The sequence below is a fragment of the Salvia miltiorrhiza genome, chromosome 8 (assembly GCF_028751815.1).
Source record: "Salvia miltiorrhiza cultivar Shanhuang (shh) chromosome 8, IMPLAD_Smil_shh, whole genome shotgun sequence".
NCBI lineage: Eukaryota > Viridiplantae > Streptophyta > Magnoliopsida > Lamiales > Lamiaceae > Salvia > Salvia miltiorrhiza.
In genome coordinates this window covers 30408307-30480395 of record NC_080394.1, presented here as the reverse complement: position 1 = coordinate 30480395, position 72089 = coordinate 30408307, and the positions used below count along the sequence as shown (strand labels likewise).

Genomic DNA, 72089 nt, shown 5'->3' with positions numbered 1-72089 from the left:
TTGTGGCTGCGTTCGCTGTCTTTTTGTGATCCTTTTTCTTCGGTGGCGCTTTACACTGATTCTTAAAGTGCCCGAACTCTTCACAGTTCCAGCACTGGATTGAACCCTTATCTGTCCTGGATTGGCTATTTCCTCTGGACTTTGACCTTCCCCTGTTCTGCCTTCCTTTCGATCTTCCTCGATATTCCGTGTTCAGTGCAGTCCCTGACCCTGAAGTAGATGGAGATTCTTTCCTGCGAATCTCCTCGCTGATCATCAGATCTCTTACTTCGTCAAAGTGCAACTTTGCCTTTGCCGATGAAGCGCTAACTGCTGTCACTGTTCCGGCCCAACTTTCTGGCAAAGAAGATAGCAATATTAGGGCACGAACTTCATCATCAAACTCGATCTCCACCGAGCTCAGCTGTGTGGTGATCATATTGAACTCGTTCAAATGATTCTGCACTGGTGTGCTCTCGGACATTTTTAGATTGAACAATCGTCTCATCAAATGTACTTTGTTTGCAGTTGATGGTTTCTGGTACATCTCCGCCAGAATCGCCAACATCTCCTTTGTTGACTTTGCTCCAGTCGTGTGGTAGGCAACGTTCCTGGACAGCGATAAACGTATTGCACTCATCGCCTTTCTGTCCAGCAGCTCCCACTCGTCCGGATCCATCTTATCTGGTTTTTCTTTGAGGGGCTGATGTAGATCTTTTCCATAAAGATAATCCTCGATCTGCATCTTCCAGAAACCGAAATCCGTACCATCGAACTTCTCAATCGTAATCTTTCCGTCGCCCATCGTAACTGCTCCCAATTGATAAACAAGATAATTTTCTCAAAGTAATTCTTTTCTGATGTGGAGGTTCAGTAATTACTGCAACCACAGAGCATACTAAGAATTACAAAAGAACAATCACTATTCACAACGAAATCACTATTCACGATGAATAGTAACAGCACAAGAAAATTATCAGACCGCCACAAACGTGGCTCTGATACCAGTTGTTGGGAAATATACACAAATAATTCCACCCATTATCAAATCGAAAGCAATATCAAAGATATAAATTATCTAAGACGGGAAAAATAATGACACTGATATTTAACGTGGTTCGGCCAAACTGCCTACGTCCACGGACCCACCCCAATATATTAGAGAATCTCACAAAATGAGGAGTACAACAATACCACACTGTATTTTGTATCTTGCCTACACAGAGGCTATCTCTCGACTCACTTTTATCACTCGTGTTTAACTTCCACACTGAAGTTTTCTCTCACAATATTTTCTCACTCTCTAACACTTCTTTCACAAGACTTCTTTTGTGAATTTGGGATACACTTCAAGCTGCTGCGATGCACCCATTTATAGCCTCCATGTTTGTTGATTCCACCTCACATCCCAACTTTCTCAAAGTTGATTCCACCTCACATCCCAACTTTCTCATAGTTAATGGGGCTGCACTTTCCTCTTTGGTGGTGGCAAAGTTGTGGTGGTGGCAAACAACTTTCTCAAAGTTGTGGTGGTGGAGCCTCCATGTTTTGGCTAACAAAATTCATCATTACTGCCGTGCTTGCTTCAGGATTCACTTAGATTCACTTCAGGCCCAACTACTTCAATACTATCTCCTTTGCCTTGTACATTATACTCACATACGCATTCTCAAATTTGAAGCTTAGCTTACCACCACCACCCTTTTAGGTCCAACCTATGACACCTAATTTTCTATGTTATTCCCAAGTTGTTACTATTAGACATGAGTGAGATTTACTTATTATCCAATTTGATGAATAGTGAAGCCCTAGGATAAGCTAAAAGTGGAGGTGGCCAGGTGGGTGTTTGTGAGATTTGCCTAGAGAACACCTTTTCTGAAAAATAAATAAATAAATAAAAGAAAAGGAGAAAAATGTGATTGTTTTTTCTTTGTCAATGCTGAGTAGCAAAAGTTATTCAGGGAATCTTCTCATCACTAGATAACGCAGAACCTTTTTTATTTGACAACAAGTACTTGATGATACTTTGCAACTGAGAAAAGGTTTTCATGCATATTTCTCTATTTTCTCCTTTTATGGGGATACCTCTCTCTCTCTCTCACACACACACACACACATTGGAACTAATTTCGAGATTTGTCATTTTAGTAACTTCTGCATGAAAACTGTTGATAAGGAGGCAAAAATTAAAATAACCAATTTGATCAAGTAAAAGTTACTACTTAATAAAAATAAAAATATTTAATTATATACACTCTTACTAAAATACCCTTTAATCATTTCAATTTAGCAATATTTAAAAGAAAGAATAAGTAGCAAATAATCCCTATCATACAATCCCCTAACACGTTTACCTCCCTATCTTTTGATTTTGGGCTGTTAGCCCCTCAACATATCATAAAGAGTGCAAAATGCCATCTGCTCTTAACGGACATTTAACACCGTTAAGTATTTTTCATTTTTTTTTAATTTCTTACTATAAAGCATATAATTTTTTTTGAATTTAAATTTAAATATTTGTAATATTTTTTAAATAAAATCATTTTTGAAGAAGAAATTCGGTGGTCAACGACTTTGACCGCCGAAAATGGGCATTTTGAAGAAGAAATTCGGCAATCAAAACGGCGGGCGTCGTTCCGACCGCCGAAATCTCTGTTTCAGTTTTGCACTGCGAGTTTTAAATTCGGCGGGCGCCGAATTTGGTGATTTTTCAGCACAAAAACGGCGGTCAACTGGGCGACTACCCAGTTTGACCGCCCAATTGGGTGGGTTTGCGAGTTTTTCCGATTTTTAGAGTTCTTCTGGGTTCCAAACACTGTATTTTACCCTGACACTATATATAGGTCTTCTTTTGACCTATATATCTAGGGTTCCACACTTTATTTTTTAGTTCCCAACTTTATTTTCGGTTCCCAGCTTTTATTTTTCTCAGTTTCATAGCTTTAGATTATTATTGCTTTCCAGTTTTTACAGCTTGGATTGGATTTCTATATGGATTGAAGATTCAAGATTTTTCATTCAGTTTTATATAATTCAGTTCTTCCAATTGCTTTCTTATTTATTATGTTTATGTTTTCTTTTGCGATGTCTGGCTAAGTTCTTTTATCTGAACCTAGGGTTTGTACAAAGTTGATCTAATATGTGTGTTTGATTTGTTGATATCAATTTGCCCTCCAACTTGTGATTCATGATTCGTGGTGCCTGTTTTCTTGTGAATTACTTGATCAATAATTTACATGTCTAGCTGTTCAGTTTGAGTCTTGAATGCGATAATTGTTCAGCCGATTCAGGAATGCATGATATAGTGTTAGCCTTGAGTCTTTAATGCGACAGGTGAAGCAATATGAAGCTATTCTTTGTGTGCTATTTGGAGTTAATTTATTCCTTGGAGTCTTGAATGTGAAAATGAGTAAATTAATCTACGTTCATAGGTGTTCGTTAGAGAAGATTGTGAATAATATAGTGATCTTTCATCATGGTTGGATTAAATTGGTAATTGAATTAATAGATTGAATACATGTGTTTGATTAACAATAGTACATCCCTCGGGTCAGAGTCTTTTATTATTTGAGTTTTTATCCTATTTTATTTGCTTTGTTTTGATTTTAGTTTTATTCTTCATTCTTATTGGAGTTTGCCTGAATACTACTAGAGTTCACTTGGGATTACTTAGAGTGATTCTTTATGATAGTCCATGTGGATACGATACTCGACTTGCTTATTATTTGCTACAATTGCTTGTGTTAGTTGCAGTTTTTGTTGCTAAGAAATTAGTGATCAACTTTTTGGCACCGTTGCCGGGGACTATTTAGAATTTACTTTAATATTTCTGACTAGGCTTAAGCATTATTTTAGGCATTTTAAGTTTTAATTTTATTTTTAGTATTTGAATTCTTGTTTCTTATTTTCGTTTGGTGTCTCAGCTGTTGGATAATCGCGAGAAGAAGAAGCAAGCGATGGCTGAGAATTTTGATCTTGAAGCTACGTGGCGTATGATTGCAGAACTGCAGAGGCAGCTGAATGAGCAAAGACAAATTAAAGAGGCCAACAGACGTGCACAACCTCCTCCACCACCTTCACTACTCGATTACATGTACCAATCTCAAGTTGGGCAATTTGATGGAGGTGGATGGGGGTCAGCCATGCAGGCAAATACTTTTGAATTGGAGGAGATGGCCTCCAATAGCTACCAATTGCCACATGATCGGAGCTCCACAAGGATGATTGTCAATGAGCCTAAGAAGGTGTCACATGAAGAGATGATGTAGCAGTTGTTGGTGCAGATGACTAGTTTCGAAACTACAATTGACAACAAGATGGCCAGTATAGAGACGACTGTGGGTGCCAAGATTGCCAATCTTGAGAATAGCATGGGTGCGAGGATGGCCAGTCTAGAGAATAGTATGGCTAACATGGGGAACAATGTTTCAGCACTGTCCAAGCAGGTACCGATTTTGGAGACGCAACTTAGCCAAATGGCTAGCCATGCAGTTGCGCAGAACAGGCCTGGACATACCGAAGGCAAGCAGAATGACCAATGCAATGCGATTTTCGATGGCACTGTGTCTCCAGAAGATGAGGAGGCGATTGAATTTTTCTTGGCAAACTGTGAGGAGACGAGCAAGGAGCATGAATCTCTGATTGAGGAACCATACAAGGCTCCTATTCCACTTAGGGAATATATCCCAAAGGTTCTGTTCCCCCGTAGGCTAATGAAGAGGGGGGTGCTTGAAGAGCAATGTGCTGTGAAGCGTGGCAAAAAGGTGGATGCCAAGGAAATCAAGCTGGAGATCTCCCATTGCGAGAATGAGAAAAAAGTTGCCAATCCCGAGGAGACAGAGCATAGACATATAGTGGATGAGCTAGAGAGACTACTGGAAGAATCGGACCGGCGTGCACAACCTCAAACTCTCTCAAAATTGCAGGATCCAAGGAGAAAGAAGAAAAAACAGTTGTTCACACCGAGAAGATGGGTGATGAGGATGAGAAAATCCTGTAGGCGACAGCTGTGTGCACTGAGCTGCCAATGAAGCTACTTTCAAAGAAGAAAGATCCGGGTAGCTTCACCATTGAGTGCGAGATTGGAGGAGAGCTCTTTTCCGAGGCTCTTTGTGATTTAGGGGCTAGTGTCAATGTGATGCCCATCTCCGTTTTCAAGCGGTTGGGAATTGGAGATCTCAAGCTGACCTCCATGGAGATTCAGATGGCGGATAGATCAAGAGTGAAGCCGAGAGGAAAGCTTGAAGACATCTTTGTGAAGGTTGACAAGCCTGTCTTCCCTACGGATTTCTTGGTCCTCGATATTCCTGAAGATGCAAATCCGCCATTGATTCTTGGTCGATCATTCTTAGCTACAGGGCGAGCTATGATAGATGTGCTGAATGGAAGCGTTATCTTTCACGCAGCTGATGCGCATGAGTTCTCTGTCTCTGTTCGTGTTAGGCGGTCTGTCACGCCCACTGCGTTTGATGTTCATTGAGGCCATGAGGTATCGTCAAGCTCTAGACGTTAAATTAAGCACTTGTTGGGAGGTAACCCAACTGTTTTTCTTTCGTTTAGTTTCTTTTTGTTTCTTTGTTTTCTTTGTTTTTTTTTTTGTTTTGGGAGTTTAGTGCAGCGTTGAGCTTGGAAGATGCGGGAACTCGGGCCTTGTTCATACCACCACCATAGAGCATGTTTTTCTGTGAGTAGTGACACACATATCATCATCCCTCCAAACTTATTTTCGAACTTATGTTCTGTAATAAGTTTGGGGGAGCGGGGTGAGAGTAGATATGTGTATCACTTTTATTATTTTTGTTGACTTTATTGTTTTACCCTGTTTGGTTGGTGGTGTGTGTTTTTGAGTTGATTATTGCTCCATTAGATTTTTGGTGAGATGCCAATGATGATTTCTGTGAAGAAAAAAAATTTGGAGTTTGATTTTCTTTGATGATTTAAGCATAATTGGAACTAATTTGCATAATTCTCTAGAGTGATTTTGACCTTGACTTTTGACGTTGAACAAGCTTGTGAGGAATTGAGCCTTAACTGCCCATATTTGCAGTTTGTTCTTTATTTTGAGTGTTGTCATGCATGTGGTGATCTTCTAGAACTTGCTATGGTTTCTGTGTCGAGGTTGTTGTTGTGCCCATGATTAGAAGATGATTTTAGGCCATCTTTTGATAGCCACATTATTATCCCAAACACTGTCCTTAACGAAAAAATTGTCCTTTGTTATCTACTTTGAGCCTATTTAGCTTTTATTCTTTAGCCGGATGATAGAGGGTGATGACGTATATGGGGATCTTTGTGTGGTGAATATCAAAATGGGTCATGAAAAAAGAAGGGATGATATTGTGCTACTATTTACTCTTATATATAAGCTCTAGAAAGTTTTGAAAAGAAAAAAAAATTGTTAAGAAAAAAAAATTGTTGAGAAAAAAAAGAGAAAAGAAAAAAAAAGAAGAAAAAAAAAGAAGAGGAAAAGTGTGAAGTCGAGTGTACATTGATAAATTTGTTAGAAAATCGACTTTGTTTGTTGGAAATAAATGGAGAGCATAAAAGAGTGTTTAGTTATGTTTTGTGATGATTAAATCCCTTGAGTTGTGTTAATTATGGTGGCTTAGTTGGGAGGAAGATGGAATTTATTCAAAAATATTACAAACATTTAAATTTGAATTCAAAAGTATTTGTGTATTCAAAAATAATTTTATTTAAAAAAATATTACAAACATTTAAATTTAAATTAAAAAAAATTATATGCTTATAGTAATAAATAAATAAAATAAAAAATACTTAACGGTGTTAAGTGTTCGTTAAGAGCAGGGGGCATTTTTCACTCTTTATGACATGTTGAGGGGCTAATAGTCCAAAATCAAAAGATAGGGAGGTAAACATGTTAGAGGATTGTATGATAATGGGCTATTTGCTACTTTTCCCTATTTAAAATTTCAAAACTTAAATTTTATTCAAATCACATATCCCACACACTTTTTTCACATCAATTTTCTTCATTTCTCAACCATTTTTCTTCAATTTTCATTCCAGCTATCTCAAAATGGCTTCACTTTACTTTTCTTCTTCTTCTTCTTCTTCTTCTTCTTCTTCTTTTGATGGGGAGTCGAAGAGAGTAGCAGAAATAACTGTGAAGGCGCAAAAGATTGTTCAAGAAGTTTTCAAGAACCAAGCACCCCAAAGACAATAAAGGATCTACAAAACTTGTGGTACTCCCTGTTCATGAAGTCTGCATATGCTGCTTCACTTTCTACTTTCATATACTCCATTGCAATATCCCACTCAGTCTAATAAGTGGCTCTCATTGCTCTCCAAAACAAATTCTTTAATATGGCACCTTTGTTTTGTTTCTCCAAGTTACAATAGACATGCCTTGCGCAATTCCTATGTTCAACAAATGGTTCAAGACATGCCACTACATTTTGTAGACCCTGCAACGAAGCAGTTTCATGTATAAGAAAATGGTTAGAAAATGAAGGAATGATTTGATGAATGACAAAATACAAAACAAAGCAGTTTTATGTACATCACCTTCTGCTGGTAAGAGATTAATGACATTCCCAGACCATCTGTTACTCCTAATTCTTCAAGTAAAATCCTCAGGAACCAGGTCCAACACTCTTCATTCTCAGCTTCTACAACGACCCATGCAATAGGAAACATTTGGTTGTTTCCATATTTTGCAACTGCACATAAAATATAAAAAGTATCACATGCATAAAATATAAATTACTTATTACTCCCTCCGTCCACCAAAAATAGTTCTAAAGGTGGACGACACAAGTTTTAATAAAAATAATTATTGTATTGTGAGTAGATAAAGAGGCCCACTTAAAAAGTAGTGTTTATAATGATAATTAATTGTATTGTGAGTGGAGAATATGGTCCACCATATGATAGATAGTTTCCAAAAATAAAAATGGATTAATTTTTGTGGACACCCCAAAATGACAAAAATGGACTATTTTTTGTGGACGGGGGAGTATATCCCTATTATATACTCCCCACGTACCATTGATAATGACTCACTTTCTTTTTTTCATATGTCTCATTGATAATGATTTGTTCCAAAAAAGAAAACCACTTTCTCTCACAAAAAGTTGTGGGCTCCACCACTTTCTATCACTTTTATCCTTTAATCACTCTCCTTTGATTTTGTTTGATTCTACGTAGTTGTACATCTTTTCTGCTGTTTTTTGGTTCTTTCTTGCTGTTTCTTTGTAGGCACCACTGGTGCCGTAAGTTCTCTTGTGTTATATAAGTTTTTTTCCCATCAAAAAAAAAAAAACTTGTGCCGAAGAGTAATGAGTCATCACTAAAAGAAAAATGTTAATAGACACCACTGAAAAGACACCGATTTTGTGTTAAAACTGGTGTCGTAGGGTGAAAAATTAGTGTCGCATATTGAAAAATAATGCTGAAAGACACCGATTTTATGTTACTGGTGTCTTTGTGATGGTATCTTAGTTATATTACGACACCGGTGTTAATTCAGTGTCGTTGTTGTGGTGTTGTAGATAAATTTAAAAATAAAAAATAAAATAAAATGCTAATAGACACCGGTATTTAATTATCGGTGTCTTTTTTGTGGTATTGTAGGGATGTTAATTATAACACCACAATTTTAAGAAGCCTTTTAAACCTTTAAACCGGTTATAAATCGGTTTTGAAACTAAATTTAAAAAAAATGAAAAAAGAAAAGAGAAGCAAAATCAATTGGAATTAACCCTAGCTACTATTCAGCGCCTCCTAGCCTCTATCCCTCTCTCACGCCTGCCGGCTTTCACCACCGTTCTCCGCCGTCCGACGTGCCGGTCGCTGCCATGTACTTCCTCGTCTGCTTTGGATCGAGGTAGTACTCGATTGGAAGTTAAACTCACTCCATATCCTTGACGTCCTACTCGCCACTCGATTGGAAGTTAAACTGCTCGTTCGTCGTCGTCTGACTCGCCGCTCGCCACGACGCCTGCCGCCTTGTGCTTCCGCTTGCCATTCGCCGTCGTAAACTAGCCCGCTGCCGTCTGGTCGATTGGCCGCCCACGATGCGCTGTTTGCCACCCTTTGACGTCGCCGCTTGTTCGCTGCAGTTCGCAGTTAGAGTCTTCCCCTCTCGCTTGAAGAATCATCTGTCGCCGCCTGAATCCCTATTGTCTCCGTCTGCCACCCCTGGTCGTCGTCGCCTTTGGGAAGAAAGCCCACAGTTCACCAGCAACTTGAAATTGGTGGCATTCGATTGCCCTCTGAACTAACCCCCCACACGCCCTCTCGCCTCCGTCTGCCACCGCCCGTTGTACTAACACTGGTCGCCGAAGCCCTGCTCCGCCCTTCTCCGGCAGGTACTAAGAAGATATAAATAAGCACGAAATTATGGATTGACAATTAAATTCGAATGTAGGGTTCTAAACAACCTAATGGCTCCCAGTGTGGTTTTTATGTGATGAGATACATGAGGGTAGGGGTGTAAATTCGGGTTGTTGTGAACTTAATGAAATATCCTAATCCTAGTTTTGATGATACCAAAATCAATAGGTTTCACTTGTAATAGACTAGAACTGTTCGAACTCAAGTGTTAGAGTTCTTTTTCTAGTTTAGTTGTTGTTCTGAAGACTGAAGACTGAAGAACGAATGACTGATGACTGAAGACTGAAGATGCCGACTGATGTAACGATTAAGGCAAAGTCAAATACTGATATTTGACTTATCAGTCGAAGGATCAGTTTTGACTGATTACTTAATGCGCGCCACGTGGATTCAGCGGACCCATACTAAAGTCAAGTATCAGTTAAACATTCTCCCTCGGATTGAACCTCCAACGTTCAAAGGAAGCCACGCACTCCAGAAGTACAGCCGCATTAAATGCAGAGATCTCAGGATCGTCCTTTCTCTGCAGAGGCCATTCATTTTTGGTGATCACCTTTTCAGAGATGTCGCACCTCCTTCTCTTCAAAGTAGCCGTTCTCACCAAACAAGAAACCTCAAAGATTGAAGCCTCAGCCCAAGTTCAAATTACTCTCTAACGGAAGAAATCTTGAAGACCATCTCCGCCAACAGATCTATTCAAGACGTCTCCTATAAATTGCGCTCGAGGATCACTTCAATCTTCACCAATTCGACAACATAAGCTGAAATGCTGCCGAATTCGTTACTCAGCAAAACCAAGCCTTCCCAAAATTTGAATCGAAGAAGAGAATCACAAAGCCAAAAATCAGTCACTGCTGATTACATACATTCTCTTAGAACTTAGGTAAATATTGTATATCCAAAGCTTAGGTAAAACTGACTGCAAAGAATTTGTTCTTTGTGGTTTAGTTGGCAAGTTTTCAAACATCTTTTCAACGAACCGAATTAAGTGTTTGTGTCGAAAAGGAGTTCAGACCAGTGTTCTGTCTCCGTGAGATCTTAGTGCCCAGTGCGCGCTAGGAGTGAGAAATCCAACCCAGTGTGTTGGTACTGAAGATAGGATCTTCAGTTGTCTCGGTTTGTTGTGCACCTGTAAGCACACGCATCGGTTTGTTGTGCACCCGTAAGCACATGCCCAGTGAAGTTGTTGGTCTGATCAACCGCCGTGGATGTAGGAAGTGTTTTTTGAACCACGTAAAAATTTCTGTGTTATTTATAGTTTTCAGTACTTACCTTCTTACTTGTGCTCTTACCTTTCTAAACTGAAAACTGATTAATTGCAAAGAGAAACTTAACTGTTAACAACGTGATTAATATCACAGGCTATTTCGAAATAAAAGTTTTCCGCTGCGTGTGTTATCAGTCTAACTGATCTATCTTCTGATAGTCAGCAGATTCATAACATTTCTCTGTTTTCAAACTCGACTGAAGCCTTACGTGTATTAGTTAAAGTCTTTGACTTAACTGATAACTCCTTACTGAAGAGTATTCAGTATCAGTCGTCAACCCTGTTTTGACAAAACTCCTTTCAGTAAACAGGTTGAGTTAGTTTGTTTTTAAAGTTTCCTTTTATCGAAAAATAACCCATAGGTGTATTTTTCCCCCCATACACGTATTCGAGACCCTCCGGACCTAATACAGGTACCCGCGGGACAAAATCATCCGAAACCCCCACCCTCACCCGTCCCGTCTACATGCTGCGGGTACCCGAATACCCGCAGCGGGTATGAGGGTACCCTCATTTCCCGCAAATTCTTGATTGTTTTTTTTAATATTGCGGGTTTTTTTGTCCCGTTGGAGGGTATTTTGTCCCGCAATGTGCGGATACCCTCTTCACCGACGGGTATTTTATCCCTCATTTTAGAAAAAAATTGAAAATATTCTTTCTATTTCATCGATTATCCATAAAACATGTGACGAAGAGATAATAAATTAATTATTAATTAGAAAAAAAAATTGAAAATATCCTTTCTGTTTCATATTTCCTAAAAATTAATTAATAATTATAAAAATTATTTATTTAATTAAAAATTACATGCGGGTATGCGGGTACCCGATACCCGTTTTGGGAAAACACTACCCGCACCCGACACTCTTCCTTGATTTTGCGGGTGAGGGTGTATCCGATACCCGCAACCCGAATTTACACCCCTACATGAGGGATATTATTGAGTGTGATGATTTTAAGAAGATTAGTTCGCTGCGATCATTGGTAATTGTTATATTTGAAGTTTATTGAAAGTATTTGACGATTAGTTATACTTCTTATAATGTATATTTTTTACTTTATAGTTCGATAAAATAAGCGACTCTATTGTGGACATTGATGAAGTGCGCAGGGAATGGGCCAACCGTGTACATGATTATATTTTAAATGTTTAATAGGTAAATGAATGATCTTTCGTATATTTTAATTATATGGTTAATGGTGGATTATAATTGAAGTTGAATGATATGGTGTTCTTTGTCTTTTTTTTTTGATGAAATTACATTATAAATAATACAAACCACACACACACCCCACCTAGTGGTTATTGTGGCCAAGAGTATTCGAACCTGTGACCTCTTGGACAACAGGCAACCACCCCAACCACTAGGCCATCCCAAGGGCAATACGTGTTGGAATAAATAGCTTATTTAATGTCATAATTACATTGTAATTAATGATATTAAATGATATTTTTGGAATCTACATGTTGAGTAGATTAATTTGGTATATTTACTTGTTCAAATCTGTAAAGAATGGAATGAGTAATTAATGCCCAAATATATCCATGGTTCGGACCACCTGTTTGCCCAAACAGTACACGTGGTGACGGTTAAGGACCGAAGAGACACGACGGTTCGGACCACCTGTTTGCCCAAACCGACGTGGCAGCGGTTGAGGACCGAAGAGACACGTTGGTTCGGATCTGTTTGTCCAAACAGGGCACGTGGCGACGGTTCAAGACCGAAGAGACACGCCCGTTCGGACCTCCTGTTTGGCCAAACAGTCACGTCAGCTCAAGGAAACCCCTGGACTACTATAAATAGGGCCCTCCAGAATGAGATTAAACACACCAACGAATTCAGATAATCAATTTGTCATATTAGTTTAGTTTATATACTCAGTCCCGAGTATCAAGCCGTTCGACCGGATAGCGAACTCCTAGTGCTAAGGACTCGTCTATCATCCCGAAACCGTTGTATCTTGGGGGCAATTACTGTAGATCCGCGAGCACAGAGCGGAAGTAATTTTGCCTTACGGAGAGAGAATTTATTCTCGCCTCGGTTCTGCATCCTTTCATTTATCGTCATTCTATTTTCTACACTACCAAATAACAATCGTAAGGCAAAATTAGTGTGGAAAGATGGCGACATGAAGCAACACCAACAACAACAGTGTTCCAACTGTTCCGATCAACATTCCAAATGCTCCAGCACCTGCCGAAAAGCCGAAAAAATTCTCAGGTTCTGAGTTTAAACGTTGGCAATCTAAGATGCTTTTTTATCTTACTACTTTGAATATGGCTCATTCTCTGAATGAGTCTCCTCCAACTGTGGGGGAAGACGAAACTGATCCGCAAGTGCGTATCGCATATGATGCATGGCATCACAGCGACTTTCTGTGTCGCAACTACATTCTGAATGGGCTAGACAACACTCTCTATAGTGTTTATTCTAGCGCCAAGACGTCCAAGGAGTTATGGGACTCATTGGAGACGAAGTACAAAGCAGAAGATGCCGGCTTGAAGAAATTTATAGTCGGTCGTTTTCTGGACTATAAAATGGTGGATAGCAAGACTGTTGTTGAACAAGTGCAAGAGATTCAACTAATCATGCACGACATTCTTGCCGAAGGTATGGTTTTGTCTGAATCCTTTCAGGTGGCTGCAATGATAGAGAAATTACCACCACTCTGGAAGGACTTCAAGAACTATCTCAAGTACAAACGCAAGGAGATGGGACTTGAAAACTTGATTGTTCTTTTGCGAATCGAAGAGGACAATAGACTCTCCGACAACAAAATGAACAAAACCTCTATGGAGGCAAAAGAAAACCTGGCCGAGTCTAGCAACAAGAAGAAACGCAAGTTTAAAAGCAAAAAGCCAGACTCGAAGAATCAAAAGAGGATCAAAGGCGATTGCTTCAACTGCGGCAAAGCCGGACACATGGCGAAAGATTGTCGCAAACCGAAAAATTACAAGAAAAATAGTCACCATCAAGCCAACGTGACGGAGGAGAAACATGTGCCCCTCGACTTAGCCGAACTCGACTTATGTGCCGTCGTAGACGAGGTCAACATGATCGGCAGCCCAGTAGGTTGGTGGATCGACACCGGTGCTACTAGGCACATCTGCGCAGATAAAGCAATGTTCTCCACCTATGAAGTCCTTTCCGGAGACAAGAAATTGTATATGGGCAATTCGGCCGCATCCAAGATCGTCGGATCTGGAACCATTGTGCTCAAGATGACGTCGGGACTCAAGATAACCCTGCAAAAAGTGTTGCATGTTCCCGACATCCGAAAAAACCTGATCTCAGGATCTGCTTTGAGCAACGTCGGATTTAGACTAGTATTTGAAGCAGGCAAAGTTGTAATGACCAAGAATGGTCGCTATATAGGAAAAGGCTACTTAGATAATGGCCTTTTCAAGCTTAATGCTATCCATGTACTTTGTAATAATGAAATAAAGGACAAAGTTACCTACTTGGTTGAGTCTCCTAATTTATGGCATGATAGATTAGGACATGCTAATCTAAACACACTACGTCGTTTAGTGAATTTAGATTTATTGCCAAAATTGAATTTCGACCAACACAAAAAATGTGAAATTTGTGTTGAAGCTAAAATGGCAAAATCTCCTTTCCATTCAGTGGAACGATCAACGAAACCTCTTGAATTAATTCACACCGATCTATGTGATTTAAAACTTGTGCAAACAAGAGGTGGAAAGAATTATTTTATAACATTTATAGACGATTGCACAAGATTTTGCTATGTGTATCTTTTGAGAAGCAAAGACGAAGCATTCGAAGCTTTCAAAACATACAAAAATGAAGTTGAGAATCAACTTAACACCAAGATCAAAATGATTCGAAGTGATCGAGGTGGCGAGTATGTTGCACCTTTTGAGGAATTTTGTCGTGAAAATGGCATTATTCATCAAACGACTGCACCTTATTCTCCACAATCAAATGGTGTTGCAGAACGAAAGCATAGAACATTGAAAGAAATGATGAATGCTATGCTGATAAGCTCAGGCCTATCACATAACATGTGGGGGGAAGCTATTCTTTCGGCTAATAAAATTTTGAATAAATTACCCCAAAAGAAACAAGATAAAACTCCATATGAATTATTGAAAGGAAGGAAGCCGTCCTATAAATATACAAAAGTGTGGGGGTGCTTAGCAAAAATTGAAGTACCAAAACCCAAACAAGTAAAAATAGGACCAAAAACTGTTGATTGCATCTTCATAGGATATGCAAACAATAGTAGTGCGTACCGATTCTTGGTACACAAATCGGAAGTACCCGATATAAATGAGGGAATGATTATAGAATCAAGAAACGCCATATTTTTTGAAACTATATTCCCTAAGAAAGAGAAGAATGATACAAGTTCGAAAAAGAGAACTTATGATGAAATTTCGCTTAAGGATAATGGACCAACACGTGAACCAACACCGCAACCAAGACGCGGAAAGCGAACAAAAAATGTGAAAATCTTTGGTCCGGATTTCATAGTTTATACTTTAGAAGACGAACCAAAGACAATCAAGGAAGCATTGTCTGGTCCTGATGCCGATCTATGGCGTGAAGCTATCAATAGTGAAATCGAGTCAATCTTATCCAATCACACTTGGCATATTGTTGATCTTCCTCCGGGAAATAAACCTTTGGGTTGCAAGTGGATTCTTAAGAAGAAATATAAAGCCGATGGATCTATTGATAAGTATAAAGCACGTTTGGTAGTTAAAGGCTGCAAACAAAAGGAAGGGTATGATTACTTTGATACATACTCTCCAGTCACAAGAATTACATCCATTAGAATGCTACTTGCTATAGCCACATTATATAATCTTGAGATACACCAAATGGATGTAAAAACGGCATTTCTAAATGGAGATTTAGAAGATGAGATATATATGGAACAACCCGAAGGGTTTGTGATTCCCGGCCAAGAAAATAAAGTTTGTAAACTTGTCAAGTCTTTATATGGACTTAAACAAGCTCCCAAACAATGGCATGAGAAATTTGACCAAGCAATGATGTCAAATGGATTCAAAATCAATGAATGTGATAAATGTGTGTACATCAAAGGAACATCCGACAACTTTGTCATTGTCTGTCTCTACGTTGATGATATGCTAATTATGGGTAGCAATAATAAAATCATCGTAGAAACTAAGGAAATGTTAAAGAAGAACTTTGACATGAAAGATATGGGATTAGCGGATGTGATTCTAGGAATTAAGATCCTTAGAACACCCGAAGGAATAGTCTTATCACAATCTCACTATGTTGAGAATGTGCTTAAGAAATTCAAAGCTTTCGATCTACCTCCGGCTAAAACACCTGTTGACTTAAATATACACTTAGCCAAAAATCGAGGAGAACCCGTATCACAATCGGACTATGCTAGAATTATTGGAAGTCTAATGTACTTATCAAATTGTACAAGGCCGGACATAGCATATTCTATTAGCAAATTGAGTCGGTTTACAAGTAATCCTGGAAAGGATCATTGGACCACATTGATAAGAGTGTTGAGATACTTAAAACACACAATATCCCATAGTATACACTATTCGAGATATCCCGCTGTTTTGGAAGGGTATTGTGATGCCAATTGGATATCCGACACTAAAGACTCTAAATCCACAAGTGGGTTTGTATTTACCATTGGTGGAGGAGCAATATCATGAAAATCTCCTAAGCAAACATGTATAGCCCGATCTACAATGGAATCGGAATTTATTGCTTTAGACAAAGCCGGCGAAGAAGCCGAATGGTTAAGAAACTTCTTAGAAGATATTCCCTGTTGGGAAAAACCTTTGCCTCCTGTTATGATACATTGCGATAGCATGACTGCCATAGGGTGAGCAAAGAATAGTTTGTATAACGGTAAATCTCGACATATTCGTCGAAGACATAATACCGTTAGACAATTGATCACTACAGGAATAATGTGCATTGACTATGTAAAGTCAAAAGACAATATTGCGGATCCGTTTACTAAAGGTATTAATCGTGATCAATTGTATAACGCAGTAAGGGGAATGGGATTAAAATCCACACATTAAGAACTTTCATAGTGGTAACTCAACCATGATGACTGGAGATCCCAAGAACATGGTTCAATGAGGCAACTAAATTATGGAAGTTCAAGTTGAGCACTTGAAACTTTCAAAATCCATTCTCATAGCTGCTCAAGTGCAAAGCCTGCAGCTTGTGGTAAAGGGTAAGCCGTCAAAAGCTTTTAATAATTCCTATAGCCTCAATAGGTGGAGTATGGCAGGATACTCTTTTTAGGAGATCACCTATATAAGTGAATAAGTGGGGCCGCTTCAATTATCGATAACACTTATGAATCCAAGAAATGGTCCAAGGCCAGAAATGGACACAACGTCAGAACGAAAGATATCTGATCTATTATTGTGTGTATGTTGTTGACTTGATTTACACAAAAGTTGACCGGTTCAAGACATCGCGTTCACCGAGCAACGAGTAAATCCGATGACATTACACTAAGGAAGGTTCAAAGCTAACAACTACCTATCCTGATGCAATAATGGGTCGTCGGGACTTAGTTTTTGTTTTGCATTTGCATTAATCATCATTCATGTGGGGGATTGTTGGAATAAATAGCTTATTTAATGTCATAATTACATTGTAATTAATGATATTAAATGATATTTTTGGAATCTACATGTTGAGTAGATTAATTTGGTATATTTACTTGTTCAAATCTGTAAAGAATTGAATGAGTAATTAATGCCCAAAGATATCCATGGTTCGGACCACCTGTTTGCCCAAACAGTACACGTGGTGACGGTTAAGGACCGAAGAGACACGACGGTTCGGACCACCTGTTTACCCAAACCGACGTGGCAGCGGTTGAGGACCGAAGAGACACGTTGGTTCGGATCTGTTTGTCCAAACAGGGCACATGGCGACGGTTCAAGACCGAAGAGACACGCCCGCTCGGACCGCCTGTTTGGCCAAACAGTCACGTCAGTTCAAGGAAACCCCTGGACTACTATAAATAGGGCCCTCCAGAATGAGATTAAACACACCAACGAATTCAGATAAACAATTTGTCATTTTAGTTTAGTTTACATACTCAGTCCTGAGTATCAAGCCATTCGACCAGATAGCGAACTCCTAGTGCTAAGGACTCGTCTATCATCCCGAAACCGTTGTATCTTGGGGGAAATTACTGTAGATCCGCGAGCACAGAGCAGAAGTAATTTTGCCTTACGGAGAGAGAATTTATTCTCGCCTCGGTTCTGCATCCTTTCATTTATCGTCATTCTATTTTCTACACTACCTAATAACAATACGATGGATTTGTTTACATTTAAAATTTAAGATTATTGTATAATTTTTGTTATTGGATTGAATTTTGCAGGCAATACGATGGATACTATCTTGGTTACAAAGTGAAGAAATGAAATCTATAGTTGTTAAAGAACTTGTTGGAAGTCGAATTTTGGAACTTTGTTATATTTTGAAGTTGTTACTTTCAAGTTTGAAACTTGTTTCATGACATTCTAGATTATTATTGTAATGAATGTTGATTATTATAATACAAATTTTTGTCATACGTTGTGTATTATTTATTTTATAAATTAGATTTTATTTTATTAAAAAAATATTATTGTAGGGGCTAAAAATATCAATAAACCCTAATATTAAAATACGTATTACACCGGTTAAAAATCGGTTTCGTAGGTACATACAACACCGCTTTTAAAATACCTACGACACCGGTTAAAAACCAGTTTCATAGTGATCATAGATATGACACCAGGTTTTTAAACGGTGTCTATTAGCGTTTTTTTTTTTTTTTTACTTTTAAGAAGATGCTAATACACACTGGTTAAAAACCAGTGTTATATATATCTACTACACCGGTTAAAAATCGGTGTCTATTAGCATCTTTTTTGGGACACCTATAACACCACCCTCTATGACACCACTGATTTTTAGGCTATTACATCGATTTTTAACCGGTGTCTATTAGCATTTTTCTTGTAGTGCATTATCAATGGATAATATTTTATTTAAGGATAATTTTGTAAATGAAACATTATATATTTAAAAGAATATGTCAATTTATTAGATATTACACTAAATCTAGCTATTTGATATATATCTGTAGCTATTTGATAAGGCTTATAAATAAATATCTCTATCCAATAAAATATACTACCTCCGTTTACGAATTTTTTTTTCTACTTTTCCTTTTTGGGACGTCCATAAAGAACTTTCTACATATTTTTTGACTATACCCTATCACTTATAAATATCTCATTTATCATTACTTTTCAACTTTTCACCATTATCTATACTAATTAAAATACCCTTTCACCATTCTCAGTACACTCAACAACCTTTTCTCCACTCTCAATACACTCAACAACCTTTTTCTTAAAATCCGTGTTACTATCTCCTATGAAGTTCTTTCATGGACGGAGGGAGTATTTAGAAGAGGGGTGATAGCAAAAAAATCCATGAGCTTTTTCCATTTTCTGATTTTTAGGACGATCCTCTAATTTGACTTTCAAATACATTAATTTGTAATTGAATCACAATTTTCCCACAGCGAGAACCTCCGGTCAAATTAAAGCTGACGTGTCTCCTATGTGGCAAAATCGAAATGGACGTGTCAATTTTCTTAGATGAAACGACGTCGTTTTATTCAAAATTTAAAATAAATTATATTTAATTAAGAATAATTAAAAATTTAAAACCGTAAAATTCACACGTCACCCTCATCCTGCTCATCCCCCCACCCCCCCAACCAACGCACCCAGACCTCCTCATCGCCACCCTCTGCCGCCGCCACTTCCTCCGCTTCTCTCTCTCTCTCCTCCACTCAATTCCCGGTGGATTCCCAGCCATAAAGCCACAACCTGAATACCCCTTCCTCTATCCCCAGCCGACGACAGCTTATCGTAGCGGTCGATTTCCTCATCGTCAGCTGCTGCTGGCACGCGGTGGAGGGGCTGTTGACGAAGAAGGTGACGCCGTGGTAGACCGACGAAGATAATTGAAGCCAAAAATAAAAAACCTGCGGTGAAGAAAATTGCAGAGATCAAAAAGCCATACCTCGTGTTTGGGTTTGGCGGCGGTTGAAGGTCGAGGGAGATGGGCTCGGCACCGGTTGGAAGATGCCATCGTTGGAAGATGGAAAAAGTAACGTGGGTCGACATCCAACGACCAGATCCGCCGATGATCCACCTAGATCTGCCGCCACAACCGCTTGGATACCCCTCCCCCTATCCCCAGCCATAAAGCCACCACCGCTGAAATTTGGTGTCTAAAATTTGTTGCATTAAGTTTGTTAGGTCCCTTGGGGTCTCGAATAGGTGTATGAGGGAAGGGGAATACACATATAGGCTATTTTTCAAACGAAAATAAACTGACACAACCTTTTTTAGTTAAAAGGGTTTTCCAAGACTTAGGTTGGCGACTGATATTGAATACTCTTCAGTAAGGAGTTATCAGTTAAGTCAAAGACTTTAACATGATACATGTTAGGCTTCAGTCGAGTTTGTAAAACAGATGAGTAATATGAATCTCACTGACTATCCGAAGATTTATCAGTTCGACTAATATTACTGGCAGCGAAAAACTTTTCTTTCGAAATAACCTTTGTGATTAAACAAGTTGTCAAGGTTTATGCTTCACTTTGCTAGTAATCAGTTTAAGTTGATAAAACGTTTGTACACAGATAGGAAATATAAATACTGAAAGCGATAAACAACAAAGGGATTTTTAAGTGGTTCGAAAAACACTTCCGACATCCACGGTCAGTTGATCAGACTGACAACTTCACTGGGCTTGTGCTTACGGGTGCACAGCGAACCTAAACAACCGAAGATCCAATCTTCAGTACCAACACACTGGGTTGGATTTCTCACTCTTAGCTTCACTGTGACAAAACTATGCCTTTCCGCAAAGACTAAGATCTCTTGGAGTCAGAACACTATCTGAACTCCTTACAACTCAAACACTCAATTCGGTCGGTTGAAAAGAGGTTTGAAAATTTGCCAACTAGATTACAAAGAACAGGTTCTCTGTAATCAGTTATACCTAGGCTTTGGATATACAATATTTGCCTAAGTTCTAAGAGAATGTATGTAATCAGCAGTGGCTGATTTTTGGCTTTGTGATTCTCTTCTTCGATTCAAACTTTAGAATGGCTTTGAATTGCTGAGTGATGAATTCGGCAGCGTTTCAGCTTATGTAGTTGAATCAGTGAAGAATGAAGTGATCCTCGAACTCTATTTATAGGAGAGGTCTTGAATAGATCCGTTGGCTGAAATGGTATTCAAGAATTCATCCGTTGGAGATAGATTCGAACTTTACTGAAGCTTCAATCTTCGAGGTTCCTTTGTTTGGTGAGAACGGCTACTTTGAGAGCAGGAGATACGACGTCTCTGAAAAAGTAATCACCAATAAGGAAGGCTCTGCAGAGAAAGGACGATTCTCGAAATCTCTGCATTTAATGCGGCTGTACTTCTGGAGTGCGTGGCTTCCTTTAAGCTTTGGAGCTTCAGTCCGAGGAAGAATGTTTAACTGATACTTGACTTTAGTATCAGTCCGCCGAATCCACGTGGCTCGCATTAAATAATCAGTCGTAACTGACTCTTGGACTGATTAGTCAAATATCAGTATTTGACTTTGCCTTAATCATCACATCAGTCGGCAACATCAGTCTTCAGTCTTCAGTCCTTCGGCTTCAGTCTTCAGTCTTCATAACAACAACTATACTAGGAAAAGAACTCTAACACTTGAGTTCGAACTGTTCTAGTCTATTACAAGTGAAACTTATTGATTTTGGTATCATCAAAACTAGGATTATAATATTTCATTAAGTTCCCAACAAAGTTTTCTTTGTATTAGAACCTATATATAGCCTATCTCATGTATAGAAACATCGGGCTTGAATATTGGATCAATTGATAATATAGAGTTTGAGAATTGAGTTCTCTTTCTTAGTTTATTCTTGAAGTCGAATTTAGCATCCTCTCTTGTTTCATTTTCTTTCCTGTTTTCACCTCTCATCAATTTTATATTAACCATGAAAAGAGTATTTAAAAAAAAAATTGTTAATTACTATATATTGTGAAATATATTACAATTATTCAACTCTAACAATTTATTAATATGAAGTTCATAGATTGTGTGCAATTGACATTCACCTCTCATCAATTTTATATTAACCATGAAAAGAGTATTTTTTTTAATTTTTTTTTGTTAATTACTATATATTGTGAAATATATTACAATTATTCAACTCTAACAATTTATTAATATGAAGTTCATAGATTGTGTGCAATGCACACACTCTCACTAGTCTATTATAAATTGTTTTACAGAATTTGATTTGCTTATTATTTTATCATATATACTTAATTTAAGATCAATTTTTTAATTTATATATTAAACATATAATAAGTCTCTAAAATATATTATGGTTTATGTTTTTATATTTTAAAATTATTTAAGTAGTAGTATTCAGTAGAACTCTTCATCCATATACAAGTTACTAATTTTTTTTTTCTGTAAATTTAATACTTAGAATTACGATACAAAAGATTTATTTAGTTTGATTAGTAACTTATTTTTTTCTAGAATCCTTAGAATTAAAATTAATTATTTAAAGATGAACCCTAGAAAATAAATATGAATTTCATATCAATTTTTTTTTCTTTTTTTGGTCGTGTTTTTTTTTCTATGAAGAAAAAATTAGGTGATGCTCATTAATTAAAATTAGTTTTCAAAATTAAATTTAGATGATTTTTTTTGTTCAATTTTATGATATTTATAATATTATATTCAAACATTATCCAATAATTGATTTAAAAATATATTAAAATAATAAATATTACTACAAATAAAATAAAATATAAATTTATACTTATAAAAAATTACTCCTATTTATTAAATGAGCAAAATTTTGAAGTAGCCAAAATGAAGAATAAAACACAATTTATAGCCACACATTGAAAAAACATACAATTTGGCCATTTTGATTGTTTTGGACATTTTTACCCTTAATGAAGCGGACCGGGTAGGATCAGGCACGCGGTTCGCGTGCCGGGTCGGGTTAGGCACTTATGGCACTATTAGTGTCATAAGTGCCAAGATTTTACTTTGGTTTTATTTTAGATTTTCGTTGGCACTTATGGCACTAATAGTGCCATAAATGCCAACGAAAATCCAAAATAAAACCAAGTAAAATGGTCCTTTTGGCACTGTTCCATAAGAGCATTGGCAACGCCTACACGATAGCAGCTTACTCGTGTAAGTCTGCTATCGTGTAAGCGATGCGGGCCGAACTTACACGAGGGCTACACGTTCTATCGTGTAGCCCTTTAAACGGTTGAAAATAGGCGCGTGTTTTACACGCGCCTTTAGAAAAAAATAAAAAAAATCGATTTTTGAATTTGAAAATTGCTTTGACTGCCTCGGTCTCCGTGACAAATTTGACCGTTCGATTTTTTTTTTTTTAATTTTTTCTTCTATTTATATTCTATCTTCCTCCTTCTTCTTCCTCACTTTCACTCCACAATTCTCCTCATTCACTCCACAATTCTCCCCTTTCAATCAACACTTCAAGCCTCTTCTTCTTTTTTCTTCCGACAATGGCGGAATTCGACCACGGTTCTTCGTTTGATTCATCCGACGGTGTAGCTCATGCGATCATGGAGGAGATAGAGTTGCAGAAACAACTGCTTGTTCACATCTACGCCCAGCCGGCGCCGGAGCCGGGACATGCGAAACGTCCCCGGTCTTACGTCCACCGTGATAGAGAGGAAGCCCATCTACGTCTTATGCAAGACTACTTCAACGACAATCCGACGTACGGCCCTACTTTTTACCGACGGCATTTTCGAATGCAGAAGGAGCTGTTCTTGCCCATCGTGGAGGCTGTTCAAGGTGAAGATACTTACTTCCAGATGACCACTGATGCAATAGGTCGGGACTCTCTTTCCCCGTTGCAGAAATGCACGTCGGCTATCCGCCAGTTAGCCACCGGCGTCAATGCGGATACTTTTGACGAGTATCTCAAAGTCGTCGACTCCACCGGGCGTGTATGCCTCAAGAAGTTCTCCAAGGCGGTCATCTGGGCTTTTGGAGCCCATTATCTGCGCCGTCCAACGCCGAAGGACATCACACGCCTTACCCAGATGCACGAGGCGCGACACGGATTTCCCGGGATGCTCGGGAGTCTTGATTGTATGTATTGGGGGTGGATGAATTGCCCTAAGGCGTGGCACGACGCATATACACGCGGTGATCAAGGGGAGCCAACCTTGATCTTAGAGGCCGTTGCATCCCACGATCTGTGGATTTGGCATGCCTTTTTCGGTGTCGCTGGTTCGAACAACGACATCAACGTTCTCAACCAATCGCCTCTCTTCGCCGAAGTGTTGGATAGAACTGCCCCGCCTGTGCTCTTTCAGGCGAACCATCGCTACTACCAGATGGGCTATTACTTGTGTGACGGCATATATCCGGAGTGGCGTTGCTTCGTCAAGAGTCCACCGATGGCGACAAATCAGAAGGAGACGATGTTCAAGAAGATGCAAGAATCGGCACGAAAGGATGTCGAACGTGCCTTTGGAGTCCTTCAAGCACGGTGGGGAATCATTCGTAGTCCCACGCGGAATTGGTACTTGGAGCACCTTCGAGACATCATGATGTGTTGCATCATTCTCCACAACATGATTGTGGAGCACGAAGGTGAAGGAGCAACCAATTGGAGAGATGACGACGCGGGACATGGGGCGTCTAGCACTCTAGCAGTGACTCGACGGAGAGTGGTCGAGCAACCCCAGTTTCATTCGAGGAATATGTCCAAAGAGATGCCCTTCTCCGAGATAGGCAGTTGCACGCCGCGCTCCAATATGATTTGATGGAGCATGTTTGGGCACGTTTCGGACCTCTAGGGCCGGAATAGTTATTTGTAGGATTTGTTTTTATTTTATTAAATTTTATGTAATGTTTAGGATTTCAAAATTAATGCAATTTAAATTTGAAGTAAATTGTGTAATTTAAATTTATGAAATTAAACTTAAATGAAAAATGGAAAAATCAAAACTAATGCTATCATATAAGCTACTATCATGTAACCCCCAATGTAGCATCTTTACACCATGTGGTCCCCCCCTCATAAAGTAGGCTATCATGTAACCCCAATGCGGATGCTCTAAGTGTCATACGTGCAACAGAAACAACAGTAATAGAATCAAGAAATTATAAATGGATCATCTAAACCCTAAATGGAACATCTAAACCCTACGGAAAAGTGTTTAAAATGCTTTTGGCACTTATGGCACTAATAGTGCCATAAGTGCCAACGAAAATGCAAAACAAGATCAAGTAATAAAATGATGCGTATGACACTTATGACACTATTAGTGCCATAAGTGCCATACGCGCAACGGGCGCTGACTTTTCCCCGCTAGCGCGCAACTCACCCATAAGCTTCCAGCGGCCGAGTAAAAAAGGCAAATTAATTAGGCATATATACCACCTAATTAATGGCTATATTTTGATGTTTTAAGATTAGATGCCAAAAATTGATTTCAATCTTCATTATGGTCATTTAACTACATTGTTTCTTATTAAAATACGTCTTTCTCTATTGGTGCCAAAAAACAATTGTACGATTAAAACCAAAAAAGACTTGCATAAGCTAACAACATTAATCTCCACAAATGTTTTCTTACTCTTTTCAACAGACTAAACATGGTTTGATAAAATATTAAAAAGCAAAAATAAGTAATTAAGCAATTGATGACTTACCATTATACGAAATTCCAACCAAGTGTTAAGATATTTTACTCCATCCATCCCATCAATATTGGTTCACTTTCATTTTCATCTCTCCCATCAATAATACTTATTCATTCTAAAAAAGGAAATTATTAATTTCTCTTATAAAAAGTTATGGGCTTCGCCACTTTCTATCACTTTTATTTCTTAACCACTTCTTTTTAATAATCATGTTTAAATTAAAGTATGGAATGATATTTAGTGCGATGATAGCGGGTAGTAGAGGCGTGCAATGCAGGTTCTAAATTTACTGTTCCGAGCAATAATTAATGGAAAGCAAAACAGTTGAAGAGCCCAAAAAAATCCTAAGAGGCATTGATTAAACTCAATGGAAACAAAGCACATGCATCCGAATAAGTCCACTTAGTTTAGAGGATAATTTCCATTTATAGTCAAAATACAAAGAACCTATCCATCTCCATATAGTTATGCAGTTTTCTGCAAAATTCTCTTAATCTATCGTCGCAGTGACGCCTACACAGTATCCCACATCACAAACAGACAAAGCAATGGAGACGAACTAATACTACTAGATACGACTACGACATGCATCCTTTTCTTCTACCATATCCATTCCTACATCTTTATCTATCAAAACATGCATGGCATCATGAATATTAATTCAACAAGTTAATTTGGATCAGTTACGTTGCAGAGGTTGATAAATGCATCTTCATCAGATAAGACGACGGACGAAAAGTTGAAAATTGATAGCTCCAAGCAACAAATATTGGTTTTTCTCAAAAATAAATTAAAAAATATTACATTGTTGTTGTGGCATATTTGGATCGACACTCTACTTTTTTTTTCTTTCTGAGTTGATCGTCCACTTGTGTGAAAATTAACATCATGGTCCATGCATATATGAAAGCGATTAGTCAGTTGGTATCAAGTTCTCAATCCCTCAAAAACAGAAACATTGTTTAATTAGCGCATGCACCCGCTGATAATTAGTGGAGACTAAAATTACTTTTGTCAACTAATTATATATATATAAAAGGGAAATTTATAAGAGTTGCATCTACCATTACTACTACAATTTCGCTCATAGTCTAGGTTTTCCACCGTAGACTATGTGCATGGCGACTGTAGTGAAAAAAAGTAGTGTACAGAAACACCCTCGTATAGTCTGATACCATAGCCATACAAAGAAAAAATGAAGTTTAATTTATACCGAACATGGACTACGATGTCTCATGCACATAGTCATGAATCCGTAGTCTGTGTATACGAAAGACTATGATTTCTTGGTTATACACTACAATATAACGTAGTCTTTGTATCATAGTCTGCAATTTTAAGTTATTACTTTATTAACTGTAGAAAAAATCATAGTCTACGATGTTAAACCATTTAAACTACAATCATCATAGACAAAAGTAAAAAAAAATGATGCACGTACCCTTAAGCCCATGTTTGGCTCTTTGAAGTTTGGAAAGAGATTTAATTAATTGAATACATTACTTATTGTAATGAATTAACATTACCCTTATTTAGTAACCCAATCGCCAAATTTGTTACTCCTCAAAATAGAGGAGAAACAAAAGAAAGGGAATCCATTACAAGTCATTCTTTTTTATTGTTGAACCAAACACTCAATAAAAGTACTCCCTCCCTTCACCAACTCGTGACCTAGGGGAGGAAACACGGGTTTTAAGAAAAAACGTATTGTTTATTAGTTGAGTGGAGAAAAAGTGTATTGTTTATTGAGACCCACCAATTAAAAAATATAAATAGTTACTAAAAATGGGTAGGACACGAATTGGTGGACGGACCAAAAAGAAAATTAGTACACGAATTAGTAGACGGAGGGAGTAACAGTTATCATTAACATTCCTCCCATTATTTGATTCCATTCCATTTTCATTCATCTACTTGAACCAAACAAACATTAAAAAATGATCGTATCCGTAAGCTATATATATATCTCAAGTACATGAGGATTTTCAACAGAAAGCCAATATTCTTCATGTGGATCTAACAAAGCATATATGTCTGGTGTCTTTATTTTGCAGTATAAGTGATTAAGTTCTACAGTTATGATTGATCATATTGGCTATTTACCATAACATTTTTATGTTTGAACACCTCATTATATGATCTTTTTTATGTTTGTAGTATACCACTCCGCGCTTGACTCGTGAGAAGTATAGGAAGAAGTCAAGAACAAGAAAAGAGATTGAAAGATTGTGAGCAACGAAGGTTAGTTTTCTTTTATTCTAAAATCAAATGGCAGCCATGATCATATTTAAAAATGTTAGATGAGCATGTATCTAGGTAGTAAATGGAGATTAGGTTGGGGGATGGTTGTGTTCCATCCCATTTGTTGCTGTGGTGATGGCTTGGAGCCGCGTATGTGTTTTTGTTTGAAAAATAAATATTATCTTTAACATTGAGATATAGATAAAATACTAATTCAATTTTAGATCCACCTTTTCAAGAGGAAGAAATGGTTATGACTATGATGGTTAGTGAGACACCAGGCCAATAGATGATGACAACACACTAGTTCATCCAGAAGGTGGGATGATAGATATTGATGAGATTGGGGAAGAAACTGATGAAGACATAGTCTTTTCTGATGATGATGATGATGATGATGATGGTGATTATGACGACAATGATGAGTGACAGGTCTATTTATGTATAATTTTATATAAGTTTTGATTAATTGTTGTCCTTTTTTTTTTTCAAATATCACCTTATAATGTGTATATGATAATTTATGAACAGATATGAGTACTAGATCCCATCGTGGCCGTCGTGGAGGTTCTAGCAGTACAGCATCATCCCGTGCAGCATCATCGACTTTGCCAGCATCGGCTTCAGATGTAGAGTTAGAGCAAACGACATCTGATGCAATTTCAAACAATGATGGAAGGATATTTCGAGGACGCCTGAAGGGTTTGTCACTTTATAATGAGATGCTCCAGCAGTTCTTGAGGTCCCAGCAGTCGAGGAGTAGTGGCTCGGGAGGTTCTTAGCTTTCATGTAGTATATTTAGTACATTTTGATACATTATTATGATATTTCACTTAAAATGTAGTTTATTTAGTAGTACTTTTTATGTTATTATGATATTTACACATAAACGTATTGTTGGATATTGAACAATGTCGAATGAATTTTAAATTATGTTTAGATTATATTGTAATTGGATTTATTGATAAACATGTTGTCGTAACTAGGTATATTAAAAATTAAAATGAAAAAACATAAAAAATCAAACTTTACCGAGGGATTACCGAGAGAAACCACACTCGATAAATTTGAAAAATATAGCCGTAAATTACCGAGAGAATCACACTTTTCGGCAATATAGCACATTTACCGAGGGATTACCGAGGGAAATTTCCCTCGGTAAAATTAAGGCACAAGCCGACATTAGACCCGACGAAACATTACCGAGACCTAACTCCCTCGGTAAATCACTCGGTAAATTTACCGAGGGAAAATTCCCTCGGTAAATTTTTGTAATGACCCGACTTTTTATTAAGGATTATATACTTTTAATTACTGATTTAAGGATTTATTATGGTAATTAGAGTTCAGCATCCATTAATAAAATACGAACTTATATGAATTTGATAATTTATATATGTGATGATTTATTTTTTTTATTTTCAATAGATGATGCACTCAAAATATATTTTGAGTCCATTAATTTATTGTGGAGAATTTAACACTGAAGTGTTAAATATGAATCTTTTATCGATTGTTTACTTAAGCCCATAAGTAATTTATTTTATGTTAGAAGCAAGCTCAAATGGATTTTATGCTTCAATAAGAATTAGGCTTATATGTCTTAATGTATTTAAATGAGTTTGGAACCTTATAATTAATATATTAATCTCTTAGATATTTTAATTAGAATAATGGCAAGCATGCTGAATCCTAAAGCATGCTGAAGAATTTTGAGCGCATGCTGAAGAAATTCTTCAGTCATACATGCAGGCTGAAAGGGGTTCATACCTGTAAGTTGAAAAATTCCACAATCCTCATCCATCCAAACCACCCCATTTTTCTTTAAAACCACAGCCACTTTCACCATTCTCACACCACCATTTTCAACTACTGCAACCCAAATTCACAGCCAATTTTAAGGTAATGCAACAAAGAAATTTCTGTATCTTTCCATTCTCTTCCCAAATTGATTCCTAATTTTTGTGATATACAATATCTGCAGAGACTATTATCCACCTACTCAAGGTATCATCACCCTCAGGGAACCACCAATTCATACCAATTCATACGGCTGTTCTAATATTTCACAACATGTTTACATATGCACATATGAACTGAAATTTATAGACTAGTTCAGTTTCAAGAAAAGAATTTCAGATTTCAATAAGCATTTACAGTATTTGATTTCTGCTCAAAATCCTATGCTATTTTGTGAACTAAATTGTGGCTTGAACCTACTGTGTGTGTGAGTCGAAATCAGAGGGGACGGCAGCCGCGGTGGCTGCCGGCGGTCGACGGTCGGCGACGGAGCCGAGGTGGTCTCCGATCTGCCAAAGAGAAAAAAAAAGAGATGAGTATTTCAGATTTTTAATTTAGAAAATGAAAAAAAAGGGGGGAAAATAGAAAAGGAAGAAATTAGGGCTTACCTTAGGCTACCCGTCGATCCAGAGAGAGAGACGAGAGAGCCGAGGGTGGCGCGGCCTATCGCCGCTGCTCCTCCGGCGAAATCCGTGGCGGCGACGGTTGGATCGAGCAAGAGAGAGAGATGATGAACAGTGTTCGTTTCTTGAGGTTAGAGAGAGAGGGAGAACAAGGGGTGGCCGTGGCGTTGAACGGCGGCGGCGGATCTGCCATGGAGGAGAGGCGGAGGCGACGGAGCGGCGGCGTGCTTGCGCTGCTGCGCCTGGTTCCAGCGGCCGAGGGAGCGAGGGAGTCGAGGGTGGCGACACCTGGTGGCTGGTCGCGGTGGCCGAAGGAGAGGAGGGGAGGAGGCGACGGCGAGGCGGCGCGCCGGAGGCGGCGCCGCCCTCAGCCGAACGAAGAGAGAGAGCAGAGAGAGTAAAGAGAGAGAGCAGAGAGAGTAGGGAGAGAGAGAGCCGAGAGATAGAGATAGAGAGAGAGGCGCATTTGATGTGTGTGTGTTGAGTGTGTTTTATTGTGTGTGTATATTTAGGTTAGGGTTTCAGCCGGGTTTGGGCCGGGTTTGAACCGGGTTTGGGCCGAAAATATTGGGCTCCCTCTTGGGCCGATTTTATTAATTGTTTGGGCCGAGACTTGGGTCGATTTTAATTAAATTGTTTGGGCCCTTATTTAATTAACAGATGGGCTTCGATTTAAATGTTTGGGCTCGGCCCTTTACAAATAAAATCTGATGGGCTTCTTTTAATTAAAGGATTTGGACCTATTTTAATTAAATTGTTTGGGCCTTATTCAAAGAAAAACATGATAGACTTAATTTATCTAATTAATTTGGGCTTATATCTATTTAAATTATTTGAGCTCTTAATTATTAATTTAAATTGAGCTTGATTAATTTAATTATATATTGACCTTTAAATTAATTATTTAAATGGAGTTCTTTATTTCAAGTATTTATAAATGGATTATAAAATGAAATATTTCGAGTTAAACTCTCATTTAAATTAATTCTTTTCAAAATGACTTATTAATATGGATTATTTGAAAATGATTAAATGATTTTAAAAATAAGAAAGCATGATCTATGATGATATAATTTATCTATGTAATATTATAGGATTTGTTTTTAAATGACGGAATATTTGACTTGATGACATAAATAGAACGAGTTATGATTAATGCGCATGTTGATGTTCGAATAAATAGTTTCGAACCTAAATGATAGTTATGTGATAATGTTTTGAGTTTAAGGTTTTGACGAGATAAGATTAATTCTTTCCAGTCCACATTAATTATTACTTGGACTCCTATTATTTAGTAATAATGGGTCTCGAATTTATATTACTTGGGCTCCTACGATTTAATTGATTAAGTCCAATGATATTTATTTATTTAACCCAATAAGAATTATTATTTTAGGCTTCTTTATTAATCCTAATTATTTTAATTAGTGATTAATATTAAAATTTACTAATTATTTTAAGGGTGATGATGGGCTCACTTATTGGGCTTCATGATTTTATTATCTTGGGCCTCATTTTTTGGGCTCTAGAATTTAATTGATGTTGGGCCTAATTTTATTAATGCACTGGGCTTCGAATTTGTTCTTTTGGGCTCGAATTAAATTCCTTTTGGGCCTTGATTATTTTATTTTAATTGGGTCTTCATAATTATTCTATTAAGTTTAATTAGAGAAAATTTTAAGACTTACTAATTATTAATTAGTAAGTGAATTAGATTATTTTAAGATGAGTAGATTATTAAAGATTAATAATCCGACCTCATAAGACGAGATTTAATTCCTTAAATAGGATTAGCATCTCATAATTTAATTAAAGGAATATGAGTCATGCATAATCATTTCACGCATCCTCATTTATTGAGATTTTTCGAGAATTAGAATCTTATTTTATTTTCTCGGATTAAAGGTCAAGCACCAGAGTTAGAGCTAAACCGTGAGTCTGCTATTCAGGTAGGCTTTCTATGTATAAACTAAAATTATATATTAGAATTGTTAAGACTTTATGCTTATGAATTTAAATGATATTGTCAATGCCTAAATGCTTTATGTTTTATTATTAATTGCCTATCTGATGTTAATCGAATTCGGATTCTGGATGGGACCGCAAATCCCTTCGGAATTAGTGTACACCTTGTGATCGTGAGTCATCTAGCGGGTTGGCCGATCATAGTGTCCGTAGAGGGAGGCCTCCCTCTCGGCACGAGTTACTGATATGGTGATTAATGATATAAAATACCTGCGCGGGTTATTGATGAAAGAAATGATATTATGTTTGGTAAATACGAGTCTTTAAAGGAAAACCCTCGTATTTTACTACTGTTGAAAGGCTTGACAATAAAATATTATGCATATATGTAAATTTCGGCAAGTGTCCACTAAGTACTTTTGTACTTAGCCCTGCATGTATTTTTAAATGTGCAGGTTGAGCTGTGATCGAGGATGTAGTGTGCAAGCGGAGCTTCTGTCAATCTAGGATGAGTACCTCAGAGTAGAGTATATGTCTTCATACATATATTCAAATTATTATTCCGCTGCGAACACTGATTATGTTAAGATATTATGTCAAACAATATGTATTATTTAATAATGTACTAAAACTATTGAGTACCCCGTTTTGGGATAATATTATGTACGATCCCCTTGTGGCCTTCATTGATATCTAGATATTTCGATTGATTTCTTTATACAAGTCGAGTCATCAAGAAAACGAATATGCCCCTTTCTAAATCCCGCTCCTAAATTCCCTCCCTTAGTCGCGGTTTTCCCGAATTTGCTATCCTTAGCAAGTGCGGTCGTGACAATTTTTTACCGACATTGAAAATAATGACGGGGCGTTTTAATCGGTGATATCTCGGTAAATATTTTACCGAGGGAAAATCGTGCATTTACCGAGGGAATATTCCCTCGGTAAAAAAATTATTTTTTGTTGTGTATATATCTCAAGTGTAAATACTTTATATGTCAAGTACAGTTACTTTATAGTTTAAGTGTAAGCGGATTGTGGTTTGTACATTAATATATATATATATATATATATATACACACACACACACACACACACATATATATATAGATATATATATATATATATATATAGAGAGAGAGAGAGAGACAGAGAGAGATAAACAGGGTTAGGTTTTAATGAGATTGTTATTTTTCGTGTGATGTGAGACTAATGAATAAGCCAGTATATATATAGTGATAAATAAGGTAGTATATAGTGTTGAATAACGATATTAAAAAAAATTAATAAAATTTTCACTCCCTGCGGGATTTGAAAACCCAGGTAAAATTTTTTCCCCTGCAGATAAATATCGCTATAGGATACATTAAATCAACACCTACAAATCAATCTAAGATCTCATCATATATGAGGATCTCATTGGAACTATTCTCTATATATATATATGAGGTGGTCTTGGGTACAACTAGGTGTACCGTACAAACGGGTTGCACCCGTATCCAGACCCTGACCTGCACCTTGATCCAAATCCGCACCGCACCCTGACCCGAACCGTGTAAATGGTACTATTCGGTTATATATACAAATGACACTGCCAGTAATTAACACTATTTTGTTATACAAATAAGACTGCGTATAAATGACACTATAACATTATAAATGACACTATGTATAATTGACACTATTCAGAAATATAAATGACACTTCCTGTAATTGCCAATATAAGATTGTAAATGACACTATAACATTTTAAAATGTTACAGTGTCATTTATATAACCGAATAGTGTCAATTATAGGCAGTGTCATTTGTATAACTGAATAGTGTCATTTACACGATTTGGGTTAGGATGCGGGTCAACCCAATTGTACGGTGCACCCGATTGTACCCAAATGTGTGTGTGGGGGGGGTGGGGGGAGGTTAAAGGATCACGTGAAAACTACATCTTTTCGTGAGAACGGAGAACCATGAACAAACACATAATATATATGAACAACATATAATCAGATCGTGAACAGTTTAATACTCCCTCCGTCCATGAAAGAACTTCCTAGGAGGGAGTGACACGGGTTTTAAGAAAAAATATTGTTGAGTGTATTGAGAGTGGATAAAAGGTAGTTGAGTGTATTGGGAGTGGTGAAAAGGCATTATAATTAATATTGGGAGTTGTGAAAAGTGAAAAGTAAGAGGATTATAAGTGGTGGGGTATAGTCCAAAAATAGGTAGGAAGTTCTTTTGTGGACGTCCCAAAAAGGAAAGATATGAAGTTCTTTCGTGGACGGAGGGAGTATAACATGTATACAAGATCTGACCATCTCTTGTTCGTGTATTTTATGTATATATCACAATCGACTTGACAATCTCTTATTCATGTATTATATGTGTTTCTTCATTGTTCTCAGTTCTCATGAAACGATGTGGTTCTCTCTCTCTCTCTCTCTCTCTCTCTCTCTCTATATATATATATATATATATATATATATATATATATAGGGGGTGGTTATTCCATAAACTCCCCTTAGAATATAAATTAAGAACCTATATTAACCTTAGATCTTGAGCTATTTAACGGCAGAGATCAAAAGTTATAGATACCATCTGATTCGTTTTATGTGTGGAATTAATTCACACTTAAGTTGCTCCAGAGGGTAATTTCGGCATCGAGGTTTGACTTTCCAAAATGCCAACTTCATCTATCCGAATTACATGCCTAATTTATTTCCAGTGAGAGATTTGATGTGTTTGACAATAATGCTATGAATATCAATCAATTATTGCGTGAACTAATTAAAAGGAATTTGCGAAAATATTGTTAAAAACTTGGATAGAATTAATCGGTGCAATTAAATGCATCTACCTAAATGAAGATAAACCCTACGAACCGATACATTCTCCTTTTCAATTTTTCAAGAAAAAAAGAAAATGAACGACGAACAGTAGAGGCGGTGGAGACTTAAATCGAAGCCTGATTTCGAGCATTATCAAACCTGTTAACGGATTTCCGGCGATGGCAAGAACAAAGCCTTAGTCGGACCGATTAGATTTAATATGAACTCCCATTTTATTTCGTTGCATTTATTGGGTTTTCATGTTTTTCGTTCTTAAATATGAATGAAATTTTTTTTGCACCTTTTTGGAGGGGTCTTGAAATAACATTGAATATATATCCTTTGCTGCTATTCGTGAACAGGGCGATGCCTCACTTCCTGACATGCGTACACCAGATCAGAACATTGAATGGTTTGACGAAGCTTGGTCTGATCCTGAATTTGTCAAATCATGCAAACAATTACTACCAAAGACTTCAGCAAGGTCAGGTTTAATAGATAAAATCCCATCTTTTAGCCTTGGAGCAACACAGCGGATGGAAGTGGATCTGAATGTTGGGGTGAATGCGGTTACTCTTGAAACCGAATGCTTGGTAAATGCAATGACAAAGGTTGTATGAGTGTCTATCATTTTGTGTTTTTCCTTTTTTTTATGGTGAAACTAAAACGATAGAAAATGATTTTAGGGGGCATCTACAAACAAGGCAGGAATGAATGAACATTGTGACAAAGACAAGACGAGGAATGGAAATCTGGGGTTAGCTACGGGCACTAGGGTGTATAATGTATGAATTTGATTAGTATACAACATGAATTAATCACTACATTTGCATGAATTTTTCAAAGTGTATGCGTATGAATTTTTCCGTAAGAAACCACATTTTGTCTGAATCAGTGAGCATGAATTATTAGTGAGAGTTATGTAAAAATTCGTGCCTTATATCCTAGTTATGCTTGAGTCTCGTTTTAGTATATAAAATAGCTTGATAACAACGTATGAATATTTATGTTTAATGTCCGAATTTGATGAGTATGGGACATGAATTTTTTGAGCAACAGTGTGTTATGTAAATTTTGGGTGATGCAGTGACATGGCTGTATTACAGATTTTTTTTAGAAATGTAACTAAATTATTCCCTACTTAATTGAGATAATTTTATATTTCGTAAAAATTCATGAATTCTTTATTTTATATGTCACTAGAGATTATTCTAATAGTATTTTACGAAATTAATTTCAGGGAGCTATAGTTGATGGGTCTGTTATTTATGATGATGGAGCGCGGTCAAATGTAATTAAAGGTTCGTCTGATAGAATATTTTTGTTTTTTAGTATGTTGAGGTTCTTAGAAATTTAATATTTGAATTTTCAAGTCATTTACATTCAGATGCAAGTATGGATATGTATAATTTGAATTGCTAGTAACTTGTAACCTATTGAAATTCATACTTTGAGGCGTCTTAGCTGTGAGCATTATGCTTTTCTTTGTATACATTATGTCTTAGGTGTAAGTACTAATGATATGTTCTTTATTCTATATATTTTTTTAATTTGACTTAAACAACATGTTCAGGGAGTTCATGCATCCAGGAGTGGTGATGATGGTGGCCAATCTAATGTACATGTGTGGCAATCAATTTACTTATATGTGAATACTAAGTGAATATCTTTGAATCGTCTGTGAATATTATGGTTTGTGCACATGAATTTGAGTAACTAATGTAATGTGGTTTAGAGTGCTTTAAATTGCGACTATTAATTATGTTTCCCAATCGTGTGGAGATCGGGTGCGCCACAGAAGAAACTGAGACCGAAGATCTGCAGACCCGTCCTCGTGTAAGGACCAACATTTCGAGACGTGGAAAAGAAAATGTGGTTTATGAAAATCCTCATAAATTGGTAAAACGACTTCGTAGTGGTAGAATTTGATATTATTTGATATGGTTGTAATATCTTATATGTTAATCAGGTTTTGGGTGTGTGCGTTGGGGCAAAAACAGAAAAGCGTATGGTATTAAAGCCCCTGGTAGATAATGTATGTATGGCTATTGTAAAACCTTTTTTTTCTAGCCTGTTTGGAATTATAATAGTATATTATGTTTATGTAATTCTTTGTGAATTTGTAATGGTAATCTAGGAATCGTTGGATATCTTGATGTATATTTAGATGGTTTCATTGCAACCTCCTACACTTGCAAATAGATGCAGGGGAAATGATGTTCTTAAGAAATCTAATGTCTCGAGTTTGGTATAGACATTACAAATAATAAGTTTGTAGGTTTCTATTTAATGTTTGAATGCATAAATTTCGGAAGATGTGTGTATTTTATGTACCCAGACTACATTATTCATGCACATGTGCTTAGCAGTTCACGTATTAAAAAAATTTATTCGTTGAATTTATTTGAATTTTTTGGAGGACAAAACTTGTGCTTGGGCCAATTTTATGTAAGGGTTGGTTATACAGGTTGAGTAAAAATCTGAATAAATTATAAATTAATTATATCAAACGTTTTATTTAATTAATTCAAGAAAAATAAACGGCTTTCAATAATTCTATACTTGTCATTTATCTGAAAAGTTTATCTTTTTTACTTAAATATTCAATCCTTTTTTTTTTCATATCATCTATTAAATAGTCTTAATTGCCTTGAAGCTAGTCAAATTCAATATTTGGTTTAATGAACAAAAAAGTAAAGATCGTGCATGAAAATATAACTCATTTACTCCAAAAAATAAATAAATTCACCCCTAGTTTATTTCGTGGAGATAAATCGCGATGACTATCACACATGTTATTATTGGTTCATATTGAAATTATATAATTATTCTCAATTTTATAATTCATGCACATTTAAATAGCGACTCATATATTCATAAAAAATTGTTCGTTCGATACATATGAACATGACTATAGTTTTTCACAACAGTAAATTTTTATTATCAATGCGTGAATATAATGTAAACGTGTGTGAATAAATCAGAATATACGCATGAATTTTTAAAAATATACTTATTATTGGAAGTTAAGCTATTGATGCTCCATGTACCTATAAAACGTCTTATTGAAGTTAGACTTTTGACAACGTGAACCATTCAGTTTGTGCGCATGAATTTTTTAGTAACCAGTTGCACTTCATCACAATATTAAACCTTCGTTCTCCATGTGGATATTGCGCAAATTTTGAGAATTGCCTTGGAGGTATAGTTTTTTGGGAGGGGAGGGGGGGGGGGGGGGTTACTTCTCTAAATTCTTGCGTACACTTTTCTTTTTTTCTTTAAACTTCTTAGTATAGAGTGCTTATGAATAAAATAATAATGGATAAGAATTTGGAACAAATCTGATTTGATAACAGCATCCCACGATTCCTTCAATTAAGGATAAGATAATTATCCCAAAAAACGAAATTACCTTAAACCCCTAATGTATAATCAACGTGAAATTTGTCACTTAAATATGGGCAAAATCTAACCGTCGAAATATGAAGATCTAATGGTTTAAATTGGTTCTTAATTTATATCCTAAAACTAGTTCTTATTTTAGCCTCCCCCTATATATATATATATATATATATATATATATATATATATATATATAGGGTAGGGTTAATATAAAAACCCCTTTTAAGATGAAAACTAGGAACCAATTTAAAGCCATTGATTTAAATAAAATAGAGGGCTGAGATTAAACTACAGATGCACAATTTCGATTGCATAGATGCACAGTTTCAATTGCATAGATGCACAATTTCGATTTGCTTGAGTATTTTGCATTGTTGGTTTCAATTGCATAAATTGCATATTTTTTAAGTGCACAGTAAAATATAATAGATGCACAGTTTCTTTTGTTGACTAAATCCTAACCATTAGATCTAATATTTAAAAGGTCAAGATTAGGTTCCTAGTTCTCATTTTAACAGAGGTTTTTATTAGAACCTCTTCCTATATATATATATATATATATATATATATATATATATATATATATGAATTGGTTCAATTGATGAACTTGTCAATTAATTTTTATGAACGCGCGTTGGTCTGGGGTTCAATCCTTGCAAGTGGCTTGTTTTTTTAATAAATTAAATAGATTCATATGTTCATCAGTTATATTGATTACGTTCAAAGAATTTATTGATATGTTCATTTATCTCAAAATCTCAAAATATTTAAAATCTCAATAGAAGCTAACCCTATATATATATATATATATATATGTGTGTGTGTGTGGGGGGGGGTAAATAATAATTATGATAGTGTGGTCCATTAATAGTTAAAAATGAGGTAGTGCTATAGTGGAGAAAATATGAGGTAGTTGAAAAGGAGGTAGTTGTTGGTGTGGCACACAGGTGACACCACTATGGGGTAGCGCCATAGTGAATACTCTAAACAAATGGTCTTCACCCACTTTACACTCTTAATCCCTTATTCTTAATTTTCGTGCTCAAACTAAAAGTGCCAAGATAAATGGGATGGAGGTAGGAAAATTTTGCATACATACAAAATCTAGTTAGAAATACAAATAGCAATATCTCAATCTTAATATACATAATACTCCGTCCAACCCATTATAAATGTCCCAATTTTCATAATAAGATGTTTCATCACAAATGTCTCATTCCTTTAAAATGGCCTACAACTAAAATAATGGCCACCAACTAATTAGATTGAGCAATTTAAAAGATAATTTAAATAATCTTTTTCACTAACCTTTACAAATTATCTTCTTTTTGTAAATAATAATAATAATAATAATAATAATAATAATAATAATAATGATATAAATCTATAGTTGTAAAAAATAATCCCCATTTTTTTGTTTAATAAAATATCATTATAATATTTTTAAATACTATTTCTACCTTCTATGAACACACACCCTAAGAAAATGTATAGTAGGAAAATAAATGTGTGTTGGTTTAATAGTAAAGTCCTTAATGACTGATACTAAAGATCTCAAATTCGAGTTCACTATCACACAATCTTTAAAAAATATTTATTTAAATTTCAAAATTAAGTAAAATTAATACTATAATAAATTAAATAAATCATTAGAGCAACCCAAACATGTGACAAAATATATGGAAACAATTAAGTACTAAATAATTCTTATCCCTCTACTAAAAAAATTATAAATACTACAAAATGAAAAAAAAAAATGTATTAATCTATGTTGCATAGGTACTGAGGTGCGGATGCGGGAGCGATACGACTAGTACGGAGATACAGATTTTTAAAAATTATAGGGTGCGATTCGACAAGGATACATATAATTATCAAAATTTTATGATATATAATGCTTATAAAATATATACAATTAAAAATTTCTTAAATTAATTATATGTAATTTACATTTTATTTTAGCCAAAAGTTAAGCATTTTCAATTATATAAGTTAATTGAGCAACAATATAACGATTCAAATATTATTAGTCCAATATATAAATCATAACTGAAAATAAAATTATCAAAATAATCTTGTGTAGGCCTTTCGTGCACGAGATACGTGAATTTCGCCTATGGAATCTGTGAATCCGGTTTATTTTTATAAATTGTTTTAAAAGATACGCCACGTGGCGAATCGGGTGCGAATCCGACGAGAATCCGAGAGAACCGCACCCTAAAAGAATCTGATTCGCCGTACATGCCAATTTTTGAAGAATCCGTGCATCATGATATTGATGAAAATTTGAATCATAAATTAAGTGGGAAAAAATAAAGAAAAACTTATAATAAAAATAAAGCAGATACTTTAATAATTAAAATTACACAATTATATTTCTATAGTAATCATGCGTAAAAAAGTTATGAAAAAAGAAAAAAAAATCAAAAAAATAAAATAAATGCAGCAAATAAAATAGAATAGAATAAAATAAAATACTGATATGGAAAAGTAAAATAACATCATACGAAAAATAGATAATCATCCTAAATAAAATAGATGATTGAAAAAAAAAAATAAGAGAGAGGAGAGAGAAAATAATTTTGTTTGAAACTTTTAATTTGTGATAACTTTCTTATTTAAAATTTAATTTTTATGTATTATATATCAAAATAAAGCTCTTGTCATGAATCATGATCTTTAAATTGATATACATATTGAATTTTTCATTAGTCAAATTGAACGATTTTATAGAAGAAAAAAAAAAGATAAAAGAAAAGGAGAAAAGTTAATTTATAAAAATAAAACCGTGCCTCATAAGTATAACAGAATTGAGCTAAATGAGTGGAAATAATAACTGAATTTTAGCTTAATTTTCAATAACCGATGTTTTCAAATTATGGCGATAATTTTTTACCGTTGAAAACTGCTTATATATAGAATATATAGATATAGATTTTCTTTGTTCGGGAATAGGGTAACTTATTTAAAGTTTCTTAGATAAACCCTATATATGTTGAAGAAGATTCAGGTGAGTCTCTCGCTTTTGAGTTTTTTTTCATGGTTCCCTCATAAACACTCTTTTGTTTCTATGAAACCTCACAAGCACTCTTTGTTTTTATGAAAGATATAGATTCTCCTTTTTGTTACTATTAGATAATTGAGTTCTATCTTTTATTATCAGAATTCTATAATGATTCTCTCCATTTACTTCTTGTTGGGGTTGAATGTTGAGTTTCCTTGTTTACGTCTAAGAGGGTGTTTGGCTGAGCTTATGAGCTCCTTAAAACAGCTTATAAATTATTTAGGAGCTTATAAGCTCTTTTAAAGTGTTTAGCAAAATAAGCTTGTAAACAACTTATAAGCTCCAAAAATAAGCTCCAAGAGCTTATAAATTCCCCAAAAAATAAGTTCCTCTACCCCAACTTATTTTTTTATAATCTCATATGCAACAATCATTTTACAAATATTTTTCAACTATAATTTTTTATTTTCATCATATATCATTCAAGTTCATTTTTCTTCGATTTTCTCTCTCTAAAAAAAATTCTCTCTCTAGCAAATTTTTTTTTCTCTAGCTTATAAGCTCAATTATCCAAACACTTTGACAACTTATAAGTTCTTAAAAATTACATCTTATAAGCTCTTAAAACATCTTATAAGCTCCAAGAGCTTATAAGCTCTTTAAAATAAGCTTAGCCAAACACCCTCTAAGTAGCATGTGGTGTTTACGTTGCTAACTTTTAAGTGAAATTTGAAAGTTGCTTATGCTATTTGACTCGGTTCCTTTTTAAGTTCTTTATAACTAATTAGAATTCCTCTTGAAGATAACTCCCTAGACTTAGGTGTTTTTACACCAAACTGTGAAACCAATCTTGCACATTGGTTTTATTATTTTGATTTGTGATAATCATGCGATGTTTACTGTAGTATATTACGTGTTGCATAACGAGTGCTTAAGCATTGAGGGTTTGTTCAAGTTTAGTAGGATTTCAATTAAAAAAAAATTGAGGGGAGGATTTCGATAAATTTCAATGAATAAGAGTTTTTGAATTTTAAAATATCATCAATGCATACGCAATCAAACTCATTTCTTTCCTCTTTATCCTTTTCTGAATAAGCCCAAAGTTCTTTATAAAATCCAAAGCTAATAAGAACCCAGCCCAAAACAAACGATGCTAATTGCTACAACTGAACTAAAGAAAAACTATATTTCTCCCATTGTCTAGCCCAACACTTTGTATGAGAGACAAATTGAGGGTGTATAAGCTCCACAAAACAGCTTATATAAGCTGTCTCTAAATTTAAGCTCCAAGAGCTTGTAAGCTCCCAAAAAAATAAATTACTCTACCCCAACTTATTTTTTTATAATCTCATATGCAACAATTATTTTATAAATATTTTCAATTATAATTTATTATTTTCATCATATATCATTCAAGTTCATTTCTTTTCGATTTTTTCTCTCTAAAAAAAAATTCTCTCTCTCTAGAAAAAAATTCTCTCTCTAACTTATAAACTCAATTATCCAAACATTTTGACAACTTATAATCTCTTAAAAATTACATCTTATAAACTCCAAGAGCTTATAAGCTCTTTAAATAAGCTTAGCCAAACACCCTCATATATCCCAACTTATTATTATTGCCGGTTGCTCGATTGATAAGAAAAATAAAAAAAAATGAACTTAAAAAATATTTAAATAAAAATAATAAAAATAAAAATTATTCATTAAAATTAAAAAAAAACATAAAAATTAGCTACATTTATCATTTTACCTTTCACATAAAAATCCTAATAATTGTCCATTAATTGTTTAAAGCCAAGATTATTTCTAGTCGTAAATGCTAGCTTTTTAAAACTCGAATTTACTACCAAAATTATTTATAATTGTAAATCTAAACTCAAATACATAATCAAAACAACTAGTAAAGAATTCGAGCTTTAAAACTTGAATTTACAACCAACATTATTAAGTCATTTGTGAATCCAAAAATATTAACGACACAAATTACTCCAATTCTCATACATAATAATCGATTTTCAATACAATCCGCACAAAATTGTCGATTGACAACCAATCAATCAACAACCATTTGTTTTCACTAACCAACTAGTAGAAACAATAGGGCCGAATGGCCCTATTCAACATACAACATCAAATTTTGCCCACCATTTGAAAAAACATAAATTTTAGCTATTTTTTGTATGTCATGATTATTCTACCCTTCTCTCTCTTTCCTCTCTCTTTCTCATCTCCCTCTCTCCCTCTCCGGCGGCTGCGCTATCTCCTCTCTCCTTCTCATCTCCCTCTCTCTTTCTCCAGCGGCTACGCGGCAGCGGCGCCGAGCAGAAGTCACCGGAGCAGATCTGATCGTAGCTGATCTGATCGCAGCGGCGCCGAGCAAAAGTCAGCGGCAGAATTCGTCGGAGTAGAGGATGAGGCGGCGGCGGTGGAGGAGATCCGATCCTCTGAAACGCGTGGAGGAGGGATTGGTCAGGCGGCGGATGATGAGGCGGCGGCGGTGGCAGATCAGATCAGATCTGTGCTGATCTGATCTGTGCTGCACATATGGCACTATTAGTGCCATAAGTGCAAACTTCCCCCTAGGGTTTAGATGTTCCATTTAGGGTTTAAATGATGTTGTTTCTGTATTTGTGCTGCACGTATGGCACTTATGGCACTATTAGTGCCATAAGTGCCCAAATGACCATTTTACTCAGTTTTATTTTGAATTTTCGTTGGCACTTATGGCACTATTAGTGCCATAAGTGCCAAAATGACTATTTTACTTTGTTTTATTTTGGATTTCCGATGGCACTTATGGCACTATTAGTGCCATAAGTGCCATCTTGGCACTTATGGCACTTATGGCACTAATAGTGCCATAAGTGCCTAACCCGACCCGGCACGCGACCCGCGTGCCTGATCCTACCCAGTCCGCCTCATTAAGGGCAAAAACGTCCAAATCAATAAAAATGGCCAAAATTTGTGTTTTTTCAATGTGTGGCCATAAATTGTGTTTTATGCTTCATTTTGGCTACTTCAAAATTTTACTCCAACTAGTATCTACTAACCCAGCTATCTCTATTTTCTGCTGTTTGGAAATACTAGAATTTTGAAAAGCTCAAGTTCGATATCATGCTTATACTTAATACAAATCAGAATAAAACCAAAAAATTAGAACATCATCATAAAAAAAAATACTAATATAAACAAACTATCATGTACAAACTAGACTTCACCAAACAGAAAGAAACCATACCAGTCATAATAGGGAACAAGTAAACTTAAAACCACAAACCAACTCACTCTATAAGCCATAATAACATACCCGAAATACCAAACTGAAGATGTCAAAATAGAAACAATCTAACTGCTTCTGATCAGCTTGAAACGGGTTGAGATATGGTCCCTCTCGCCCTAAAATCAGATACACTGTCCAGCAGATGATGTGATGCTTTCTCAAAATTAACGAACCCCATGAACCAGAACTCATGCCTGTCCACGCTCACTATATGGATATACTTCTCCGGTGGATTCTCTTTCATGATAACGGGGTTCACATTCTCTATATTCCCCAAAGGTATTGTCACCTGCTCAAAATTCACATTCATTCACGAAAAAAGCACACTTTATATGTTGCCACGAACCCTTCAACTTAGCCACTATCAACAATACCACACCACAACCAATCATATAGGGGCACAATATGAATCTTTTAGAAGTCCAAATTTCAAGTTTCAAGTGCTGCATCATAATGTAAGTATGATATATATTTGTGACCTTATCTATCATTCATTGAAGGTGTTACCTTGCAATTCAAGTATCAAGTGTTGCATCATCATGTAAGTATCATGTATATTTGTGAACTTATCTATAATTCATTGAAGGTGTTACCTTGTAGTAAGTCCATGTCTCCTGGCCGGAGGGGGCAGTGAAGGACAAAGGGCGGTCGCTGCAGAAAGCTAGACGAGCAGTGGAGAGATAGAGGGTTCCAGCAACAGGGCCAGTGGTTGTGGAAAGATAACAGGCAAATGTTTTCTTGAGCTTCTCATCTGGATACGAATCGAAAATCTGCTTGAATAGAGACTCGAATCCACCTTCTGTTATTGCCTTGGCTGTTAGATTAACCTTCCCCCATGCAGCTCCAGATACAGATGGCCCAGTTTTTACTGCAATCTCTCACACACACACAGAGCAATTAATTAGCAAAATCCACATGATATCTGCCTACAACTCCATTAAGATCAATGAGTAAAGGAGAATTCTAACTCTGCATTCAAAGGAGGCATAGTTTTCTATTCTACACTAACGCGTTGTTTATATTGTAGATAAAAACAATTAGTCTAGAAATTGTCCAAAACTGAATCTTTATATTTGTAAGATTATTTTGGATTGCTTTCCTCAAAAAAGAAGAAGATTATTTTGATTTCTAATGACTAATTAAGAGATATGTATAATCTAGACTGGTGGTGAGATACAAATTATTCATTTCCTTCTTTCTCAGTAAATTAAATTTGGTTCAAAGTTAACAATACATGAGTTTATATCCCAACATTTAATCCACTAAATAATCAACTGATCTTCAGATGAAAAATTCCTAACAAGATTTAGAAACTTAGCTTGTCCCTAAACCTTTGAATTCCCTTGATCTTGTTACTCTTATTAACGTTATGATATCCAATTAAATTTCATTTTAATTGCATAATTCAGACGTTCAGAATCACCAAAAAAAAAAAAATCAGTTAAACATTAAATTATGAAAAAGTTATAAAGGAAATTCTGTAGAGCTTACAATTGTGCCAGACATTACGAGAAATGTCTTCGGCTTTGCGAGTCCAAGAATTGAAGAGACTGACAACATGTTCAAGGGGGTTGTCGGCGGGCTTCTCCACCGGCGCAAACACCACGTACGGCTGCTGGATTTGGTGAGGCTGCTGTGAGCCCGCACCCTGCCACTGCGCCGCCTGCTGATTGCCCGGATGAACTGTCGGCGCCGCCGGCGCCCCCATTATGTGGGTCCCCCATTTCTCCGTATCTTCCTCCGCCCCCGGCTGTTTGGTTGCTTTCTGGTCCTCGTTTGTGGTGGCCATCATTGATTGCTGTGAGAGATAACTACAAACTGTATGTATCTATTTCTAATCGACTTCACGGAAAAGAAATTAGGAAACAAAGGTGATTGATTTGGATAATACTAAATAAAAGGGACAACTTGGGCACGTCGGCGTTGCTAGAAATGTCCATTCTTCATTCGAAAGGAAAGGAAGGGGAAGGAATGTTCTAGATGGAACTTATTTTCATCAATCCTACTCCAGTACTCGCTCCGGTCTCTATCCCGCGAAGTTTGAGTAATTTTTTTTTCTACAAGAAATTTAACGAGTTAGTGTTTTGTTTACTAGGTGTGATAGATAAAAGAGTAAACACAAAATCTTGGGTACACGTGGATGTATGTAGTATGTATTTATATGCATTAGGTCAGGATATGGTTCAAGTTAGAGAGTAGGTCAAAATTTAAGTGAAGGTGTAACTCAGTTGTACAGTACACTCGGATGTACCCAAAACCACCTCAAAAGTAAAAAAGTAAATAAAATAAAAAAATATTACTATCATATAAAAAAAATGTTCAAATTTAATGGAACAATCCAAAAAAAATATATATATATTGATCAAGCTACGCGAGATGAAATACTATTATTTCAATTTTTTAGCCCCTAATTATACAAGAAAAAAACCCTAGAGGATAGAGATGGCCACATTTATGTTCGAATTGGACCGATGGAGAATCCATCAGACTTTCACAGATTTAAATTCACTTAGAAATTACATTGGTCTTAAATTTTTGAGTTCTAATCTGGCCCTTAACTCGGGTCGGCCCATCGGCATTAATTTTTATGAATTTATTATTTTAGCCTAAAGCTCATAGCCTTCAAATAAAATACACAATAGCTTATAACACCCAAATTCGTACGTGTTCTAAATAGAATTCGTACATTTACATGTGATTTCTCTAAGATCAATTCTCAATCATTAGATTATGAGTAGATCCATGGCGTGAATCTATTCTTATTTTATGTTCATGTTTAATACTCCCTCCGTCCCAATAAAAGTAGCCACTTTTTTTTGGGCACGGAGATTAAGAAGGAGATAATTATGTTTAATTAATTGTGGTCCACCAAAATTAAGGATTTAATTAAAACTTCTTCTTCCTCTCACTGAATCTGGGCGACGGCGACGGTGGCCGACGCCGGCGGTCGGCCCTCGAACCAGCCGCCTGAAATCAGCCGTCGAACCAGCCGCCTGAAATCATCCCCAAATCAGACTTTCCGGCGATGGCAGAAATCATCCACAAAAATGAAGGGGGGGAGGGGGTGTGGCCATAGGATTGATAAAATAAACGCACCAGATCGTGCCCTAGATCTCACTAAAATTAGGGGGTCTCATTGGAGCGGCCCCCTATATATATATATATATGGGCGCGCTCCAGTGAGACCCCCTAATTTTAGTGAGATCTAGGGCACGATCTGATTCGTTTATTTAATCAATCCTATGACTGATATTGTATCTGGAGGGTGATTTTTTTCGCAGAGTTCGAATCTTGGAGGGAGCAGAATATTTTAAATTTTGTTATGCATCAGTGTATACTGCATTGTTCATCAGTATATACTGCCTTGTTCATCAGTATATATGTCTTATATATATATATATATATATATATACATATATAGGGGAGGGCTAGAATAAAAACACTCTTAAGTGTATAAAATATAAATGATTTTCAGCCCTTAGATCATCAAGATCTACGGTTGATTCGTAACCCTTTTGGATGAATTCGTGGTCCTGGGTTCGAATCTCAAAGGTAGCAAAAATTTATTTTTCACAATTCGTAACTATGTTGGATGAATTCGTACATTAAAAAACGTTTATATTTATATTTTAAGAAGTTTTTTTACTGTAGCCCTCCCCTATATATATATATATTTCTGATCCAATAATCTGTATCATTGTACCATTTGAAAATTGTGATCGGCACTCGCCGTGGGGTATGCACATGAGGCGGAAAAATAGAATGCTAGCGGGCCTAGCCTTTTCAGTTCGGATCCAGTGTACCAATTTATGTGTCCCACTCCATGTCCCACAAACAAAATGATGTAGTTTTAATTATAACTAAATAGCACACATATATATCTCTCTGTATACGAAACCTCTCGGCTTGGCCATCGGCGTGGAGATCTTCTCCCTTCCTTGATAGATATGCTTACACCATATCTAAACGAAAGTTTATGAATTTCTGCCAAAAATCATCTAGCCATGGAAATTAGATATTTTTTCTCTTCATAGTTCATTTATTCTCCTACACAAATCCAAAATTCAAACTTGAATCTGGTTTTAACTTAATCTCTCCAGCCTTCTCTCGCCATCCATTTCCGCGACACGACGGAGACGACAATCGAAATCACGCCGGTGAGTTTTGATGTATATAGATTTTGATATTCGAATTTTTATTTCTGAACCATTCTTGTAATTAGTCAAATTTTTTGCAAGAACCCAATTCGAATAAAGTTTAAATGAAGAATTTGCTTTCGATTTATGTACAATTAAGGTTGTTTTTAGTTATAGCAGCAATAAAATGTTGAGGGTGTGGTGTTGGTTGAGTAAGGGGAAAGTCGAGAATATGTATCCGATTGGAACTGATGATGGTGAGGGTTTGGTTGCTATGGGTTTCTTAGATGGGATAGTGTCTACTGCATATTTAGTGGTTGATTGAAAGTAGTTTTTGACATGCAGCGGCTGAAATGTTGTGAATGTCATTTTTCTTCATATTTAGTGGTCTCATTGGAAGTTAGGATTTCTTCATTTTTCTTCAATTTTTTGTTGCAACATGTTTTAGAAGCTTCTAATTTTCTTTATGCTTCTGTTTTATTCTTGTAAAATGCAGTTGTTGTCGGAGTGTACATTACACTAATGTTTGCATCTGGCTTACTCGTTAATGGACCTACTCATTAATAGCAATCACATTCGTTGCTGATCTTGGCAGCCATAGCAGGATAAGAGGGAGTTCCCTGCATTAGCTATTGTTACAGCAATCATAGATGGAACCGGTTCTATTGGTGTTTCTTTCGGTCATCTTCTGGCCGAAAATATTTCGACTAGAAAGTGGAACAATATTTTCTTCATGCTTATTATTTCTTGTGATGCGTGTTTGTTGATTCGTGTTGTCATAAATGAAATTAAAATGAAAGCTGAGTGAGGGTAGATGGCTATGGCTCAGCATAATTGATGGGTGATCATGGCCTTGTATTTTTTTATTTTTTTCCTTAGCATTGATTGTTGAATGTAGCTTAGGAGTAGGAAATGAAAGAATGTATTTGAAGCATACAAAGATTTGATTTTGGAGATTTGAATACATAAATATTGGCTGATATATATTTTTCTTATTGTAAACATTGGCTTATATATTTGTCGTATTACATTGAATCATCCCATTTTTGCAACTAACCTTCGAATGAATGAATAGAAAGAAGAACATTCAGACATATGTGATACACTTTGAGATTACATACTATCATGCCTTGCCTCAGCAAATCTGGAGGCATGTTCAAACCTGAAATGTTAAATTCCTTTTCAGGGAGAATCCTAAAGTTAAACAGTTGTTTATCCTCTAATGAACCTATTATCCCACGTTTAGAAAATATGAGAGGAAAATCTATGAAAAATGACAACATGAGCACATCAAATTGATTGTTTTGCACATGAGAAATTAAGCCTCAAGCTCATAACGGAAAGTACACTATTCACATTACCATTATGCATATAAGTATTTTAACCTAGAGTAAAAGTTGAAGAGCTTGTGAAGATAATTGTTCCCTGTTTGGCAGAAAGCAACATATATGTTGTATAGAACTTAAACAATAGACTGCAAAATGTAATTTGTAAAGGATGCCCAGCAGTGAAACTACATAAGGTAGATACATAAAAGTAAGCACAAATATAAGGTTAAGTGGATAAAATAGCCTCAATCCAACTAAAGAAATGAACAGAAAACTTTTATTTCAACTTTTTCCGGGTTCTCTATATTGCCTAGCAGCTACTTCATTTATGTAGCTCCTGGCCTCAATGGAATCGAGCCCAAGGACAATTATGCTGAAGTCACTATAAAAGTCCAATGGTTTGTCTTCAATGCGACAGAAATGTGGTGTGATATTTGCACCATTAACTCTTTCCATAACTCGTTTTGCAGCTACTTCAGCCTTTGGATTTCCTACATCTTCAAGTCTACACAGTGGATACAGACAGGACTACTTTTCAGCATGAAGTATACTATAGAAAGACATTGTGAATGGAGACTGATGGAAAAATTGGCACGAAACATACTAAATGAAAATAAATTTACATGTGCCATATAAAAAAATAAAAATGAGCTCCTTAGATCAGGTCAATTGGCAGTTGATCTGCAACCTGGAGCTCAAATCCAGATGAACTTTGCTGTGTCTGTGAAGATCCTTATGACTAGCATATCACTATAGCTGAAGCTACTGAAATCAACTAGAGTCTAGAGACGAGGAAGAGCAAAATATCAACTAACTCTTCAGCTGGTGAGAATAGTTCCACATAGATTCAGCTACCGCGTACATTACTAGGTAAGCTGAACAATGCACTAAAGGTTGGGTCAAGAGCTTATTCAATCTTAGCTGAAAAATGAACTAGACAAGAAATACTTTTTCAGACACTCAAGGTCAGATAACAAGCTCTAACAACCTAAAGCTAGATAAGATTACCTCAGTTGAAAAACAAACAGAATTCTCCAAATCATAGTAAAAAATCTCATTTTAATTCCCAAATCATACTAAAACAAAATTTTTATGGTTCTTATATGATTCCAATCCTTTAAACTAGCATTTATTTATCAAAGAGAATGTCTACATTAAGTATTATCATAGTAAAAGAAAACCTCATTTTTATTTCATATCCAGCTGCTAGAGTTCAAGGCAAGAATAAAGAAAAAGATCCTGGATTGTGGATGCAGTTTCATCGAAAAGAATAAAATATTTGAGAGAAAATAGAAAGCTGATCGTGAAAGCTGGTGCCCTTCCACTCTTCTACACACATCAGATCGATAAAACAAACATAAACTCTGATCTTCACTATTCATTTGGTTATGAGTTGTTTGTTCCTAAAGATCCAAAGTTAAGTGGTTGTTGTGCCTGTAACAAAAACAATAAAATGAGAAATAATAAAGATATATACTTGACATTCTCCTGTAATAAAAGTAGTGGTGTTATGATTTTTTTTTTTACCAATAGTAAGCTTGTCATGTTCATAGGAAATGACAGTTTAGACAGACTTTGTTGGCTTGAACTTGTATAAAATTCCTTTATCGATAAACACAAAAAAAATAAAAATTAGGGATTTGCCATATTAATAGGTAAACTTTTATTCACAAGTCTAAAACAAACCTCAAATGTGGGTCTTTCATATGGTATAGCAGATGCTACAGAAGTAGTGTTAAGATTTTCTTCTCCACCCTATTTCACAATAAAAATAGACATTTAATTACACTATATATTTAGGGAAAAAGAAAGTTAAGACTAAAGAAATTTATATATGTCAAACCTCAAAATTGGAAGATAACAACGGGGATGAACTTGTGGCAGCGGTTGAAGGTAGATTTTTTCCCCATCTTCATCTTCTTTTCTATGAAGCTTTCTCTAAGCCACATCTTGGTCTCTTGCCTGAAGTTGTCTTGTTCTTCGATTTTATACCTTTAGCTCCAGAATTGTTTTTTTCTTTAATATGTGGCTCATCTTCAGTCAATGAATGGTTCTCAAACTCTTTACCCAACCTGCCATCTTTTATATGGGTGGTAGTCATGTCAGCACAAAACATTTGTCGTCCATAGACTAAGGCCTATTTTTCCTTCAAATTAAACAAACGCTTCAACCAATCATTTTCTTTAAGTGCATACTTATCCAACATTCGGTCCCATGCTGCAATAAACTCATCTTCTTCTTCAAAATCATAAGCACATGCTCCAAAGTCTTTAGCGAAGTCTTTGAACTGAGAAAAGACACTACTTAAATGAATTGCAGCATTCTGAAAAATGTGACAAAGGCATAAACGATGATGAGTTTCAGGCCATATAGAAGCTAACGCCTTAGCCATTGCTGCATCTTGATCTGTAAGAATAGTTATCGGTCTTTTCTCACGCATAGCTCTAGTAAATGTATCAAACAACCACTCAAATGTCAAAGTTGTTTCATCATATAATAGTGCAGCGCCAAAAATCACAGTTTGTTTGTGATGATTTACACTTACAAATAATGCAATGGGACGACCTTCATTATTTTTCCTGTAGGTTGTATCAAAACAAACGACATCGCTGAAATTTGAGTAATCTGCTCTCATCTTTGCATCAGACCAAAAAAATATTTGTTATCAAGTCATCTTCATCAACTTGAATGGCATAGAAAAAATTTGGATCATCAAATTGCATCTTTTGCAAATATTCTAATACTCCTCATGTATCCCCTATTCTTGTATCTCTTGTTCTTTTGGATCGCAAATAGTTTCTATAATCTTGAGGAATGAAACCCAAATTCTCTCTCCCTCCTACTTGTCTCACCATAAGATCATGAGATGCTTTAGGTGCAATGCCAACATCATTTACCATTTGAATTTGTAGCGTTGCAGAAGGAGCAATCTTGCTATGACATCTATGTAGATATGTTTTATTCGGACTTGAAAGATAATGATTATGGTCTTCAACAAACTGAACCACACGAAACTTTTCGGTTTCTCGACTGCTAACTTTCATTTTAGCTTGACAATCAAATCTAGTCTCTGGACGAATCTTCTTCACATAAATATCATGCTTCTCATTCATCATTTTTACTTGAGCACTGCAACAAAAAATTCTGCCCACTAATTGATCAAATTTGTCATTATGGCTTTTACTCTTTCTTATACCAAAACCCACACGTTTTGAATACATTAAATAAAAGTCATAAGCTTCTTGTTCAGTGTCAAAGCTCATCCCAATTTTCGGAATATCTTCCACATTGAACATACTTGTAACAATGGCCAACTGATTGTTGTTTTGATCATCAATCTTATCATTGACATGCTGAATATATTCTTCATTAACATCTTCAAAACTCAAGCGACGACAAGATATTGATCCACTTTACATGGTAAAGTTTGCTTTCGCCTTCAAAAAAAAATGTAATCAAAAGCATGATATGCATTGTAATAATATATATATATATATATATATATATATATATATATATATATGAACATTCTATTGCTAACTATAACTAAAAACACCAGTCCCTGTTCTCAACTTTACCATGTTCTTGCAAAAAATTGACTAATTACAATAGTTTCATAGTCATGTTAAAACAATAAAACCATCAGAGTATCTTAGCAAATGGAGAGAATAAAGATTCCTAATGTATTACAGCTACCTTTTTTACATGAGAACATAAAGACCACCAAATAAATCTCATACAAGTAACGACCACCAAATCCTTCATTTTAATTCACAGTGTGCTCTATACAAAAAATCCAAGCACAATTAAGTCATGATCATCCTTAAATGACCAACACTACTACCTCCACCTACATTTCAAAACTCAAGATTCCTAGCTTAAAAACTTCTCTGCAGATGCTCCATTAGCGTGATCTCTCCACTTGAATAGCAGCTACGTCTACCCTCCGAGACTATTTCATTTAAACTAAAGCACATTTTTAACATTAATTTAGTGAATAGAATATCATAACAGTGAAACCTTCATGCATCTAAGAAACCCACAGCAAACCATTACCATCCTCGGTGGCCGATTGAATTTAGAAATAGCAACTTGCAGCAAAATCACGGCTTTGAAATAAAATTTCGAAATTTTTTTCTCAACTATAATAAAAATATCAAAACTCACTGTTGGGTATCTTCTCCTAGCTAGGGTTACACCTCTTGATTCCCGAACCTCCTGTCTCCCCCACTCGTGCTCAAGCACTTGATCTTCCTCTGCTCTGAAGTGTTGACTTCTCTGCTCTGGAGCTCAACTTCTCTGCTCTGGAGAGCCTCGACTCCGCTGCTCTGGAGCTTCGATCCCTCTGCTCAGGAGAGTCTCGACTTCTCTGCTCTGGAGCTCCGATCCCTCTGCTCAGGAGAGTCTCGACTTCTCTGCTCTATAGCTCCGATCCCTCTGCTCTGCTCCTTCGACTTCGCTGCTCTGCTCCTTTGTCGACTTCGCTGCTCTGGCAGCTTCGACTCCTCTGCACTGGCACTCGTCGACTTCGCTGCTCGGCAGAGAATCTTCGACTTCGCTGCTCTGTCTCCACTTCGCTGCTCTGGCACACGACTTCGCTGCTCGGCAGAGAATCTTCGACTTCGCTGCTCTGGCTCCACTTCGCTGCTCTGGCACACGACTTCGCTGCTCGGCAGAGAATACTCGGCTTCTCTGCTCTGTCCCTGCAGAACACCAAGAAAAGCAACAAGTAAATGGATACAAAATGAAGAAAAGAATGAAAGCAGGAAAGTTCAGAGTAGATTCGCAGTGGGAAAATGTGTCCTTGGACACTTTGGCTCAGATTTTCCCACAGTAGGCTCGGCTCTTCCAGCTCAATGAATCACGGCAAAGGAAGGTGGAGAAATAGATCAGCACTCAGATCTCTCGATTGCACAGCCACCAGCAGCAGGAATCCGATGGACAGGATTCCGATGGCTTGCACACCCACAAAGTATCACCAAACCAGGAAACCGATGGACAGGAATCCGGTGATACAAGCACTCAATCGAAGCGAAGTTCACACCCACAGTCACCAATCAGGAAACCACAAACAGGAATTCGGCAACACTTCAAGAAGGAATAGCAGAGCCTTCTGAGTCAAACAGTGTGTGAAAACTTCCTTACGATTGAAAGACTTGCAGCAGGGATAAAAAAGGAGTGGAGGTCATTGGGAAGGAGGGTGGAGCATTGAAGTCGGAGGTGGGAATCGAGGAGACGGGCGGCGGAAAAGATGAAGCGGCGCAGGTAAGTGAGGATGAGGGGAGGAAAATCTGAAGGGCAGTGGGCTTAGGGTTTGGGAATGGGCCGGGTAGCAGATTTGGGCTAGGGAAGAGTATTGGGCCAGAGGAGTTAATGATAATTGGGCCAACTCTCCACATTCCACCTTTGGCACAATGATCATTATGTCACCAGGGAAGAGCCTACCTTTGAATTGAGCTTATCATCACAGCCATTTTTACTATCATCCTATCACAAAGACAAGACAATAGAGGGTGGGAAAAATATTTACATATTAATCTCAGTCTCAACACCAGAGACCAACCCAAAGGGAAATCACCACATTCTCAAACCTGAAAGGTTATCATTGAAGACTCACAGACACAACAAAACACAACAGAGCACACACACATGCAGAGGAGAGAGACAGACACAGAGCAGAGCACACAACACAACAGAGGCAGAAAAAATGACCAGAACATGGGAGAACAGGGCAGACACACAGACCAAAACAAAGCTCATCAACATAAACAAGGACAACACAAGAAAAGAAAAGAAAAGAGACAAGCAGCCATAGAGGCTGAACTTGCCACACACACAAGCACAGAGACAGAACTTTAACCACAATCAAAGTTCACAACAGGAGCAGAAACCACATTGTAATCAAGGCCTACCTTTTGTGTGAAGTCCTTAGCAATAAGTTTAGTTTTGTATCTTACATTATTAGTTTCATACTTGACTTTAATCAACAATTTGGACTTAATAACATAACATTCAGTGGGTTGTTCCACAAGTATCCAAGTTTTATTATTAGTAGGTTCATTCATAACAGGCTCATTATGCATGATAGGTTCAATATCAACATCAGGGTTTGCATCCAAAATGGGTAGAGGATCCACCTCAAAAGAAACAGTGGGGGTAAACATAAACTCATACTTGCTTTGATTAACAACATTCACATTCTCCACCTCACTTGGAGCAGCATATTGTGAGGATTCAGTCAAACATGGAAAGATAAGTTCATTAAACACATCCCTACTGATGCAAGTTTTAAACCCAGGAGTACTTCTATCCCAAAGCCTATATCTATTGTTCATGATGAGCACAGAACGCAGCAACAAGGCAAACAAGGAGGCACACACAGCTACACTAGATAAACCCCTTTCTCTCTTGCTTTCCAGGATACTCGCACGAGGAGACTTCTTTAAAGAAGAATCCAGACGAACTGGACCAAGGCAAGAGGGAACTCACTTGGCTTGGAATACGAAGGGTTTATCGAGATGTAGAACAACAAGCGGAAGCACAAAAGCACATGATCACAAGATACCAGAAACTCAGCAAGCAAAAGCAAGCAAAAAAGGGAAAAGCAGCAGGTAACACCAACCCTAGAATCTAGGAGTTTCAGGTTTAAGCCAATTTACCAGAGCCGCCTTCCTAGGAAGGGGAGAGGCCGGTCCTACCTTGTTCCTTGCTTGTCGGGAGCGAGAATGGCGCAGCCAAGGGGCGGCGGGGTGGGTAAGATGTGTTCGGAGGGTGCCCTGGCTAGGTCACCGTTGCTCTGATACCACTGTTGGGTATCTTCGCCTAGCCAGGGTTATACACCTCATGATTCCCGAACCTCCTGTCTCCCCCACTCGTGCTCAAGCACTTGATCTTTCTCTACTCTGAAGTGTTGACTTCTCTGCTCTGGAGCTCAACTTCTCTGCTCTGGAGAGCCTCGACTCCGCTGCTCTGGAGCTTCGATCCCTCTGCTCAGGAGAGTCTCGACTTCTTTGCTCTGGAGCTTCGATCCCTCTGCTCAGGAGAGCCTCGACTTCTCTGCTCTGGAGCTCCGATCCCTCTGCTCTGAAGCTTCGATCCCTCTGCTCAGGAGAGTCTCGACTTCTCTGCTCTGGAGCTCCGATCCCTCTGCTCAGGAGAGTCTCGACTTCTCTGCTCTGGAGCTCCGATCCCTCTGCTCTGCTCCTTCGACTTCGCTGCTCTGCTCCTTTGTCGACTTCGCTGCTCTGGCAGCTTCGACTCCTCTGCACTGGCACTCGTCGACTTTGCTGCACTGGCACTCGTCGACTTCGTTGCTCGGCATAGAATCTTCGACTTCGCTGCTCTGTCTCCACTTCGCTGCTCGGCAGAGAATCTTCGACTTCGCTGCTCTGGCACACACGACTTCGCTGCTCGGCAGAGAATCTTCGACTTCGCTGCTCTGTCTCCACTTCGCTGCTCTGGCACACGACTTCGCTGCTCGGCAGAGAATACTCGGCTTCTCTGCTCTGTCCCTGCAGAACACCAAGAAAAGCAACAAGTAAATGGATACAAAATGAAGAAAAGAATGAAAGTAGGAAAGTTCAGAGTAGATTCGCAGTGGGAAAATGTGTCCTTGGACACTTTGGCTCAGATTTTCCCACAGTAGGCTCAGCTCTTCCAGCTCAATGAATCACGGCAAAGGAAGGTGGAGAAACAGATCAGCACTCAGATCTCTCGATTGCACAGCCACCAGCAGCAGGAATCCGATGGACAGGATTCCGATGGCTTGCACACCCACAAAGTATCACCAAACCAGGAAACCGATGGACAGGAATCCGGTGATACAAGCACTCAATCGAAGCGAAGTTCACACCCACAGTCACCAATCAGGAAACCACAAACAGGAATCCGGCAACACTTCAAGAAGGAATAGCAGAGCCTTCTGAGTCAAACAGTGTGTGAAAACTTCCTTACGATTGAAAGACTTGCAGCAGGGATAAAAAAGGAGTGGAGGTCATTAGGAAGGAGGGTGGAGCATTGAAGTCGGAGGTGGGAATCGAGGAGACGGGCGGCGGAAAAGATGAAGCGGCGCAGGTAAGTGAGGATGAGGGGAGGAAAATCTGAAGGGCAGTGGGCTTAGGGTTTGGGAATGGGCCGGGTAGCAGATTTGGGCTAGGGAAGAGTATTGGGCCAGAGGAGTTAATGATAATTGGGCCAACTCTCCACACTCACCGGCGTGATTCCGATTATCGTCTCCTTCTGCGCACCGCAAAAATGAATGGCGAGAGAAAAGAGTTCGAGAAAGAGATGAAAATCATATTCAAACCCAAACTTTGGACATGAGTAGGAGAACGAATTAATTGGGAAGAGAAAGGATATCTAATTTCCATGGTTTGATGATTTTTTGCCGGAAATTCGGAAATTTTCCTTCATATACCGTTGAAGCGTATCTATCCGTGAATGGAGAAGATTCTTCAAGACTATGAGCCGAACCGAGAGATTTCGTATACAGAGAGATATATATGTATGATATTTAGTTATAATTAAAACTACATCGTTTTGTTTGTGGGACACATAAACTAGTACACTGGATCCGAACTGTTTTCTTCGGACCCCAGAATTTATTTTTCTGTGCTATCAAACAGCCAGAAAATATTATACATAAACAATTCGGTGTAACCTAACCCACCAAACACCCCTTAAAGATATAGTGTGAGGTGTGCATATGATTAGCATTTCCCCCAGACAGAAAGCGTTACTGAGCAAAGTCAAAAAGGCTAATGTAATAAAGAAAGTGTCGGTTTGATCTCCATTAATAACAGCCATGCATTCCACAAATATCAACTGTTTCTTCAATCTTAAGTGAATTGAAGGCCAAGTTCAGTTTCAAATCCGGCCAAACAAATTGTTTCAACACCTCATTAATGGCCATGCCCGTTTCTTCAAAGCCTATTGCCACAACAACTCAACAATTATATATTGGCCCCCTCCTGTAAACACACACACACACTGAAATTGGAGCAGCAGTGAAACATGGGGTTGCAGTTGCCGTACGGAAACTTAGATTCCAGCCTGCGGGGTTTGGCGGGCCAAGCTGAGGGCTTCGGGCGTTTTGCTGTCGGCGGCCAAAACGGCGCCGTTTACCCCGTCACCACTCTAGCTGGTAAGCCCAATTTCATCTATTCTAAGGGGTGTTTACCTAGAGTGATGAGATATATTGATCAAACAAAAAATTGAGCATTTATGGGATCAAGTTAAAATTAATCAATATTCATCAAAGATCTGTCGGTGTTTGTTCGGATCAGGCTTTGTAATTAGATTATTTTCAAGATTCTCATCTCAACTTTTTGGTGGTAATTTCCGTGGAATATGTTAGCTAGAATTACTTGTTTTGCGCTTTCGCACTATATGTATATTCCACGATGATCCGAATATACTCGAGTGCGATTAATAAGCTTAAATTGATTATATGCATTTGAAGATGATGGGCCTGGTTCACTACGCTATGGCTGTCGTAAAAAGGAAGCTGTGTGGATCATATTCCAAGTGTCAGGCACCATCCAGCTCTCATCTTATCTGAGCGTCTCGTCTTACAAGACCATCGACGGGCGCGGTCAGAAAATTAAGCTCACCGGCAAAGGTCTGAGGTTGAAGGAGTGCGAGCATGTCATAATCTGCAACCTACGACTCGAGGGGGGCGTCGGAGCCGATGCCGACGCCATTCAGATCAAGCCTAATTCGCACCATATATGGATAGACCGTTGCAGCCTCAGTGATTTTGCCGATGGACTCGTAGATATCAGCCGTCAGAGCACAGACATTACTATCTCACGGTTAATTTATACTATCATTCATCTATTCTATGATTCAGCTTAACTTGATCAATTTTTCAGTAGTCCTGTGTTGTGGTGCAGGTGCCATTTTGCTAACCATAACAAGACAATCCTGATTGGTGCCGATCCTTCGCATGTAGGTGATAGATGCATGCGGGTTACGATTCACCATTGTTTCTTTGATGGCACGCGGCAGAGGCACCCGCGCGTGAGATTTGGGAGAGTTCATTTGTACAATAATTACACCACAAACTGGGGAATCTATGCTGTTTGTGCCAGTGTCGACTCTCAGGTTTATTTTTCAAATGTCTTAATTAATTTTACTACAATACTATTTTACTTATGTTTGATTCTTCTTCCTAGGTTTACTCACAGTGCAACATATACGAAGCAGGACATAAGAAGATCGCCTTTAAGTACTACAAGGAAAAGGTATTCATATTATTTTAATTACCCTTTTTTCGTGTTTATATTTTGGTTGCTTAATTAATTAATGAATTGAGATAAACTGAATGATGTGTGCAGGCAGGTGATAAGGATGAGGAGTGCAGCGGGTGGATTAAATCTGAAGGCGACTTATTTGTTGGCGAAACAGAGTCAGGGTTGGTGGAATGCGGCGGCGAGGGTTCTGTATTTGATCCATGCGAATACTACCAGAAATGGACTGTGGCGCCGCCCACACATGAACTCAAACACTATCTTCAACACTGCACCGGATGCCAACATATCTGCCTACCTTCTCACTCACTCAATTGAACTTACAACCCATCTTTTTTTTTTCTCCAAAATTAAGGCTTCTCATTCATGGAGTTAGCCACTTACCAGTTTACGTTAATGACCAACAATATGTATTGCCTTTTTTCTTTTGGATTTGTGGAACGCTTACATGCCTTTTTAAGCATTCTATAACAGTTTTTATTTGGATAAAATACATATACTGGAAATGGAACTCTAGTTAAGGTTGTAGATTTTGTATACTTAAAAATAAATAAAATCTTCATATCGTTATACTTCGTCCGTCGCAAAAGAATGTATCACTTGCGGGATGACGCCAATTTTAAGAATTATTTGGTAAATAATACGTATATTGAGTGGAGAAAGGTTCCACCATATAGGAATGAATGGTTGTAGTTGAAGTGAGTGTGATGTCTGAAGGAACCATATTTTGACATATGATTCACGTGCCCGTGATCCATTTCGGATATCAAACGAATACATACAAAAACCATGTGCCTATAGCAAGAGGATAGAATCTTACTTGCAAATCCGGCAATGATCGACTCCAGTGTTGATCTTCCAACTTGTTCCCACGGCAAGACTTAACGTTGGGTGGCAACGATCTTCAAGTCCTCTTCTTTTCCTAGGGAAACGCGCCGCCTCACTTCTCTGTGCTCTCACAGATTTCTCTCTATTTTATCTCACGTAATGTCACAAGTAATTAGAATTAGGGTTGTACCTATTATTTATACTGGTATTAAAACCCTAAATAATAAGCTCATCATCTAATTAAACTAAAACAAAGCCCAAAGGCTTAAGTGAGAAATAGATGGACGGACGCCCCATATTGAGTGAAGCCTTTATTGGGCCAAGCGGGGATCTACTAGCTTGAATAAAGTTTGGCCTCCCAGTGCTCAATTTTCCTATTCAGCCTAGAATAAAATCGAGACACAAGTATTAATTTATTCCACTAGAAAATTAATACTGAATTACCTCTTTATTCTTTAGGTGAGTCGGGGCTAGTATTAGACTTAATTAATCCCCGTGTTTAAGATATCCAATATCCATTAATTAATTAATTCCTCTGACGATCAATTAATTAATTAATTAGTCGTTTAATTATAAACGACATCTCGAGTGCTACCACTTAAACTTATTATCGTATCGGAACTAATTCCACCTGCAGGGTTTAATACGATTAACTTATTAAGTTCCTCGAGAGGATATTATCATCCTGTTATTAGCAGGACACAGATCCTTATTGCAATATAATCGCATGTCAAATAATAATTGCTATCACCCAAAGTATCGAGTATATTGAGCTTCAAGAGAACTCTCACCCATGATAAATCAAAGCAATAGTCAATCTATTATTCACACCGATTAATCCAACTAAGGTTAAGACATTTAAGTCGCCGAGATCTTGATTCTTAATTAGTCAGAATATAAGAATTCATCTCACTGTGATCCTGTTCAATACACGAAGGTACTAGCATAAATAAATAGCCAAGACAAACTATTTATCCATTTATGCTACAATCTAAACCAACAACTCGTCCATAGTTGCCTCGATTGTGAACTCAATTTATATCTCAACTTTTTCCAATTATATGATCTTCTGTGATCTACAACACACCATATAATCTATAGTATGAGATAAATTGGACTATAATAGGATTATGCAATAACAATATTTCAGATAGAAGAATCACAGTGAACTAAGGAATCAATGTATACAAGCATAAAGTCTTGCTTTCAGTATACAACCCTTCAATGTCATGTAAAAATGAGTGGTTGTGGTTAAAAAAAAAGTAAGGTCATGTTCCAAAATAGACGTAATATATTTTTATAGGAGGGACGAAAATGAAAAAAGTGATACTCCTTCGTCCATAAAAAACTTCTTAGGAGGGATTGACACGGGTTTTAAAAATAAGGTGGTTGTTGAATGTATTGAGAGTGGAGAAAAGGTAGTTGAGTGTATTGAGAATGATGAAAAAATATTTTAATTAAGTATTGAGAGTAGTTGAAATGTGAAAAGTAAAGGTAAATGAGATATTTATAAGTGGTGGGGTATAGTTCAAAAACAGGTTGAAAATTTTTTTGTGGACGTCCCAAATAAGAAAAGTAGGAAGTTCTTTCGTGGACGGATGAAATATATTTTTGTAGGACTAATAGAGTACTATGTACATATAAATAACCATTTTAATATATTCACAATATACATTAGGTATACATAGTAAATACTATATAAGTGCTCATTATTTCTACTACGCCACAAGTGCACGGTGTAAGTGGTTGTGTATCCGATAGTGCGACTCACAGCTGCAATAATCTTTCCTTCCCCGTTTTCTTTCTCTTGCCATGCCACGTCAACGTCGAGCCTAAGAGTTCCATGACGCAACGCTTTCCATTTAACTGAACCTTCTGGAGGAAGGATCCGGTTTGTGATACCCATGGAATCTCGAGCTTCTTGAAAAGTTAAAAGCATAAGTTCGCTCTTAGCCAAAGGATCTTCTTCACGACCTCCAACCCGCCCGTGCTTCCTGTCACGCAAAAGCTTCCATACGATCCAAAGAGTAATAGTCCAGCTTTCAAGATCAGCCACGCCAAGCTTCTCTTGTACCGCCCAGCTTAAGTCTTCCATGTTTAACACTCCAAAAAAAATTGGCTCTAACGACCAAAAATTCGGTCGTTAAAACCCAAAAATCAGTCGTTAATAATATTAACGACCGATTTAACGACCGTTTTCGGTTGTCGTTGTTTGCATCGTCGTTCCGAGTCTTAACGACCATTTTTACTGAAATTTTATTTTTAACGACCGAATTTTCGGTCTTTAAAAATAAAAAAATAAAAAAATAAAAAATAATTTTCCTAGGATAATCTCAAAACTAGTCTATACCTATTCCCGTGGCATACAAACAGTTGATTGCATGCAAGGCTACCGTCCCCGGATCACACTTCTAATATGCAACTCCTAAAACTTCCTAGGATTAATGTCCTCACAAATACCAATTCCCTTTAGAATTAAAATAAATGTGTTCCATGTTCTTAGTTCAGGTTATAATTATCATCTCCCGATCTCAAATTAAAACCTAAGATTATGCTCAATTGGTGGTCAATCAATAAAGCAAACAACATACATAAGAACATAAAAAAGAATAATAACTTGATTAATTGAATCAAAACAGTCAGAAATTCAAATCTGTTTACTCCTTAAAACCGGGAAAAATGGATTATAGCCACACATAGACATATGAACTTGAATACAAAACTCAATAAAACAGAAAAACATTCAACAAGAAAAACCGTAGAGAAATCTGTGAATCTTCAGTCTTGCTTTTGCAGTCTTCTCTATCTGTCCCTTTCAGCTCTCCTAAAAAATGAAATAAAGTGAAGTCCTGCTCCAAAATGTCTTGGGGTTCTTTTTATGTGCCCTAGGTTTTCTGGCTTATTTTCCACTCCAAAAATCGTTTTTGTACTTAAAAATTCGGATTTGGACTTGAAAATACGCTGGACAGGCGGCCGGAACACGCGGACCGCGCGCTGGGCCGCGTCTGGCGTCGTGTGACGCGGCCATGGCACGCAGTCGCAAGTTTGGGACGCCTTGTGACACCCAAATCCATTTTAAATTTACATGAAAACGCACGTGAAAAAATCATGACTATAAATAAATATTTAACAAGAAAATAGTGAAACAGATTTTTATTTAAAGTATTTTACTCAAAATAACATCTTTAAAAGATAAATACAAAACATTTGACTCGCCATTCGACCTTCCACGCGCCTCCGGCCTTTAAAACCTGAAAATGTTAAGTATGGGATGAGCATACAGGGTACACTCAGTGTGGGAACATGCAATCATTGTCCACGTTAATAAAATGAGAATCACATATGATCAATACATTCGTAACTGAAAGTCGCACTGTGGCATACCAAGGACCTTTCCGTCCTGGACCGATTGAGCCGGCCCCTGGCGACTGGTTGCAACCATAACTTTAACATGAAATCGCATTGTGGCATACCAAGGACTTTAATGTCCTGGACCCATTGAGCGGGCCCCTAGCGATATAATTTAATGCAACTCACATATGGTAAACACATAATATTAAAATGGACAAAGATTAACCACATCATGCACTGAAATAAATCCCACACCTGAAATTTGAACTTGAACTTGAACTTCAACTTGAATGCTAACTTGAGTAATTAAATCAAAATTTACGTCCTAGTCGCGCCGCACCTAGTCAGATAAATTCAGATAATAAAAATATAAGGGCCTAACTGAATTTATAAAATAATAATAATAGTTTAAATTTTAAAAATTTATTATCATATAATCATTTGAAAATAATTGGTCTAATGAACCAAATAATAAAATGCATGCTTCTTTAAAAATTTGAGTTGGGATTTAATAAAATCAAGTCCAACTTAATAATGAAAATTAAAATATGAAGTCCAAATATGACATTCTTTGTAAAATAATATGCAAATGCAATCCTTTTGATAAAATAAATTAGTGCAATAATTAATCAAATTATAGCCCAATCATTTAATAAATCTGAGCCCATTTAAAAACAAACTATCTTAGGCCCAAGCCCAAGTCCACTCTTCCAACTCCCCTAATTTACACACACCCACACCCTAATTGCTCACAAAACTCACGCAGCCCCCACTTCCCTTTTCTCTCTCCCTCGGCCCCCTTCCTGCCGCCGCCACCGGACGGCAGTGCCGTCGCCGGAGGCCGGCGGCTCTGCCTCCCCTTGTCCTCTCCTCAACCTCTCTCCCTCTTCCTCATCTCTAGCTCCCCATCGACCTCTCTCCCTCCTCCCTCGGCTGTTGCCTACCTTCTACCCTTCGCCGCGCCCAGCCGCGGCCGCACCCCCTTTTCCGGCGACCCTCGCCGCCACCATTTCCTTCCCGGCGTCGCCCTCACCTTCCTTCTCTCTCCTGGCCGATAGCAGCACCACCATCGCCGCCCTTGCGTTGACAGCGGCGCTGCCCAGACGCCTTCTCCCTCCTCCCGATCAGAAATGCACCGCAGCAGCCGAGTCCATAGCGCCGCCGCCCCTGCCTCTCTCCGCCGGCCGCCGTGGCGCATGCAGCGCACAGCGCCGACTCCCCTCTTCTCTGTCCCTATTCTATGCCACGAACTCCCACCTCCAGTTTCTTCTCCTATTTTTCCTTTTCTGTGTAATTAGTAATATCTCTGTTCTATTTGATTTCCTTATGGAATTTACAGAAAATAGTTTCAATGATATGTATGCAAGTTTGGAAATAAAACAAGAATTTCTTTTGTGGGAGTTTTGGCTGCTGCGTTTTTGCAAGACAAGAGAATAACTTGGATTTTGCTGAATTAAAAATCAGGAAAAGAACTTATCATACTGTGAAAGAGCAGGAAATGAAGTTACCGGAAAGAGAAATCTGCTTGCTGTGTAAAAATTATGATTTGTAAGTTACAGAGCTAGGAATAAGATGAATAAATATGATACAAAAACAATGGCGGTGTGAAGATGGATGTGGATAAAAAATAAGTAAGGCGGCTGTTTGATGCTTGGGTGCTACGGTTAATACGTGGGGATTTGAAGTCCACAAAATTAAACTTGAAGCAAACTTAGTTAAATCTCTAACAGAATTAAAATAAAAATTTATATTTAATATAATAGCTAATGTTTTAAAATTATGCAAAGTTACATAAATATATTCGGCCCAACATCATAAATCTGGTCCAATATAAATAAGCTATAATTTATTGAGGCCCAAATTCATATTAAAAGAATATTTGGGAAAATAAATTTCTATTTCTATAGGTACATTTTATAGTTCAAAGTCATATCTAACTAGGGGCGCGACTAGATTCATCACAAACTCGACTGTTAGATATATATATTAATAACTCAAAAATATACTAATTTTCAAATAAAATTTGCAAAGGAAGTAAATGGTTTTGGGCTGTGACACGTGGACTCCTGAAAACTTCTGAATTGGCACGCGGCCGCGCGCCTTGCCTGCATGTCCTGCGTGGCCCGCGCCCCTGCATGCGGCCGCGAGTTGTACAATACACAGACTTTCCGACGCCCATTCTCGTCCGTCCAACATCTGATTTAAGCTCCGTTTTTTCCACGAACTCGTATTTTTCTGAACTCCTTGCATATTTGCTCAAAACATCCTCCAAAAGAGCCCAAGAATATGTCAAAACAACATAAACACGGACGAGTAGTCTATTTCTTGAAATAAGCAAATTCAAAGCAATAACACTCGATATTAACTATGAAAATACTCAATTAAGCACCGTAATGAAGTAACATAGGAGTGAAAATGCATGTAAATCAACCCCCCCAAACTTGAACCATTGTCTATCCTCCGACAAAACAGAGATGAACCAAGAATGAATCAATTAGAGCGTAGGGAAAATTGAAAACATTATGGTTTCAGATTTATCAACAAAATACCAACATGCATTTGTATCTTCTATCATCAAAACTACACAATCATAACAACTTTCAAATTATGGTCTCCCTGACTTGCAATCCTCACCAAAAAGATAAAGAAAATAAGATCTCTCAACTCTCAAGTGTATCTCACAACGTGTGGACGTGTATACTCTCAAATCAAACAAGACAAGTACTCAATCATAGGCTTGTAAATCGTCTCACCTCTCCATCACTTAATGTGTGCTTGTATAACCAAGTTCATAAAGGTCTTTATGTGGTTGTAACGTAGGTCTTTATGGGTCATGTGGGTTCGCAGTCAAATATGGATGAGGACGGGGTAGGTTGCGCACGTGAAGATTAAAAAAAGGGGCCCGACCTATTGACTACTGTCCATAACCAAAGATGTGAAGGCACAATGAAAATCCTTGAACCTATGAGCGATGACTGTGCCCAGACTTAATGAGATTGTGCCCAGACCAGGTTTTATTTGCTTTTAATGTTTTTCTTTGTTTTGTTTCAGTTTCTCCTTTCCAGGCACGGCCTTCTGTCCCCAACTCTCTGACCATAGTGATACCAGTGTGACTGTGACCGTGACCGTGACAAGAGAGAAGAATACACCAACTCCTTATGGGATCGGCCCTATACTTACCGCTAGCGGAACCTAGCTGTGGGCATAGGAAAACTATAAATGTATTTGCACGGAGAGTTCCACCGCACAACAATAAGGCAAAAGGAACCACGTTCCGTCAGTTCCCCGCAAGCATTGTAGAACATGACTACAAGCGTGCCTTCATCAAAACCATGAGACGGGCACTTCTTTAGCTTTTCTTGGTACCTCTACCAAGTCTCTGCCAGCATTTCTCCATCAAACTACTGGAACTGCACAATATCCATCTTCAACTTCAGAGTGAGGCCAGGAGGATGAAACTTTAGTAGGAACAGGTGTGCTACATCCTCCCAAGTAGGATTTGCTCCCAACTGCAGAGTATGGTACCATGACTTCGCTTTATCCTGCAGTGAGAAAGGGAAAAGACGAAGACGGATGATGTCATCTGCTACTCCATTCATCTTCACCGTACTACACAGCTCCAGAAACTGTGCCAGATGCACATCAGGATCCTCCACAGCATTACCCCCGTATTGATTCTGCTGCACCATTGTAATCAGTCCAGTTTTTAGCTCAAAATTATTTGCATTGACTCTGGCAGGCTCTTGGTACTGATATTGGGGAATGAACGCCTCATCAATAAGAAGCTGCTTCTGAGCCTCAAGATTTTCTTGTGCATCCAACAACTTCTATAGCTGTTCCTTCAAAGCACCACTTGGCTTTAGTTTTCTAGCTGTTGTTATGGCGGTACGCAGCTTCAATTTTTGGATCAAAATTTACAAGAAGTAAATTCTGAGATCTTGTGTTCATGCACCACCTAAACAAATCACTAGTTTCAAATTAAAACCACAGGAAAGATAATTAAAGAACAGAAAATAAATAATAGAAATAAAAATCTAGATTAATATCAAATAATCAACAAATAGTATCAATAAATAATTGATCCCCGACAACGGCGCCAAAAACTTGTTCATTATTTTTTTTAATACACCGCAAGTGTACGGGTGCAATTGTGTACAGTAGCAAGCAAGGTCGTATTCAACAGAGACCAATTAATATTAATTCATCTCCTAGAATATTATTGTCTCTCTGGATAACCGGAAAAATGAGTTTGTGATTTTGAAACAAATTAAATAAATAACAGGAATGAAATAAACTGAGCTGAGAAATATGGAAATCAAGAATGAGAAAGCATCCCAAGGCAAATGTTTGAACATATTCGAATAACCAACAGTTTCGATTCAATATCAAGATAATTTACCTAGGACAATCTCAAAGCTAGTTTATACTCACTCATGTGGCATACAAACAGTTGATTACATGCAAGACTACCATCCCCGGATCACACTTCTAACATGCAATTCCTAAAAGTTCCTAAGATTAATGTCCTCACATTTACCAACTCCCTTTAGAATTAAATAAATGTGTTCTATGTTCTTAGTTCAGGTTATAATTATCATCTCCCGATCTCAAATTAAAACCTTTAGATTATGCTCAATTGGTGGCCAATCAATAAAGCAAACAACGTACACAATAACATAAAAAAGAATAATAACTTGATTAATTGAATCAAAACTGTCAGAAATTCAAATATGTTTACTCCCTAAACCCAGGAAAAAGGGATTCTAGCCACATATAGACATATGAACTAGAATTCAAATCTTAATAAAACAGAAAAATATTCAACAAGAAAAATCGTATAGAAATTTGTGAATCTTCAATCTTGCTCTTGCAGTCTTCTCTATCTGTCCCTTTGAGCTCTCCGAAAAAATGAAATAAAGTGAAGTCCCGCTCCAAAATGACTTGGGGTTCTTTTTATGTGCCCTAGGTTTTCTGGCTTATTTTTCACTCCAAACATTGTGTTCGTACTTAAAAATCCGGATATAGACTCGAAAATACGCTGGACAGGCGGTCGAAACACGCGGGCCGCGTCCGGCTTCGTGTAACGCTGCCATGGTACGCGGCCGCGCGTCTGGAACGCGTGGACTCCTGGAAAACTTCTGAATTGGCACGCGACCACGCGCCTTGCTGCGTGTCCTACGAGGCCCGCGCCCCTGCATGCGGCTGCATGTCGTGCGACACACGGACTTCTCGATGCCCATCCGATTTAAGCTCTGTTTTCGCCCACGAACTTGTCTTTCCTGAACTCCTTGCTTATTTACTCAAAACATCCTCCAAAAGAGCCCAAGAATCTGTCAAGACAACACAAACACGGACGAGTAGTGTACTTCTTGAAATAAGCAAATTCAAAGCAATAAAACTCTATATTAACTATGAAAATACTCAATTAAGCACCGTAATGAAGTAACATAGGAGTGAAAATGCATGTAAATCAATTAGAGATTTAATAACAAATGATGGTGATAATGATGATTATGCATCTATCAATATACTTTAATATATATTGCTTAAATCATATGAAGTTCCAACAAGAGACAATATTTCAAACAGTTATCGATCCTATTCTAACAACATCCACGATAATTTTTATTTGAAAGAACGAGCAATAATTGTTCCTACCCATATTTTATGGATCATATAATATTAATAAGTAATTTTAAATATAAAAAATACTTTAAAATAATATTTATTGTTAAAAAAATATTATCTCTTATGCATCGCACGGGAGCAAAACTATTTTAGATAAATAATTGTACAATTTATAAGATAAATTAAGTTTGTGGTGATGACATCTTCATACGGGACCCTCTCATATAAAATTTGACTCGTGATATTTATGTCGCACAAAAAAATATATTATCTTATACATTTTGAATTTATTCTTATTAATGTACCATCAGTCCATCACTATTTTATATATCAAATTATAAAATTTGAAAATATAATATTCGTGCCTCACACAAAAATAATTATTAAAACTTTGAATCAACTAGAAAATAATTATAGTTTTTTCAGTTTTTTAATTTGGGGAAAGTGAGTGGTGGGGTTTGAACCTTAGATTTCACTGTTTACATATAGAAGTTTGTTGTCACATTGGGGACAAAAAATAATTATAGTTTTTTTTACGTTGGGTGAGGAAAAGTTGTGGAGTTTGATTCCTGACCCTCACTGTTCGTAGACAGGAGTTCGCAACATTTGGTGTCCTCTTGGGAACAAAAATAATTATAATTAAGACTTAAAACTTGAACCAAGTAATTAATAATTAATTACTCCCTCTGTCCCACTCCAATAGGTTCGTTTTCTTTTTTGAGATGTCACACTTCAATAGGTTCATTTTCCATTTTAAGTAAAAAAAAGTGTACTTAATTGATGTGGATCACACCACTTTTCTACTAAAAAATAAGTTTTCTTAATCTCCGTGCCCAAAAAAAGTGAGCCTATTGAAATGGGACGGCTATCACATAACAGGAAATGATTGTACCTTAAAATTTGGGATGTTCTATTTACTATTGCATTTTTTTAAGCATTACCTTTTTTATATCGTACCTTACGTTCTATTTATTATTGCATTTATTTTATTTTATTTGAAAGTATCATCTTTAATTTATCACTCTTAACATCTTGTTTGACACAAAGCACGATCCTTTACAAATCGAAAGCTCGAGATATTATAGTGATTTACATGAGAGTGCACATTTTGCTATTTTTTCCAGAATGTGCTCATTTTTCATTGTCCACTCATAATACCGTCGTTTTTCACTTACGGACACATTATTAACTAAAATAATGCAAATAATGTGAGTTTCTTTTTTCATTATCCAAAATATGCATACACTATTCTTTTTTTTTCTTTTTTTCTTTTTTTTTTTTTTTACTTTGAGGGAGGGGAAGCGGTAGGGTACGTTTGATCCTTGGACTTCACTATTCGTAGATAGAAGTTCGCACCGCTTAATGTCCCATTGTGGACCATACAGTATTCTTTTGGAACGATGAAAAAGTATGAAATTAAAATGATATATTCAGTGAATGAAGTCTCCACCAAATATAATTAATGAAAATTTAAAAAAAAAACGATTCTTGCTCATTTGGGAGTGTATATCTGTGGAAGGGATATAGCTTTAAATAAGTAAGCAAACAATTGATGGGATCATAATTGTAATCCCAAATCTATACTTTCCATGGAAAAATCACGTGTGGATGTGGTTTTGCAGCGCTTGTCTCCTATATAAAGCGTGACAAATTAACCATTTCATTTCAAGACGCACAAAATAAGTTGATTAATTTGGTGAGTGAAGATGGTGAGATTTCAAATTATGGTGTTGGCAATTCTTCTGCAATCATTCCTCTTCACAGGATATGCCTTCACCACTAATCGGAAAATTATAGTGGGCCAGCTCCCCAAGGGGGTGCCCATTCCGCCGTCAGCCCCCTCCAACAGAACCAGCTGGTATCCGCCGCCTCCGCCACACCGCCGCACCGAAGAATCGAAGATTGTGATCGGCCAGCTTCCAAAGGGGGTGCCCATTCCGCCGTCGGGCCCCTCCAATAGGACCAGCTGGTATCCGCCGCCTCCACCACAAGCCACCGAAGAGTCTAAGATTGTGATCGGCCAACTTC

General features: G+C 37.1%; 4 protein-coding genes and 2 long non-coding RNA genes across 6 annotated transcripts in view; 5 read left to right on the top strand and 1 right to left on the bottom strand.

Moving 5' to 3' along the window:
- Window positions 1-27376: 27376 nt before the first annotated feature.
- LOC130997686 (uncharacterized) lies at window positions 27377-28583 on the top strand. The gene is made up of 2 exons (XR_009093148.1): window positions 27377-27639; window positions 28171-28583. It is a non-coding gene; the product is annotated as an uncharacterized LOC130997686 (long non-coding RNA).
- A 6636-nt stretch (window positions 28584-35219) lies between these two features.
- On the top strand, window positions 35220-35660 carry LOC130997681 (uncharacterized). Its single transcript, XM_057923093.1, has 2 exons — window positions 35220-35462; window positions 35538-35660. Exons 1-2 carry the CDS (start codon window positions 35235-35237, stop codon window positions 35640-35642), a joined length of 333 nt encoding a protein of 110 aa, XP_057779076.1. The 5' UTR covers window positions 35220-35234; the 3' UTR covers window positions 35643-35660.
- Window positions 35661-44427: 8767 nt separating this feature from the next.
- Window positions 44428-46617, bottom strand: LOC130997663 (GEM-like protein 5). Its single transcript, XM_057923069.1, has 3 exons — window positions 46032-46617; window positions 45134-45408; window positions 44428-44829 (listed from the first exon to the last, which is right to left on the bottom strand). The coding sequence occupies exons 1-3, from the start codon at window positions 46330-46332 to the stop codon at window positions 44620-44622; spliced, it is 786 nt and encodes a 261-aa protein (XP_057779052.1). The 5' UTR covers window positions 46333-46617; the 3' UTR covers window positions 44428-44619.
- Window positions 46618-48296: 1679 nt separating this feature from the next.
- LOC130997689 (uncharacterized) lies at window positions 48297-49658 on the top strand. The gene is made up of 2 exons (XR_009093151.1): window positions 48297-48697; window positions 49173-49658. It is a non-coding gene; the product is annotated as an uncharacterized LOC130997689 (long non-coding RNA).
- An 8963-nt stretch (window positions 49659-58621) lies between these two features.
- On the top strand, window positions 58622-60745 carry LOC130997652 (putative pectate lyase 21). Its single transcript, XM_057923048.1, has 5 exons — window positions 58622-59146; window positions 59465-59816; window positions 59898-60108; window positions 60180-60248; window positions 60342-60745. The coding sequence occupies exons 1-5, from the start codon at window positions 59017-59019 to the stop codon at window positions 60570-60572; spliced, it is 993 nt and encodes a 330-aa protein (XP_057779031.1). The 5' UTR covers window positions 58622-59016; the 3' UTR covers window positions 60573-60745.
- Window positions 60746-71767: 11022 nt separating this feature from the next.
- The window catches only part of LOC130998306 (uncharacterized), a 477-nt gene continuing 155 nt past the window's right edge, over window positions 71768-72089 (top strand). The window contains exon 1 of the mRNA XM_057923736.1: window positions 71768-72089. This exon is cut by the window's right edge and continues 155 nt beyond it. Coding sequence (XP_057779719.1) covers window positions 71768-72089 — 322 coding nt within the window.

What these genes read in the sequence shown, in the direction of transcription:
- LOC130997652 (XM_057923048.1), top strand. Translation starts at nt 59,017, where the DNA reads ATGGGGTTGCAGTTGCCGTACGGAAACTTAGATTCCAGCCTGCGGGGT. An exon ending in CCCCGTCACCACTCTAGCTG is followed by an intron (nt 59,147 to 59,464) that starts GTAAGCCCAATT and finishes ATGCATTTGAAG; the next exon opens with ATGATGGGCCTGGTTCACTA. An exon ending in GTGCCAGTGTCGACTCTCAG is followed by an intron (nt 60,109 to 60,179) that starts GTTTATTTTTCA and finishes TCTTCTTCCTAG; the next exon opens with GTTTACTCACAGTGCAACAT.
- LOC130997663 (XM_057923069.1), bottom strand. Translation starts at nt 46,332, where the DNA reads ATGATGGCCACCACAAACGAGGACCAGAAAGCAACCAAACAGCCGGGG. An exon ending in TCGTAATGTCTGGCACAATT is followed by an intron (nt 45,409 to 46,031) that starts GTAAGCTCTACA and finishes GAGAGATTGCAG; the next exon opens with TAAAAACTGGGCCATCTGTA. An exon ending in AGACATGGACTTACTACAAG is followed by an intron (nt 44,830 to 45,133) that starts GTAACACCTTCA and finishes AATTTTGAGCAG; the next exon opens with GTGACAATACCTTTGGGGAA.
- LOC130997681 (XM_057923093.1), top strand. Translation starts at nt 35,235, where the DNA reads ATGCGTACACCAGATCAGAACATTGAATGGTTTGACGAAGCTTGGTCT. An exon ending in TGGTAAATGCAATGACAAAG is followed by an intron (nt 35,463 to 35,537) that starts GTTGTATGAGTG and finishes AAATGATTTTAG; the next exon opens with GGGGCATCTACAAACAAGGC.